Source organism: Notamacropus eugenii, chromosome 3 (genome assembly GCF_028372415.1).
Source record: "Notamacropus eugenii isolate mMacEug1 chromosome 3, mMacEug1.pri_v2, whole genome shotgun sequence".
NCBI classification, from domain to species: Eukaryota; Metazoa; Chordata; class Mammalia; order Diprotodontia; family Macropodidae; genus Notamacropus; species Notamacropus eugenii.
In genome coordinates, this window is record NC_092874.1 from 227375568 (window position 1) to 227429937 (window position 54370).

General features: G+C 42.3%; 3 protein-coding genes across 11 annotated transcripts; 1 reads left to right on the top strand and 2 right to left on the bottom strand.

Moving 5' to 3' along the window:
- Positions 1-298: 298 nt before the first annotated feature.
- On the bottom strand, positions 299-31988 carry CBX5 (chromobox 5). 6 transcript variants are annotated; one of them, XM_072654912.1, is made up of 5 exons: positions 31740-31988; positions 12579-12757; positions 6894-7080; positions 2675-2775; positions 299-1098 (listed from the first exon to the last, which is right to left on the bottom strand). In XM_072654912.1, exons 2-5 carry the CDS (start codon positions 12713-12715, stop codon positions 948-950), a joined length of 576 nt encoding a protein of 191 aa, XP_072511013.1. In that variant the 5' UTR covers positions 12716-12757; positions 31740-31988; the 3' UTR covers positions 299-947. The 6 variants fall into 6 exon arrangements, with proteins under 6 accessions (XP_072511013.1, XP_072511010.1, XP_072511012.1 ...); XM_072654909.1 differs by having other exon boundaries at positions 2675-2772; positions 31740-31922; XM_072654911.1 differs by lacking the exon at positions 31740-31988 and adding an exon at positions 14452-14801 and having other exon boundaries at positions 2675-2772.
- A 376-nt stretch (positions 31989-32364) lies between these two features.
- On the top strand, positions 32365-39601 carry HNRNPA1 (heterogeneous nuclear ribonucleoprotein A1). 4 transcript variants are annotated; one of them, XR_011977198.1, is made up of 12 exons: positions 32365-32547; positions 33169-33285; positions 33514-33660; positions 33789-33999; positions 34102-34194; positions 34285-34377; positions 34802-34876; positions 35144-35302; positions 35868-36020; positions 36492-36557; positions 39111-39189; positions 39477-39601. XR_011977198.1 is itself a non-coding variant. In XM_072654905.1 (11 exons), exons 1-10 carry the CDS (start codon positions 32533-32535, stop codon positions 36545-36547), a joined length of 1119 nt encoding a protein of 372 aa, XP_072511006.1. In that variant the 5' UTR covers positions 32365-32532; the 3' UTR covers positions 36548-36557; positions 36789-37121. The 4 variants fall into 4 exon arrangements, 2 of the variants coding, with proteins under 2 accessions (XP_072511006.1, XP_072511007.1); XR_011977199.1 differs by lacking the exon at positions 35144-35302; XM_072654905.1 differs by lacking the exons at positions 39111-39189; positions 39477-39601 and adding an exon at positions 36789-37121.
- A 3297-nt stretch (positions 39602-42898) lies between these two features.
- Positions 42899-49653, bottom strand: NFE2 (nuclear factor, erythroid 2). Its single transcript, XM_072654904.1, has 2 exons — positions 49540-49653; positions 42899-44263 (listed from the first exon to the last, which is right to left on the bottom strand). Exons 1-2 carry the CDS (start codon positions 49651-49653, stop codon positions 43250-43252), a joined length of 1128 nt encoding a protein of 375 aa, XP_072511005.1. The 3' UTR covers positions 42899-43249.
- Between the last annotated feature and the right edge of the window lie 4717 nt (positions 49654-54370).

The following is a 54370-nucleotide window of genomic DNA, read 5'->3' on the forward strand; positions in this document are numbered from 1 at the left end:
GGGGGGTGAGAGGGAGAAAATCAGAACACCCAGGATCTTGGCACAAGCACCAGGTAGTCACTCACACCTACATAAATACACAGTCCAGATAAGAGGAAGGGAAGGGAGTAATATATATACCGCATGTTATTAAAAAAAAAAAAAATGAACTAGGGTTCCTCCCCATCCACATGCACTACAGCTAACAATTCAAACTGTTAACAATCCTGTCACTTTGGACTCTTTTTTTTTTTTTGAAGAAACAAACAAAACCTGCTAAAAGACATGAGTTTAGGGGTCCGAGGTACTTCAAGAAATATTTTTGTAATGTTTTCAGGGCCATAAGTATTTCTATTGGGAGGGTTAGGGAGCAGGGCCCATACGACCTCACTGGGCACACTGTATTCTTGGGGGTTGGAGAAAGCCTAGCAGGTAGGTAGGTGCTAGTGGCTTTATAAAAACCAGGCAAAGTATAGCCTGCAAAATCTCCCAAATTCCCCCTCCTATCCCAACACCTCAGCTCTGAGGCCTGTTGGTCATCAACACACTAAATGAAACCAAAGCAAATAACTAAAATGATCATCATTGTAACAAAACCCTCAGATCCAATCCTGAAAAAGATCAAGACTCTAAGATGATTAAAAAGTTAAACATCATCTTCGGGGCAAAGGTGGGGGTGGGGATGAGGGTGAGAAGAGAAGGGAGAAGTCAGGGCAAAGGGAGGATGGGGCGGATTACACACAGTATGTAAATGGCTGGTCTTCACTAGAGACACATCATGAATCAGACCATCAGTTATGTTATGAGAACCAATACCAACATTTCTTCTGTGTAACACAGTAATAAGCACATGTTTTTATGGATGTATTTAGGACAGAAGGGGCAGTGGGGCTGGAAGGGGAAGGGGAGGTAGTGGGGAAGTGAAAGTGTTATATATACAAAGAGAAATGACAGAGGCCACCCTTGCTTTAGCTCTTGGCTGTTTCTTTCTCTTTGTTTTCCGCATCCTCAGGATATGCATGCCACGTCAGTCTCTCTTCATAAAATGCTATCACAATCTGTGGGCATTTTACATTGGCTTCCTTTGCAAGGACCAAGTCGGCTTCATCAGTGTCTTTCCTAGAGAGAGAGAGAAAACAAGCTTGAGGATACAGACAAAAAAAGTATCCAAACAAGGTCTGTGTCAATGGCAAGTAACTTCACAGAATGTGGGGACAACCCCCATTTGGAGAATAAGGAAAATGTGGTCCAGCAAGGAAAGTATCATTCCTTTACCTTTTGCCTCATCACAACAGATTTACTCCAATAACTAGAAACAAAGAATTAGGCCTGAACCTCCAATTTTACAGCTCATACGGAACATTTGTCATTTTCTATGATATGACACAAGGCCAACTTTTAATTATTAAAAACTTTACTTTTCAGCAATTCTTATAAATTGCTGAGCTGGAGGTATTTCTCTTGGAATTAGCTAAAATGAGATTTGGGTTAAATGTGAATTTCAGTTCCCTTACATCCTGGACAAACTTTCTACCACTGCCATGTATAACCGATTTGTCTTGTACTGTAATCATGAGGGTCAGCTGACAGGCCAGCAAATGCTCTACTTTCCAGTTTTACAGGACAGTCAAATATTAAACTGGGGCTGCAAGAGGTTAGAGAGAATGCAGACATTTGGGCAGAAGGAAAGCCTACTTAGGGCAGGAATTTTTAAGCCTGGCCTTTGAGTAAAAAAACTAGTTAATTTGACTTGAAAATCACAGGGAGTAGATGTGGTTGAATAAGAAGGGACAGTCTCCACCAGTTCCTCTCCAAAGACTACAGCAGCTCTTCAAACAGAGGCTTCTTGGTAATTTACTACCAGTTCTTCCATCAGATAAAATATAAAGCCTACTGATTAAAGGACTGTTAAGATAATTAGCTTCCTTCGTGGTACTCAAGCTGGAGCCCTCCAATGTTTAGAGACCAGACTTCATCTTGAGCCCAGAGCACTTGGAATCAGAGAGAAGGCAGCCTTCTGTAAGGAACGTATCATAAATCACCTTGTATCTTTAAAGCAAAGCAGGAACAGAGGTGAGGGGAAGTATGCCACTCTCTGCTAAGAGCCATTCCCCTCTTCCGGATGAGATAACTTTGGACAGTACTGGACTTAATAATGCTGATTGAGAAAACAGTTGTTTTCTTTTTAATCTCATAATTTGAAAATTTCTTCCTCAATAATGGCTACAGGCCTCAGTCAGCCTCAGCTTCTCCAAGCTACACCGGGTCTCATGATAGAGTTTGATTTATTCTGACCACAAAACAAGACTAGTTACATAATACTACACAAATAACAACATCAGTTACCCTGGTAAATAGCATGTGCTCTTTTGGAAGAGTTTGTCCTAATAGTGAAGCTGGAGGATTTCCTTTTTAACATTCCTAGACCAGAACTGTACTGTCAGAAGAAAAAGAAATCAGTTTAATTTGGGGGACTTTCTAAGGGCATCAAAAGAGTTAAGGATCCCTGAAGATGATCAATATTCCCGAGTTCATGAATACTGAATGTTGCTCTATTTTACATAGAAATTTAAGCCCTTGAGAAAACTGTTTCCTCTTCTGTCTCTGTATGTTTAAAACATAGGACTGTGCCTGTGGAACAGTGACAGCAGACTCAGTGAATGCTTGCTTGAACTAAAGAGACCCCAACTCTTACCATTTCATTAGGAACATTAAGTCTCCACAGGAATCTGTTGCCCCGATGATCTTTTCTGGCTCCAGTCCTCTCTCAAAGCCCCGGGCAATATCATTGCTCTGCTACAAACACAAAAATGGAGGCATTAGAATCTGGATTAAAGAATACTACTGACCATTTCTCTGATCTACTGAGAGCAACCTAAATTAAGCTGAAAACATTTTCACCAGCTCAAATTACTTAAAACTGCTATTTATTCTGACAATTCTGAGGAGAGGCTTGATTCTGTTCAGTTGTTGTTCAATTGCTTTAAGTCATATCCAACTCGTTGTGACCCTGTTTGGGGTTTTCATGGCAAAGGTACTAGAGTAGCTTGCCATTTCCTTCTCTTCAGCTTAATTTACAGATGAAGAAACCAAGGCAAAAAGCATTAAGTGACTGGTCCAGGGTCTGAGGTCAGATTTGAACCCAAGTTTTCTTGACTCCAGGTTCAGCACTCTATCCACTATGCGACCCAGCTGCCCTCACTTTCCATTCAGTAGATCTCTACTGAGCATTTACTATCTCTAAAGGGCTATGCTCTGGATCAATGGTCCTTCTAGAAGTACTATGGATGGTACTAGGAAATGAAGCCATTTTATTAGAAGACAAAGTTGCCTTCAAAAGGTTAGAGATAGGTGCCAAATAGCCCTCAATTCCTCTAATAATAAATTTTAAATGTATTATTGATGAGTTCCCTAAGTTTACTACTGTCTGCTACATAACAAGAACCTTTTATTTGTTCTACAATCATTTCTTTTAAACTTCAAGCCCTTTAATTTGAGCATTTTAGGACCTCCTCTCGTTGTGGTCATGGCACATTCCAAAATCTTGTTCTGAACTTTCATCTTTTCAGAATGAAAAGTCCTGACTAAACGCCATTCCCCAAAAGAGAAGTGGTGAAAGGATATAAACAGTTTTCAAAAGAAAAAAAATGTAAAATGTCAACAACCATATGAAAAAAATGCTCCAAATCAATAATAATCAAAGAAATTAAATTAAACACCTCTGAGATTTCACCTACAATCCATCAAACTGACAAGGATGATAAAAAAAAAAGTCAATGTTGGAAAAGCTGTGGAAAAGTCAGTTCTCCTAATACAATACTGACAGAACTGTGAAATGATCCAACCATTCTAGGAAACAACTTAGAATTACATGAGAAAAGTCACTACACTGTTCATATCCACAGATCTCATTTACTAGAATAGACCCCTCCCTCAGAGTAGGACTTTATGTAGTAGCAAAAAACACTGGAGATACCCACTATTGAGGAATGGCTTAAACAAGTTATGATATATGAATGTAATATAATAGAATGTGTTAAGAAAATAACATGAGGAATTCAAAAATTTGTTTGAACTGATAAAGAGTAAAAAGCAGAATCAGATGAACAACATACACAATGACCACAAAAATGTATACAGAAAAACCTACCAGAAAATGCAAAAATCAGATTAAACGCAATGACCCACCTTAGTTCCAGGGGATCAATGAGAAAATTCATTTCTCAACAGAAGTGGTGGACTACTGGTGTGGAATTTACTGTCAGACACTTATAAATAATATCTGCCATTTGCAATATTACTTTTCCAACAGTCACCTAACAATTAACTGTGCTAATATAAGAATGACCACAGGATTTATGGCACTAAGATGTAGAGGAGCTCACCCTCCACACCTATATCCTATTACACTCCATTCTCTCTGTGTCTGACTGGCCCCGACCCCCTCCTGCGTCAGATCTTATAGTCTACATTCCAGGATGGAGATGGATGTAGAGTAGGAGGGATGAGGTCACTGTTAATTCACTAGAGGATTATTCAGTTGACTGAAATGCAGTGTTCTCTTCAATCTATCCTCAATTGTCAGCCCTAGTTGCAAACTTGGCTGTTAGAGTAAGTTGATGGTTGAAATTCACAGACCATGAATTTTTTAAAAGCTCATTTTCAAGGCTGTTACAGGATTATAATTGTTAACCTATTGAGTAGCAACATGTAACCATATTTGAAGAGTATATCTGAAAAAATGAAATCTCTGGTGCTTCATTTTCATAATAAAATCTTTAATTTGATACTCATTTCTCCCTCTTCTGGGAGAAACAAAGCATAAAGGATTCAGAGGGTCCCAACAGAACCCTTGTTTGAGAAGGAAACTCCATGGATCAAGGGAGATGTTGGCTCTTAGAACACAGCTCTTTTTTTTGGGGGGGGGGGGAGAAGTGAAGGAGAGAAGGTTCCCAGATGTGCACACAGCTGCTCACAGCTGGAATGCTGGCACAGAGACTGAGCTGTAAATCATAGCAGGCGGCTGAAAACAGTTTGCCACATAGGGAGGGAAGGAGAAAAAAAAATGGAAGAAAAATGTTCAAGCTGCTAAAAAGGAGTTGAGGCGAGGAAAATGCTAAAATCATCACACAGGCAGTAATCTTAAATCAGGCATAATGCCGACTAACAAATTTCTTCTGTGGTGGTTTAAGGAAACAAATGCAATCCCCTCCTGTACCTTTAAAACATACACTCACCGATCATTCCAGCTGCCTGCCATGTGCTAGCACTACTGAGAATGCCGCAGGGGCCCCCAGATGAGAGGTGAGAGGCAGAGGATGGCTGAGGGTTGTTTTCAAGGTCGGCTCCATTCTGAATCTGTCCCAACTAATACCTGGTGCCCTGGCCAGTGGCTTGAGACCAAGTCATTCCTTTTTGTACAGCCACACTGGGGTGAGAAAACAGCAGCTGCCAACCAATGGCTTGTTAAAAAGCTCAGAGGTAGGCACTTTTTGCTCCCTAACTTTATCCAAGCCTAAGATGGTTACAGGAGAATCCCCCCTCTGCTAACTCTTGCCTGCCATGAGATATGAAAAATGCAGGGGTGCGGGGGGAGAGAAGGTACAAGACTTCCCCTTTTAAAGAAAGAAGTAAGACACACTGACATCTCTGGTACCATAACACTATGATGTTTCAACCTGTCAGAACAGGACAAGTATGGATCTTCAAATAAGGCCATCATGAGGGACACTTAACCTGTGGCCCATTCCTATTCAAAGAGCTTCATCTTTGAAATTTATTTCAATTCTGGGAAAAGGTGATCTCTTTTTCTGTCCTATAAAGAAGCAAGAATTACTTTGGCCCTTGTAATAAAGGCCATCCAATAAGGTAAATTTCTACCAGATCACCAAAAAATGTTGGGGGCTACAAATGCCTAAGAAATGACCTTTACCACTTTCTTGGAATAAGAATTGGTGGCTTGGTAAAAGATACTGGCCCAATTCTTATCTAAGCAGCATTTGGGGAGGATGTGTGTGTGAAGGGAGGATTAAAATCACATACTCAGAGTAATGGAGATGACAAAATAGACTTCAAGCAATTGCTTTCTTTCATAGAATTCCCAGATTAGGAAGCTGCTTTCACCATGCTTCCTTCAAAGATTGTTAAGTAAACAGAGCGGAGATGTATGTAGCTACTAGTGGAGGTGATATCAAAGACAGGGGAAATGAACAAATAATGTATTTTACTAGCCAGGAAGATGTGATGCCTGTCCTTTACTTTGGGGGGGAGAGGCTTTGACGGTGGGAACTGAGGGAGCAGGACAGCGATGAAGAGATTCATGCATAGAATATTTGATAAGGCTTTTCAATTCCCTCCCAATTCAGAGATTTTAAGATTCTAAGGTATACATAGTATAAGGTCAAAACCCAGCTTGTGCTAGCTACCAGGGAAACAGAAAGGCTAATTAGAGGAAACGCAAAAGGCCTGTGCTGAGCCAAGCTGAAACAATATAACACGAACTCTTGGCCTAATAGTTAAATAGTATCAAAGAAGTAAAAACACCCCAAAAGGGCAAAGCATAATAATGATCTTTGCAACAAAGCCCGAAAGCAAGCAGAGAGAAATTTCGGACATTTTCAAAGCCTTTTCCCATCATCAAAAACTCACCAACCTACACCCTCCCCAGGACCATCAGATTCTGCCTTCTACAAAGAGCTGTGGCCAAACCAGACCGGTGTCTCTCTCTCTCTCAGCCAGAAGGGGGCACTAGCAGGAGACAAGATCCCTCCCTGACAGCTCTTTGTTCCTTCCAGTGGTTCACCCTCAGCCAGGGATTCTGGGAAGACAGCTAATAGAACTGAAATCAGATCCCGCTAAACAAGTTCCAGAGAGAAAAGGAAAGAGGAAGGAGAAAAGATGAGACACCAGTTCACCTCTCTCTTTTTTTTTGACTTGATCTCTTCAGCACTGTTGGCAAAGCTGGATTTTCTCTTGGTGCTTTCTGACTTCTCCCGGGGCTTGTTGTTTTCACCTTCCTTCATCTTTTTGTACTTTTTCATAAACTCTGAGATCAATTCAGGGCAATCCAGGTTTTTCTCAGGCTCCCAGGTATTATGTTCCCTGGGACAAAAGGGAAGGAGAAAGAAAGCAAGAGTGAGAAAATTGCACCCTGGCTAGAGAAGAGGTGCTACCGGGAAAGGGCATGATTGTAAAATGATGGCCTCGTATCATTGGCAAATCATGTCTGTGCTCACATCATTCCTCCCCAAGTTCATCAAGAAACACCAATAATAATTAAACCAACAAAGTGGTGTGGTGATGAGACACACACACACACACACACACACACACACACACACACACACACACACACACACACACACCAACCTCAGAGTATGATGTAAAAGGGGGGTGAATTTCACACTCTCCATCACAGTGGGCTTTATCTCCAGTCAGTTTCTGAAACCGTTCCAAGCCCGAGGGAGCCTGAGTAAGTTTTTACACTAGGAAAACCAACATAATAAATAAGTCTCATCAACTGGGACTGGGGGTGTTCTGTATAAATGAATTTTTTGCCCATTGGCCTGCAAAGAACTCTGGTCACAGGAGCTTTGAAATATGTGTTGAATTGAATGCACAACTGAGAAATAGTCTCCAGCTTTCATTTACTTAATAAAATCCATGGTTCTGCCTCAAAGAAACAAAAATCACACATATAAGTAGTATTTGAGAAATATAAGGAATCAGCAAGGTAAATCAAACTAGGGATTTTCTATGTCCCCTAACCAAACAAGCTAGCATAATAAACTACCATCGTTTTCCAGTATCAAACTCTAACATCCACACCTAGTTTCTACTAAAAGGTTGCCCTTGGGTGCTTCTTTGAAGTCTCTATTCTCAATCAAAGAAAGAATGACTCTAACCAGCACAGTGACCAGACTCTTGAAGAAAGCAATGCAGTGATGCCACGTAAGAATCCCTCCCTAGCTTTGCCCTATAGACAGAAAATAGACTAAGAACAACAAAGAGTTCAGAGTTCAAACTCATTTCAGAATCATTGGGGCAGGACTGTATATACATTGAATCTCCCCTCAATTGTGAAGTTTTTCACATCATAATTGCCCCTCAAATTCAAAGACCTTAAAAGAGGCTGATCGTTCCCAGAGGAAAGGATGCATCAGTAAGGGTCTTACCGAGCATTACACAACCATTGGGATAAGAAAAGATTCCTATCTGAATGGGCCCAAATTTCTGTTTTGGAAGATTACCATATCTAACCAAGACAAAGAATTCAGCAAAGACCTTATTTATACATCTTAAATTTTATGCAATCTCTGTATTTTGTAACCTTTGGAAAACCTTAAGTATAATTTCCAGTTGGGGTGAGAAAACTAGAAAATAAAAATTGCCTATTTCTTCTCCCTTTATCTAGGCTGAAAGATGGGATAGGAGATTCATGTCTGAAGGTTTTGGATCGCCTATCAGTGACTTCAAATGCATTTCTATCAGTGTTCCATTGGATTCATAACCATCCTAAAAATACTCAGTTTATATTTTAATTCATATCCCATAGTGTCAGACAACTTAAGCAAGCAAGTTACACATTCACTCAAGCCCTTTATTTGGAGGTACCAACAACAAGAACTAAAAAGTTACTCACACGTCAGTACAGCAAGGATAGCATCTTACTACTCTTTGTTCCTCCAGGGTCTAAAGTTAATCAGTAACTAGAAATGTGGCAATGGAAAGAGCCTTCAACTTAGCATGAGAAGACAGACTTTGGTTTGAGTCCCAGATTTGACTCAAAAAGTTATGTGACCAGAGACTAGTCCCTCAACCCCTCTAACGTTCAGTTCCTCTCTCCCTCTATAAAACTGGCAAAACCCATTCCACAGAGTCACTGTAAAAATAGCCCATTTATCATTCTTGAAATGGGGAGCTGAGGAGGTATGCCTACAGGGAGGAAGGTCTTCAGCAGAAAGCCAGATCATATGGGTACTGCCTGCTGGGAATGGAAATATCTCCCTAGATTCCCACCCTTTTTCTCATGCGCACCTAATATGGGTTCAGTTCATATAAGCACTAGGTCCATGTTTGAATTTAATAGACTCAAAAGAGATGTCACACAGCTACTAAATTTGTTACTCTTAAAGCATATCTGAGGGAACATGGTATCGTAAAATGTGGCAAAACTCCCAAGTAGCTGGGAAATGTTTAACAAAATAACTAATCTGTTTCTCTTTGAGTTTGATATCTCTGGTAGAGTGGAGAGAAAGTCGGCCAAGAAGTCAGGAAGCCCTGGATTCCAGTTCTGCCTCTGACATGTCCAGGTGGTATGACCTTGGGCAAGTGTGGGCACCCCTAAGACTTTTCAGCTGCAAAGACGGGGCTGACTCAAATGGAGTATCCTACACCAGTGAAATCAAAGCTCCAGTCCTTATCCTTAAAATATATGGAACCATGTCATAGGCACTGCTACAAAACCTTCAGTGGCTCTCTATTGCCTCTCTGATGAGAAACACAGTCCTTAGCCTTCAGGGCTTTAAGGCCCTTCACAGTCAGCCTCACCCACGTTGGGTTTTTGCACACATGCAGCCCCCTCTGTTGCTTAAAGTCAACCCCAGGGAAGTGAGCCCTGGATGCTCCTGTTAACCTCCCTCTTTCCCTCCTTGAATTACTCTATATTTACTTATATGGATATAGGTTAGAGCCACCTAACTGAACACAACCCCCTGGAGGGCCAGGATTGTGCCTGGTGTTTGTGTCCCCAGCACCTAGTGGAAGAGCCTCACACAGAGCAGATTCTTAATAAATATTTGTGAAGTGAATTTTCACAACTGGTAATGACTCAAGTCTTTCCTGAGGTTGAAGCCCTTTGGCTTTTAACACTCACCCAGGAATGGCTATGAAGGAGCTTGAATCTCTAAACTAAAATGCTGTCTGGGAGTTTAAAAATATTTTAAAAACAATGACCATCTAATTCAGTAATTTTCCAATGTCTGTAAAACTAAGCCAATGGTAATTCTGCTTTGTTAGGTTAAAATGAACATCTTTATCTCCATAGTTTTCCAGCTGAACAGTATAGGACAAATTCTAGGTATCATCACAGTTTTCTCCAAATGTGAACAGGTTTTCTATCTGGTTCACTGAATCAGTTTCCACTTAATCAAGTTAAGGAGAGAAATGTTGGGAGTTTCTCTCTCCAGAGTTCTTAATCATCATAACAATGCATTCACCCATGAACTCCAGGTCACCAGGCAGAGCTCAGAGAAAGGGTAATGGTCAGGAAATGCCTCAAGGTTGCTGTTACCTTTTTCTAACCACATAGCTGAAAACTGCTTGTCAAGCATAAAGAATAAGAACAGGGAGGACATTGGCACCCTAGGCCTGGATGTCCACCTTCTCTAGTCACAGGAACAACTTTATTACCTCTTCACCCTCCCTCCAGCCATCCCTCCCTGCTTTCCTTTCTTCCTTCTTTCTTCTCAATACTTCAGGCAGCTTGAGAGTCAGAGGACCAGGTATCTGAAATTCAAAGGGATTTCAAAGGCCATCTAGTTCCATTCCCCCATCTTACAGATGAGGAAACTGAGATCCAAGGAGGTTGAGTGTCTTGTCTAAGGTCACACAAAGCTAAGCATCAGAGGTGGGATCTAAACTGGACTCCTCTGATTCCAGAACCAGAGCTTTCCCCAATGGGCCTTGATGTCCCCCTATCCCTTCTGATTCTACCCAAAGGTTGTAGCTGATTGTTTTGAACAATCGCCAAGAACTCATTGAGATCCCATGGTTCCTAGTCATGTCCAGCCAAGAAAAGTAGCTATATCTACCACAAGTTCTAGTTCTCCTGGAAGAAGAGCAGTTTCAATATAGGGTAAGGACAGATATTTATTCAAACATTTACTAAGAATGTGCTAAGGCTAGGAAATATATAAAAATTTGGAGATCATGGTCCCTTGCCTTCAATAGAGGTTACAGTTTAGTGGGGGGTGGGATTGTTAGTGAAAGGAAAGGCATAAAGAGAGTATTTTAAGTGCATAAGGGAAGTGTAAAAACATATCCCCGATCTCTTATAACCAGAGTTCCTTTAAAGAGAAGAGAATAGCAATCAGTAAAATTCACCAAGCACTTAATGAATTGATAGAGAGGCACCTCTTTAGGTGCTGGGGATATTAAAAGATAAATGGGAAAAGGGTAGAGGGAGGAGTCAGGAACACGGAACTTGTACAATAAAATACAAAATCATTTCCGGGTGGAAGGCACAAGCAACTGGAGGGATGGGGCAAGTCTTTCAGTAGAAGAGAGCACTGGAACAGAAGTAGGAAGGACTCTAAGGAATCTAAGAGAAAGAAGTGAAAAGAGAATAGTGTGGTAGAGTGGGAGGGACGGTGTGAGGGGATATGGGTTCAAATCCTGCTGGGCTACTTTGGGTAAATCACTTAATGTTTCTGAGCTTCTACTTTCTCCTCTGTAAAATGAGGAGACTGGAAGAGATGGCTTTGAGGTCCTCTCCAGCTCTAGTTTCATCCTAGAAATGCATTCTAGGCATAAGAGACAAGTTAGGGCACAGGGATGGTACAGCAAGGTGACCCATTTAGCTGGAACATAAGAATATGTGAATGAGATGAATATAAAATAAGCCTGAAAATGTAGAGTGGAGCTAGACTGTGAAGGGTTTTTAAAAAACAAACAGAAGAGGAGTTGGTATCTGATTAAAGGCAAGAGGGAGCCACTGGAATTGCTTGAGCACAGTCAGACTTACATTTTAGGAATATCAAGTTGGCAGTGGTGAGGATAGACTAGAGAGACAAGATACTGGAGGCAGAGAGACCAACTAGGAAACTACTGGAAAAGTACAGATGAGATGTCTGAGAACCTGAACTACAGTAGTCAAGATGTGACAGCTGCTAGATCTATCTGGAGACAGAACAAAGTTTGGTTACTGACTGCCTATGAGGCCTAAGGAAGACAGGAAAGATTAGAACATGGTTGGAAGGTTTGGAACCTAGGTGACTGGAACAATGGAATGCTCTCAAAAGAAAAAGGAGTTAAAAGAGGGAAAGAGTTTTTTATGGAAAGATAAGTTTTGTTTTAGACATGTTGAATCTGAGACACCTATGGGATGTTTAGATGAAAACCTCTGCAACTTGTCCTATGGAGTAAGTAAAAGGTCTTAGAACCATTTTGCCTACAAAAAGCTTCCCAGGGTTCAAATTTTTAAATCACTTGGATATCAAAGATTTTTCCTAGTGTTGGTTAAATAGAGACCTCCCTACCTGAAGTGACTTCCTATTCCCAGCAAAGAAAAATTCCTCATATGGTTATCTTTCTCCTCAGAAGTTCATAGCACTTAATACCAGTTATCATTTCAGAGAAAACTGTGGCACTCAAACCAAGGTTCATGCCTCAAGTGAGCTGAAAAAAGGAAAAGCAGATTCTTTTGATCTCTGGTCTGACATTCTATTCACTACACTCCCTGACTCCCAGCCATATGAGGGTGAAAGAGGACCAAACCAAACCTTTATCAATGTAGATCCCTAAGGCACTAACGCCAGAGAAAGAGAGAGACAGACAGACAGACACACATACATGGGTTGGGGGGTGGGGGGGAAACTTACTCAGAGAAGCCTTTCCACTTGAGTAGGTATTCCACTTGCCCCTTAACCACGCGTCTGTCTAACACCTTCTCCACGACGTACTCCTCCTCATCCTCTGAAGATGAACTATCGGCTGTTCGCTTGGTTTTCTTTCCCATAGCGCACGATGTTTCACCTGAAGGACTAAGGCCACCCGGTTCCTGCAAATGGGAAGGGCAAGGCAGTTAGGACCCAAGGTGAGGGCTTAAGGTTTTTCAATCTCTGCCTCCAGGGAAACTGAGCAATTGATTCTTTTTTCTCTAAAGGAACAGTTTCAGAGAGGAGCTCTAAGAAGTCCATAGATAAATGGGTCAACTCCAAACAACTCTACTCTCAAACCCTTTTCTCCAAAAGTGTAATTAGAGGTTACAAAGGGCTCTGAAGGCCAGCCTAGTCAGTCCTCAGCAGCTTATACTCAGGAAGTGAACATTCTTGCCTATTTTGGTGTCTAAATCCAAGCCAAGAAACTAAAAAAAGTACATGAAAAACCTCCACTCTGAAAGAATTATGGCCTACAGACCAGATCACCTTAAAACCTGCCCAGGGGCGACTTAAGCCACACTGCATTTAAAGATGCAACTAAATGCATTAAAGGTGGAATTCTTTAAAAAAAAAAAATGTCACTTGAAATATAATTTTATTTTGACCAGGCCCTTAATTGTAGAACAATGGCTTATTAGCAATACAATTTAGGGACTCACTTAAGCAACCTAAATTTGCTTCCCTAGGGATAGTAAGCTACAAAAACAAAGTTGATATCTATTTCAACACCACTCTCTACCCTCACCTTTAAAACTCTGCTTGTGGCAAGCCTACCTCTGTTAAGTATGGGAGAGTGAGTAAAAGGGAAATGCTTAGATATTAGACATAGGAAATTAAAGTAGAAGATGATCCATTTAGTAATTCCAAAGGCTAAACAAGTACAAACAGCTAGGGAGGCAATTCTCTCCTCAAATGAAGTTGATTCTTGAGCCAAGGAAGGAAAAGAGGAGACCCCCAGTCTGAAGCATCAACATGGGAACTAGAAATACAGAGAAGCTATTCATAAGCTGGATTCTAGAGTAAAGGCAAAGCAAAGGAACACAAATAGAAACTGAGGTAAGCTGAGAAATATGTACTCTAGGGGTGTCCAATAGAGAATCAAGTTTTTAAACTGCCAGGTTCTCCTCATCATTATCACTACCACCACCGTTTTGGGGTTTCTATTTGGGTTAAATGGTCTGTCTGGGATAAGGGAGTAAGGAAAACTGTTCCCTTGGCAAAACTCCATTCTGGCTTTGCTGTCATCTTCAGAGGTGCTTCTGCGGCTCCGAGGAAAGCAAAATGTTCTTTCTGGCCAGAAGATCATTCCACAAAAGTAGAGAGGACAGCTCTTAAGGGTTATGCTTTAAGACAGGATAATCATTAAGGCTTGGGGTAATAAGGGGAAAAAAAGTGAGTAGTTGTGGAAACTGCTTTTATGAATTCATCTCAAATAAACAAGATTGAGGAAGAAGTAAACTACGAACATAGTGAGAAATTACGACGGGGATTTAAAACTCCAGCGAGAAAGGAGTCTGGGTTTACCCACAAATACTCCCCACCCAGCATTGTTCCTGGAGTGAAACTCAAAAGAGTTTTTTTTGTGTGTACTGGGGGTAAGGGAAAGTGGGAAGGGAAGGAAGAAGAAAAGGAAAAGGGGGCAGGAGCATTTAAAAATGCATTCTTCATCAGTTTGGAAAAGCTCCTTAAGCTTCTCTAGGGGGAAATGTGATGTATTTGAAATAAAAAATGACCAATAAAAGCAGACACCGACCTCACCAGAGACAGGAAATGTCATGTTCCAGCAAAGCACCCCCCTGCTCCCCCCACTCACCTTGGAATTTCCGGGAGCATGGCAGTTTGGGTCAGAGCGCTGGGGTTAAAACCAGCTCTGTGTTTAACTGCATGGTGGCCACGGCCTCTTTTTGCCTCACCAGGGAAAAGAGGGATTTACATTTGTTTCGATTCAGTTTGAAGAGGGAGCACTGAGAAAAATCTCCCCTTGCACATTCAGGCAGTAAAGAGGCCCAAACGGGGCAAGAAGAATGATGGCCCGCTCTTTTACCTACCGGATCTCCCCAGCTCTTTCTTTCCCTCTGGGCTAACAGGAGGGGCCTCCCCTCCCAGGTCTGGGGCCTGGCGGGGTGGCAGCTCCCCCGCCCCCACCCAGCTGTCTAGGCGCCACTGCGCAGCTGCTACGCTGCGTTGCCAAGGCAACTGGCAGCAGCACTTGAGTGGGAGAGGCGGTCGGAAAAGTTAAAAGGCTGAACTTTCCTTTTCAGTGAAAACTGGGAGGAGAGGTTGGCTGCCGCCTCCCGGGCCCCAGGCGGCAGGATGGCTTCAGGTCTACACCTAAACTCTCTTCAGAAGGTAGTCACCAAGCCAAACCGTTTGGAAAACACAAATACAAATCTTCTTGTCCGGACTTTGGGGGAACAATCAATGGCGTAACAAGCACAGCGAAGGTTCGCAAAGACTTTCCAGACACTCTCACTTATGCCTCACAAAAACCCAGAGGGAAGCAGACAGGAGGGTCTCACACCCATTTTACAGGCAATGAAAGGAAGGCTCAAATTGGGCAGGAGACTTCCCAGGAAAAAGGACTCCAAGTGGGATTTTCAAAGCTTGGCTCTGTGTGTGGGGGTAAGGGGAAGGAGGGAGGAAGATAGGAGAGGAAGAGGAAGGGAAGAGGCTGGGTCGGGGCCCAAACAACTCTCCCTCCCCACCTTCCTGCTACGATCCTCTCCTGCCCGTCAGCCACAAGTCGAGGAATTAAAATTGCTGGAGGGAAGGAATCCAGTCCGTATGGGTGAGAGACAACTTTGCAGCCGCTCTCCTCCTAATCAGACCCCACAGGAGGCTTTCTAGTTCATTACCGGATAAGACTTGGGAAGTGGCCTAGGAGGCCAACGCCTATAATGTACAGATGAGGAAACTGAAGCCCACACAAGTTAAATGGCTTGCCCAAAGTCACAAGGATAAAAACCATAATTTCAACTCAGCTCCCACTAAGCTGGGACACTAAGAAAGAAAAGCTAAGGCTCTAATACTAAAAAAACAAAACAAAAAACAAAACACTTTTCTTTTGGTTAAAAAATATTGGTTATGTTAACAAATAAAGAAGAAATAAAGAAAAAAGAATCATTTCTTAAAGTACCCCGTTATATGTCAGGCATTGTGCTAAAATCGTTTACAAATGTTATCTTGTTGGATCCTTACCACAACTTTGCCAGGTAGCGTGCTGTTATTATCTTCATTTTACAATTGAGAAAGTGTTTGAGGGCAGGGCTCAATCCTCTGCTTACCTAGATTAGTTATGAGCATAAAAAAGTAAATCTTTCATGTACAATCTTTGGTGTTTTGTTTTGGCTCAAAGTTGTGTTTTTGGAATCTTAATGAAATTATTAAAAGAGTGGACAAATATGTGAGGAAAGGAAAGCCAATGCAGACAAAGAGGAAAGAGAAAAACACTAGCAAATTTGGAAATTCATAAATCATTTCTCCTAGTGCTAAAGAATCCATCCTGTGGACCCTGAGATCCTCTTATGGCTCACAGGCCCTGTCTTCAGAGTTAGAAGGGAAGGGAAACAAAGGCCTATAAACACTAGAAACACTCAAATGTGAGGAATCAGGGGCTACTGGTTATTTATGGAGATTGTTAAGAACAATAAAATTACTCTGGGGCATTATAAAAATGATAAGATATAAAAATTACAAGATTTCCTCAAATGAGATTGGTATCAAAAGGAAATCCATGGAATAAAAACTACAGAGGCTTCCACTTAATAGAAGTCAAATGATTGTACCAATCTTGCCTTTTCTTACTAAGTCTTCGACAGCTTTGATCTGGGGAATGTGAGCAAAGCACTGCTTTAGAAATAAGAATTAACTTGCTATGTGAGTACAGTGAGCCTCAGTTTCCCTACCTATAAAATGAACCACTCCTTCCTTCCCAACAAGGCAACGAGTTTAAAGGAAAACCAAAAGGCTGAAAGAGAAGAGTAGGGTAAGCGTATGCTAGGATTCTGTTGGAACGGCAGCAGGAAATCTCTGACCTTCTAAATTCCAGAACTGCTAAACTATATCACATGCTGAGGGGTAAAGTAACCCTTAGAGCTAAACAAGTAAAGGTAGCAACAAAAGAGGAACAACAGTAGATTTAGGAAGCGCTGCTCTTTGAAGCAGCAGGAACTAATAAGCCTTCAGAGAACAAGCCCAGGTATGTTCAGTTCTCAAAGGCAAAAACACTCATCATCACTACTGGAGAGTCAGAACTCCTCTGGGGACTGCAGGCTGAAAGGAGTAACTAATAGCAACTGGTAGTATAAGAGTAAGAGGGGGAGGAAAATGTCAGCAGCAGTGAATTTCTGTGGGATCATTCAAGAAAGGAAAAAAACAATTGCAAAGGGAGAGACACACACAAAGCTCTGAACCTCCTCTCTGCTCCCCTTTCCCTCTCCCCACTAAATCAGGAGGGAGGGAGAGGCAGCCTTGATCATTTCACTCCTCCAGGGGGCACCTTTAAGAAATGCCTAAGGGCCACAGGGGCAGAAGCCCTTTTCCTTTTGGGAAACAGGTTCTGCAACAGCTGACAACAGATCAACTCTTGAATTTTTGCCAAGAGTCAGAGTCCAACCCTAATATGCTGTAAAGAATGGCATGCAGTTGTCCGGTAAATCTCCCGGACAGTCACAGATCAGAAGCTGGCAAGGATGACGACATGGTTCTGATGGAATGTGTCTTATCTTAACCTTGAAGTTACAGATCTGTTCAGGAGCAGTAGTGAGAAATGAGAAATGCACTCAGACAGCCAAGGGGACATAATTCTCTCCCAGACAGCTCGACCCAGTGTATTAGGGTCAAATGAAACACAAAGCTGGACGGACAATTTAAGGGCCGTGGCTTGCACCAGATAAAGCAGCAAGACTGGTGGTTCACATTGAGCATGGGAGGAGGCGACTCACCAGCATGAGAAATGAGACAGTTGCTGGCAGGATGATGGAGTGATTAAGGTGGAATCTAGATACCATGCAGCAAGAAATTGAGGACAAGCGTCCAAGTGCAACCTTATCCTTGTGGAAACTGCCATGGGATGGGCCTGACGCTTCTCATGTTTCTAGAGAAAGTCTTTCAAGCAAAACGGCCTCGACCTTCTTTCTCCTGAGCACCGGTGGAGAGCTTTCTGGTAAAAGCATCATCCATAGATCAATTCCAGCAGCTAGGACCCCAAGGGACAAGAGAGGCTAAGGGTACTGTCAGGTTTTATCAAAGTTTTGGTTCAGCAACAAGGCAAATTTGCCACACAGACCTAAGAACACTAGGGTTGTTCCTTCCAGGCCTCTGCTAGGAGAAAGCGCTTGAGCCAGATTGCCGATGAGCTAACCATCAGAAAGCTATCAAAGTGCTTTTATAATCAAGCACAGTCAGAATTCACATACCAAGCTGCTGACAAACAAGATCATTCAACAAATGAATTCTCCGAAAAGCAGAAGGGGGTAGCTGGGGAGGTGGGAAAAGGAAGAGAAGCTATAAGACAAAAAGGTAAAGAATTTTTAAAATCTCAATTAATCCTCATCAATCAGGACATACATAAGATTATAGAGTATGGGGGAGCTGGGGAAGTTAACAATGAATTTCGTGGTTGGTTCTTTCAACAGAAGAACAAATCAATCCTTGACACAGAACTATCCACATTGGACCTCTAGTATTTATATGGATTTTGTTTCTTGGTCACTGCTCTCAATGCCAAATCCTTTTGTAGCTTGTCTTGGGCCACCTGTGGAACACATTTTCATTACCTCTCTATGACTGATGGCAGACAGCGTATGTCCTTAAGCATGCCTTTAGGGAAACTTAGTAGTGGTGTTTAAAAGAAGGCATCTGTTAGCATGCTTTGCACCATCGGGCAGGCCAAAGACAGCGCTTTTGAGGAAGACAGGCTAACTACTATAAAAGCTGGACCACAATGATGCCTTGGTAGTTTTTTCAAAGGTTTCAATAAAATCTCTGCTAGCCCACTAAGAACACAGTATCTTTTCTACATCATCATTAGTGAAAAAAACCCAAAGTTAAATGTCAAGAAAAGGGTTATAAATAAAACCTCTTTAACACATGGGAGAAATGAAAACAACAACAAAAAATCTTGGATGGTTAAGTTAGACTAGGGCCTCACTCTACTCTCCTACTCCAGGGGATAGAGAGCCTGCCTGGACTGGAGAGGACGAGCAAATGAGGGTGAAGATTAAATACCAACTGCAACACTAATAAAATATAACCAGTCCTTCCCTCTGTCACATCCAGGCAGGGAAATGAGCTCATGAAAAGAACCCAAATTTAAAGAGTGCTTTAATCTGCTCCATATCTGTTCTTCGTTCTTTATGGAATTGAGTGCTGATGGTCTTCGGTATGTTACATGAACGGCATAAAAGTAAAACACCATCTATAAAGATGTTTTCTTCCACTGGATTGATGATTTCCAAAGTAGTAGCCGCATGGCATTTTAACAAAAACATACCATTAGAGATGCACATTACAGCTGTCCAGGCTGTCTCAGGTTTTGTTAAATAGGCTGATAACTATCACTCCACCTTCCCCAAAAAGTCCAAGAGCACCCAGTTCAAGGAGTTAAAAGCTGTTTCAATGGCTGTTTAAAAGACTGGGTTAGGAAAGAGTTGAGGAGGAAGATTAACTGTGGTGGTTAACAGCCCTATCATTAACAAGCCACATATAGACTACACAAACTTTATTAACAGAGAGGAGTGACAGAAAAGGAAAAACTCTGGTTAGCTTCATTCCAGATGATCTTCTAAAAGACATGCTGAAACACAACTTCAGCTACAGCTGAAATTCAATTACTCAGGGATTAATTATCTTTTTCTTAAATTTATCTAGGTCTTCTTTCTTGGGCCACCTCCTGGCATATTTACACCTTCACTAGAGGGTGGATGGAACTACCAGGAATAGTCTAGTTTACTTTGCTTATTTTTTAATTAGCTGAAATAGGAGGTTACTTTGAAAATTTCATGTATCTGCTCTTAAACAACCACAAAAACTGGTTGAATTTGTAATCCCAAAGCTTGGTTTGAGGAAATGAAAATATTTAACAACCAAATTACTAATACTAGATCATAATTCTAGAAACTAAACAATTCTCTGGACATATTTTTAAAAAAAATCAATAACTGTACTGATCTTGTGCTTCATGTATCAATCATATTTGCCTAAAATTTGAAGTAGTGATGGAACATGACTCCAGATTGGGCAGATGTAAGAAATAAGAAGTTCACCATCCAAGTGGCAGAGACTTGTGGGACTATGAAAACAGGCACAAGAATATGATTTCCAGCTGCTGCCTTTCAGCACTCCCACTTTTGGACCAGTTAGATTCATCTAAAGGCACACCCAGGTGAGTATTAAGTGAAAATTTATTTCCCCTCACAATCTTAAGACTAAGACAGATCAAGTACTGAACCTGCCATTTCCCAATCAGACCAAACAAATCCCTTTGTTATTATATTTCACCACAATTAAAAAATTTTAACAGGAGGAAATCTCTTCAGGGGCAGAGGCTTCTTTTCTGAGTTAAAACCTAAACTCAGACACATCTTAGCTGTGTGACTGAGCAAGTCACTTAACCCCGTTTGCCTCAATTTTCACATCTGTAAACTGAGCTGGAGAAGACAATGACAATCCACTGCAATATCTTTGCTAAGAAAACTCCAAATGGGGTCATAAAGAGTCAGACATGTAGGAAAGGTATTTTTTAAAAAACAGAATGTAGTAATCTTTTTAAGTGCAGTGAGCTTTTTGTCTTTCTATTCCCAGTACCTAGTAGGCACTTTAAAATGATTTATTCTATGACTGTTTCCATATCCATGGATAAGAAAGAATAGCTGCCACTACATTTGAAACCATCTTATGAGGATCAAATATACTTTGTTCACTGTGAAGCCCTATAGAAAGTATTAGTGATTATTAGGAATTTGTTATGTGGCACTTTTGTTTGGCTATTTTATTTAGGAGGAAAGGCTACTTTGATAGATTACATTTCCACCTATCCAATGTTAAAAGAGAAGCCGACAGTCCACTGATATTATTGTCATCATAACTATGTTTCAAGCACCAATCACTATAAAATAATATGACTTAATGTCTATTCTCACATCACATTAAAAGCAGGTTTTAGAAATCAGCAGCTTTGGGGATGAAGATCAGCAGGGTCATTATACTCATCCCTTTACTTCTAAAAAGTTATGCTTAAGCCACTGCACATAATTTGGGATTTTTCATCTTATTAATCAATGAAAGAAATGCCACAAATATAAAACTGGATTTGTATTTATCACAAACTGGAGTTTCAAAAATAATTAAACTCTGATTTGCAAATGTTGGTGAGGCAAAAGGAATTTGATATAACCCAACTAAGAGGGATGCAATTCAAAGTACTGTAAAACTTTAGGGATTGGAAAAATGGCCAACATTCCTTCAACATACAATATAATTTTGTGCTTTGCCATTACTTTGGTGTATCTGCAACATGAATTATATTCAAGTCATAGCCTACAATTCAGATAAACAGAATCAAAACAGTATTGAACTTTTCCCTACCCCATACAAAGGTATCCTTGGCAGCTCCTTAACCATCCATTACAATCCAGACCAATTTCTCTCTGTAGCAATTTAAAAGCTGTAAAAAAATATAATGGGTGATGACAGGAGAAACAAACCCACACCAGAACTTATTGAACCTTGCAGGTCTTTGCAAGTGTCTCTATTGACATTTAAGTGTGAGTTACTGTGCCACAGTCTCATAAAAGTATGCTCAGTGTTCTAGATATATTGATATTTAAAATAGCACACAAAGGCCACCACTAGACAAGCAGGTTAAAGGGATGGCTAATCTCCAACTATTGGGTTCCACAACTGAATATTCTGATGAATAGTACTTGCCAAAACCCACTTTTTTATTCTGAATCATAACTGATTCCTTTGGCCACCCCCCACCCCATGTCAGGGAAAAAAAAATCTAGTTAAGCAGTTGTCTTTAATATTCAAAGGTCGAAGGCTTCCTTTTGACCCCCTCCCCCCCAATTCTTCCCTTATATCCAAGGACTTCCAACTTACATGTCAGATGTTCCTTCAAACATCTCCCAATGACTCAATCTTAACTCCTGAGATCTTTATTGTTTCAGTAATGTTTAATTCTTTGTGCCCTCCACTGGGGGCTCTTGCTGACTTCAGTTCTATCTGCCCTTCCCAAGATTTACTCTTCCATTTCACCTCAGCCATACACAATGATGGCCACATAACTTGATCTCACTATCATCCAGAAGTACTGTACTTTTTTGATTGAAAACTTTGAAATCACATCAGAATCTCCCTCCTAAATCTATTTAGTCCCCCCCAGATCTTTAATCTACCCACCCCTCTCCCTGGGATTTCATCCCTCTTTTCCTTTCTTCCCAAACTAGACCCTATAGTCAGTTCAAGTTAAAGCCCCTGCTTCTTTCAAGTTCTCACCTTGCCAGATCCCAGCTCTGGATTACTTCCACCATTAGAGAATGAGTTCTGTGCTCCTACTCACCTTTGTCCTCATCTAGGCCAGTCCCTCTACCTGTATCCTTGATACTCCCCATCTTCTCCTATAGCCAGTTATCTCAGTTATGTGCTCATTCTTTGCAGGATGCCTATAAACACATTCATCTTTCTCATACTGAGAAAACCCATCACTGGACCCTACCCTCACCATCCACACAAACACACACACACCCTCTGCAGTGTTTCCACATCTTCTCTCACTAATTCAAAGAAAACTTCTCAATCCAAAGTTATCAATGGATCTTGTAATTCCCAAATACTCTACCTTTTCAGATAGAAGAATGGGGCCACAAACTTCAAACCTCCATTTAAGGAAAGAGCTCAGTTCCAACAACTCTTCATTTCTAATCAGGCTGCAATAGTTTGAGACTTCTCTCTGATTTCTCCATGGTGGTTACCTTCTTCTCCTTCTCTCTTTAGAATATAAACTCCTTGAGGGCAGGAGCCCCCCCCCCGCAATTTGTAACTCCAGCATAGTATCTGCACATAGTAGACACCTAATAAATGTTTTTTGATTTAGTGGCCAAACCCAATGGCAACAAAACCCTAGGCCTGGTATTAGGAAAACCTTAGTGAAAATATACTATCTGTGTGATGCTGGGCAAGTCACAACCTCTGTTGGCCTCAGTTTTTTCAGCTACACAATGCGGATAATAATAGCAGCTACTTAGAAGCGATTTGGGGAAGTTTTGATGAGATTTTTTTTTGTAAACAATTGAGTAGAGTGATTTGTACTTGGTAGGCACTTAAAATATTTAAGTTCCCTCCCTACTCCATGGTCTTATTTCAACTTCTTGGAAGCATAACACAGCAGACACACTTTTCCTCCGGCATACTCTCTCCTCAGGGTTTTTGTGATGTTGCTCTGCTGGGTTTTCTTCCTCCTTATCTGATCTTTTTTTCAGGCCCCAAGGCAGGTTCATTGTCCACCACACCCCTTTACAGTATTTGCTCCCTAAGGCTCAGTCCTAGGCCCTCTCCAGTTCTCTTTACCTTCTTTCTAAGGGTAACCTTCTCAGTCCTCAAGAGATTAATTATCTCTACACAGATAACTGCCAGACCTATAGATTCAGGCTCTTCGGAGCAGCAAGTTGCAAATTTTCAACCACCTATCAGGCATTTCAAACTGAATATTCTACAGACATTTCAAATTCAACTTGTCCAAAATCAAACCTATCTTAGTCTTCTATTTTTGTTGAGGGCATCACCATCCTTCCAGTCACCCATGATGCCACTGAGGGCCTTGCTGACTCCTCACTCTCCCCCACCCCTCTAGCTAACCAATTGCTACATCTCGTCATTTCTACCACCACCATCTCTTTCATCCACTACCTTCTCTATGCATTGGGTCATCACCCTAATTAAGGCCCTCAGCACCTCTGGCCTGGACTATTTCAATTGCCTCCTAATTGGTCCCTGCCCTCTCCTATGTATTCTCTAGATACTAGCCAAAATGATTTTCCTAAAGTACACAGGACTGACATAATCATTACTCCGCTAAATCAATTAGATCAAATAGAAACTTCTCTTTTTTGAGTTTTAAAGCTATTTGTAACACGGTCTCTATCATCCTCCCCCGTTTACATACATTACTCCCCTTCCTTCCTGTACTCTCCAATGCAAGCTGGTCTTTTACGGTTTCCCCACACAAGACACTGCTACCTATGTTTGAGCTTTTCTACTAACTGCCACATTTGAAATGTGCTGCCCCCCCCCCCCATCCCTCTGCCTCTTACAGTATCTGGCTCAAATGCTACCTTCTTCAAGAAGTCCTCTCCACTCCACACCCCCAAGTACTCAGTATTTACTTTGTATGGACATACCTGAGTACTTGTCTCCTTGGATAAACTGTCAAGTGAGCTCACAGTGCAGCAGGGAACAAGTTCATTTTTGTCTTTGTATATCCCCAGAAGACTAAAACACAGTAGGCTGATTAATGAATGCTTACTGACAGATTTAATCCTTTTGGCCAAGTTGCCATCTTTTAGCACCTCCACCAGCAGACATTAAGGGTAAATAAAAATACAACCAGTCAATTGTGCACAAGGAAAAGGGTACTTAATGGCCTAGGAATCCAGAAAATGAGATTTTTATTCACCTGGGTTACTGCTAGTAATACCTGTCCTCCCTACCTCTCAAAGTCAGAGGAACCTGGGGGCTGGGGGGAGGATACTTCTAACCCCATTTTATAGATGAGGAAACTGGCTTACAAATGATACAAGTGATCACAGAGGCTGGAGGCCAGATGGGAATTCAAGTTTTGCTGTCCCCAAATCTAGTTCTAGACCCACCACAGCCTAGATATTTTTTTAAAGATCCAACTGCCTGCCTATTGGGTATTTCAAACTAAATATCCTATAGATATCTCAAACTCAAGATGTCCAAAATCAAACTTATTCTTAGTTCCCAGATTCCTGTTTTTGTTGTGGGTACCACCCTCCTTCCAGGCACCCTGGCTAGCAACGTGGGCATTGCTGACTTCCCTCACTCTCCTGAGAACGAAGAGGTTAGATGAGAACCCTGAGTCCGTAAAGATGGGGGGGGGGGGGGGGGGCAGAGAGCCTACGAATTTGGATGGGAAGAACAAATGCATCTTTATTCTTACTAACCTCTAACTGAAAATGAGCATTTCCTTCCATTTATGAATTTAGGCAAGAAAACAATTCTGAGAAGGGGTCAACAGGCTTCACTAGACTGACATAGGGGTCTATAACATACAAAAAAGTTAAGATTCTGTGTCCTAGAACAGCGCTTAAAATGTGGCTTAAAAGGTTTCTGAAGGAGTAATGACCAAAATTTAGTTACAAATGAAATGCATAATGAATCGAAGGTGTTTCGGGCAGCTTCTGCCTGGGTGGCTATGGGCAACTTCACGGCAGCCCAGGTTCAGACGCAAAGCATGCTCACTTTGCATTCAAATGCCCTCAGGCCAGGCAACCAACAAGGGCAAAACTCTGAGAGGAGTCAGATAAGTGGGAAAAGTTTAAGAAGCCCAGTCCTAGAAAAATACCAGGTAAGGTGTGACAGTGAAAGAAATTCTAACTGAGAATAAAACGAGGTTTCCGCATTATCTCTTGGGTTTCCTTTATCTAAGCCTTGGCTCCCAATCGTCTTTTATTTTTATCAGATTCTTAAATGTAATCTATTGTGAAAGACCACACTAATTAGCCACCTACTTATCCTACCCTGCTCTCTGATTCTCAGAGGTCAAGGGCTGGCCTAAGTAGTGAAACCCAACCCAAGTCAGCAGAGCCCAGGTTGACCTCTTAGAAGGCAGGGCTTCAGTTTCCTGAATTTAATTCCATGTGCTAGCTGTACTGTGGACTACTCTTTCCCTTTTTTGGTCTGTAATACACATTGATGATCCCTGGGAAATTCAGGGATCACCCCAGAGCTGAAAAACTCCAGAAAATTTCCCAGTATTCAAGAAACAGCCAGAACAGCCACAAAATCCACCTCCTCCCCCAGAGCCCACATTTACTGCAGCTTTTCAGCTAGGGCTGAGAACAGATTCTCTGGCCTAAATGCATTCCACTTCTCTAAAAGTAAATAAAAGCCATGAAGGCCAAGACTAACTTTTGGCCATGGTCTCATTAGTTTAAGGTATAATTTTCAGATTGAGAGGACTTATGGCCTTTGGGAAGTAAAGATGAAAATACAATAAACAATCTCTTAGGATGAAAGTGAAAAGGCTCAGCAAGTCCATTAAATCCTATTTAGAAAGCCCTTACTTTAAAGAGGTTAAAACACTCAGTTATTAAGCACTGGTTTGAACAGGACAACAAGCGGAATGCTAAGAGCTTTGGTTTGAAACACAGTGTGTTAAACTAATCAAAGCTATTGTTTTTTAAACTTCCCCCAAGACTGATTAACTAGACAATTATCCACTGAATCACAAGACATTAAAGCAGGAGGAATAGGCCCTTAGGGTGGGGTGCAGTGAACAGAGCACAACAGATTTAAAAGTTGGGAGTCACTAAACTGAAGAGCTGAGTGACAGACTAACAAAACTCACCTGACACACCCAAGAAATCTGTAAAATTGATACCACTTATCCCACAGATGAAAAGAGCCTTTTGCAAACTCTAAGTATAAAGCTTACTATCAAGCCATCAAGGTACAGATAAGGTCACTGAGGTTCGGAAAGAGCTTAGTTATGTAACTTGCACAAAGAAAGCTCAGCTAGAGACCAGGACTCAGGGTTGTTTCACTCCACTAAGCTGTACAGAGCCACCTCTGGCTTGACTGAATAAAGGTTCTCAAGAAATCATTTAAATAAAGATTTCAATTTTTATTTTTAAATTAAATTCTTCTAGAAAGGTGGAGATGTAAGGGGAACAGGTGAAAAAAAGGCAAAAAGCCCATTCTTAAGTCAGATACAGAATTTCACTCATGAATCAACCCTCTTTTAATCTTATCCTGGGCACTTGATAAGCCAAATACTGAGTATCCCAAAAGTCTTAGGGTAGTTTAAAGATATTAAGATTTAAAACTGCACCAATATTTTTTGGAACATCTTGTATAGATGCCCAAAGAGGCAACACCCATCACCCCTGCTTACTCAGAGGTAAACTGAGGCAACTTTCCAAAGAAATCATTGGCAGACTCAACAAAACAAATCCAGAATGGTCTACTATTGACATAGCTGCTGAGAGGAACAGTGTAGGTTTTTCCCCAAACATGCTGGCGGGCAGAGCTCCTGGACAGACTAAACATAGGCAGTTGTCACTGTGGGTGTTCTGCCAACACAAGTGTAAAGTTGTCATCAGAAATGAGTATGTGCCTCACAGTGGCTTACAGAAATCCCAACCAATCTGTGTCTTGGACTCCTCACAAGCCAACTCTTCTCTTGGACGACCTGGATTCCTTCCCATTAGTGCAATTACAAGGAAGATCCATCTTTTACAAGTAGACAGGGGAAATCAAAGTTTACATTCGGGAGAAGAGATGTTTGCCCAGAGTCCAAGTTCATCAATAACAATGTGTAAATAATGGCTACAAGAAAACCTTGTTGCAATTCTCCTGGATACTTCTTAATTCTCCTTTGTTACTTTTTAAATCAGATTACTCCCCTACCTCTAGAAACAGAGTTAGACTCTGGCTTCAACTATTGATAAGCTAACAGGTAAAAACAGTTGGAGACATTTGGAGGAGGAGGAGAAAGTGACGAGGTGTTATTAGCCAACTACAATATGACTTATAAACCACCTTAATGTTTGAAATGCAGTGATCAATAAGCCTCATTGCCTCAATATAATCTAGGGACCTTCAGGCAGTTATGTGAAACCCAAAGTCAGGAAGAAGATAACAACAGCCCGTACCTACCTCACAGGGTTGTTGTGAGGATCAAATGAAATACGGAAAAGCATTTAGCACAGTGCCTGGTCTATAGTAGATGCTTACTACTTCCTTTCACCTCCCTTTCTTAAGGCTCCTACTGACAAAGTATTTGAGTGTCTATAGCTTTTCACAGGATGGCAAATCAGGTCATCCTTTCATTCATTTTCCTAACCTCCTGAGACAAGCTATAAGTTTTAGCCGTTATCCTGCTCTCTAGTTTCCCCAAAACAGATCTTGATCTTTAACAGTCTTCAAGATAAATGGCCTGTTTTTTTAAGGTGAGTTCAATGCTCAATACAGTTAATAGAATCTCTACCAGCTTATTCCTCAATCTGGATTTTTCAATGGCAGAAAAAGAAAATTGAATATTACATGACTAGGTCAAATGAGAATTTCTTTGGCACAAAGAGCACCTCCGCTGCTTCACTTCAGGGCTGACCAAGTTAGCAATAATAGATGTAAAATAAAAAGTCCCCACTTGCATAATGGCAGGGAGTTAACAGGATAAAATTTACCAGAACATTTACTTAACACCTTGGACTAGAAGTCAATTCATATTAAATTTACAAATTCTATCCATAAACACGGTAGACTATTCCATGAGGAATAAATGGAGTGGAAGGGGGGAAGGAAGATTGGATACAAGTTAAAAGAATTTCCTAAAAAATACAAGTCAGTCATTCCCCAATTGATAAATGGTGAAAGGATATGAACAGGCAGTTTTTCAAAGAAATCAAAGCAATATATAGTCATATTAAAATGCTCTAAATCATTACTGTTTAGAGAAATACGAATTAAAACTCTGAGATATCATTTCACACCTATCAGATTAGCTAAAATGACAGAAGGGGAAAATGACAAATGTTGGAGGGGATATAAAAAAATTGGAAATTTAGTACACTATTGGTGGAACTGTGAACTAATCCAACCATTTTACAAAGCACTCCGGGATTATACTCAAAGAATTATAAAACTGTGTATACCCTTTGTCCTAGCAATACCACTACTAGATCTGTTTTCCAAGGTGATCAGGGTAAAAGGAAAAGAACCTACGTTCTAAAATATTTAAAGCAGTTCTCTTTGTAGTGGCAGGGATAAATTGCAGGGATGCCCATCAATTGGAGAGTGGCTGAACAAGTTGATATAGGATTTGTGATGGAATATTACTGTGTTATAACAAATGATGAGCATGTTGATTTTAGAAAAACATGGACAAACTTGCATAAAATAAGAGAGCAAAATGAGCAGAACCAAGAAAATGTTGTGTACAGTAACAGCAATATTGTTTGAGGAATAACTATGAACTACTAAGTTATTCTGAATATTATACTCAAATCAATTACAAAGAACCTATGAAGGAAGATGCTATCCATCTCTAGAGAAAAAACTGATAAATAGAAGTGTATATATATATATATATATATATATATATATATGTATATAGTGTAAGGTTTTACATACATGCATATATGCCTACGTGTGTGTATGTACACATACATATATAGAGAGTGTGTGTATATACATACACACACACACACATCAGTCTCAAATGGTGGCCTTCTCTAAGTTCAGGATGAGGAGAGAGGGTAAAAGGGAGACAGTTTAGAACTTAATATGTAACGAAAAAATTTTTTTTAAAAAGAGGAAAATTCTCAACAAAACAAACTAAATCAAGAACTGTTGCTTACTTTAGCTGTACAACCAAGAACTTCTGGGGTTGAACCTGAAGCTGTTCAGCCTCCCAATCCTTACTCACTTAATCTGTCATTCAAACTGCCATGTTCACACATTTCATATTTAACAGGCTGCAAAGGTGAATCCTCACAGACAAAGAAGACACCTTTTCCCAAAGATGGTAAATCAGCTGTCCATTCTTGACTGGAAGAGGGAGTGATTTGGGGACCTAGTTTCCAAAGAAAAAGTGTGAACAAACCACTTAATTAAAATGGCTTGTTAAGAGGTCCAACCTAGCTGAAAATAAAAGAAATAATGAAATAAAGTCCACTTTGAACAAAAGCACATTCACACTCATTTTAAGCATTCAACGTCTGTGAACACAATACAAATGTATAGCAATTAACAGGTCACAGGTTAGTAACAATAATAAAAATTTTAATGAATTTTTGTTTTTATTCAACCATACATGGAAAACACAAAAAATACACTTTTCTTGGAAAATGTGAAGCCTATAGATCTGATTTATCAGATCTTTAAATAAAGAGTCCACACACTTGTTAATCTGGTTTTCAAATACTACTATCATATGGCATATCTCTTTCTCCCTATGTTTAATCTCCAGTTTATATGAAAGGCAGATAAAGGTTCACATGAGATTCTCATCAAATGTGGTATTAAATCAAATTATTCATTTCCCTCCTACCTTTAAAACAAATGATATAATGATTAATTTTAACTCATCTCACATCACACCTTGTGGTCAAATACTGAGATTGTGACTAGTTAGATCACTTTCAGATACATCCTGTTATTGTGGATAGAGAGATAGTCTTGAAGTTAAGAAAATATGGGTTCAAGTCTAGTTTCTGACACATATATCCTGGTTGAGTGTTCCCCGGCAAGTCACTTAAACTATCCCAGGAATTCTGACACTTTAAGGAGTTTGATTTCCTTACTCTGTGCTTCCCTAAACCAAGGAAATTACAGGGCCTCCTCAGAAGATTTCATCTTTTGCATAGATCACAGAAAATGGAAATGAGCAGGAAAGCAAATTTTGAGTTTTTATTTACCAAATGTCTTTTTAAAATTTTATTTCTTTTGTGTACAAAGTCAGAGGGGACTATATAATAAAATTTCCTAAATTATGCTACTTCCAAAGAAGCTCAATTATTAACCCTTACTGAACTAGTCTGGAACAAAGCATCTGATGACATTTCTTTCATTCACGAACATGTGAATAGGTAAGTGTGGATCTGGAATCACCTCAATTCCTCAAGGATTCATCCTGGTTATTGAAAGGCTTCTGGATTCCCCAAGGCATGGCTACTTGGGAAGTTTCCTCATTTTACAAGTGAGGTAGTTTCAGATGACCAGATGACTAGATAGAGAGAGGTCTGAAATTTCCTTCATTGCAAAAGAAAAGGGGTGAAATGGGGAAGGTGTGTGTGTGTATATTTGTGCCTTAAAAAGCAAGTTCCAGACAAATATCTATGTTATGTTAAAAAATAAGGCTCCAAATATGTGGTCTTGGTGTACATGTGTGTTAAGAAGCAAGGTTCCAAAGAAATTTGTAGTCTTGGAGTGTATGTACGTGTTACAAAGAAAGGTTCCAGACAAACATGTGGTCTTGGATGAGGGTGTTATGTGCTAAAAAGCAAGATTCCAGAAAAATTATGTAGTCTTGCAGTGTAAGTATGTGTTACAAGGCAAGGTTGCAAACATGTGGTCTTGGGGTGAGTGTGCCTATAGGGTACAAAGCAAGGTTGTAGACAAACATGTGGTCTTAGTCTTTCCCTGGCCTGCACTGAACCCTAAGAGGAAAAAGGGCCGAAGAAAAGGCAAGCACTGATGATCAATCAGGCTTACAAGCCTCAGAACAGGACCACAGATGGGACTGGGCAAGCCCACAGACCTCCGTGAAAAACAAGTCATCCCCTAGGGATCCCCACCCCCAAAAGGCAATCCTCCTTCCTCGGAACCCCAAATCTAAACCCACCCCCCGCCAGAGCGCTGATTGGGCCGTCTCCCCGCGCGCTTTCCTTGGTTTGACCTCCCATTGGCTATTCGCCTGGTCCATCTATCTGAAAGACCCAGCCCTCATCTCTCACATTGGGCTCAGACCCTTGTCTCTCTGGCGAGCCCAACCTCCCCGCGCACTTCTCTCCAATTTGCTTAGAGCGTCCCAGCTCAGGAAAGAACCCGCCTCCCGCCTTCCTGTGGCCCAAGGATCGATGTCAGTTACTAAGAACCACCAAATGGAGTCTCAATTGGTCTACGGTCTTGTCAATCTTATTCATCCATTGGGTTCCCTCCTATACAGCCATTGGACGAGAGGACAGGCCATCAGGACAATTACACCCGCCTCCTGTTCGCCTATTGGTTGATCAACCCTGTCGCTCTTCCTCCGCCCCCCCCCACCCCAGCGGTCCATTCATTTCACACAATAACGGGCCCGATTGGAATTGCTCCAAGGACCTAGAAGTGTAGACATGGTTGTTTTCCACTTACCCGGGACTGAGAGCGTTCTCTCACCCTAACCTTGTCCCCGTTCCTCTGCGAAGAGGCCGGACCACAAGGAACCACCGCCGCCTTCTGCGCAACGCCAACCGCCCGCCAAAACGGATCCGCCGCTGCGCTTGCGCACGCGATCCAACGAAGGACCCTTCCTCCGCCCACTGCGCATGCGCATAAAGGGACAAGACTCCCGCCACTGCGCAGGTGTATTACATAGGTCCGTTCTTCCCCGCCATTACACGTTGTACAAATAGCCGTCAGGTCTTTTTACTGCGCTTGCGTTAATTGGCTGTGGCACTACGCATGCGCTCTCAGAGAATAGAAGCCCAAGAAGTAATTGTTAGTCATTTATTATTTTTTTAATTTTTCACGTTTAATAGTGTTTTCCTCCCTAAATATAGCGTAATATTTTAAACAATTAAAAATTAAAGTTACCTAAAAAAAACTGGTTACCTTCAAACAAGAGTGACTGGCAGGAGAGCCAATCAGGCGCTTTAAAAAAAAAAAGAACTTCTCAGAAGCCAATCAGCAGCTTCCTCGGGGCGGAATTTACGCAACGCATTACGCTACGCAAAGATGCGCTACCATAGACCAATCGGTAGCTAGAATGATTGGAGCTATCCAATGGTTGACAAGGAGGGGAGGAGTCTACCAATGCAGAACGCGAGGAGGCGGGATTAAAAAGCGGGTACGAAGGTGGGGAGACAGAAACGCTAGTTAGCTATCTCCTTTCTGTTCTCGACACCGTTGGAGAAGGATCGCTGAAGCTTTTGCTACCGCTCTCACCATGTCGAAGTCAGAGGTAAGGGAGTCGCAGCCCAACGATTGTGCTATCTCGTTCTTCTCTGTTCTGTTCCCCGTATCCTCTTACGGTGCTTAGCCCAATACGCCTCTAATACGACCTTTATCCGTGAGTTCTGTAGCCTGCTGTCGCTGTGGCCTGCTCCTTCCACACCCCCCCCTCCTAGGTCGCCATTTTGTAGGCCCGGCCGCCATGAGCCTTTAGCCCTCGCGGTCCTCGAGTTACAGGCTCTTCGAGTGCCACCGGCCCAAACCCTTTGTCTCGTTTGGCCTTATCTCCCCTTGATTTGGGGCTGGTTTCGATTGCCTGACGACCAGGTTTTTTTTTTTTTCGTTTGTATTCGCGGTCATCCACCCTCTCTTTGTTGCGCATGCGTTGTTTTTTTGCCCCCTTTCTTTACCCACCCGTACCCGGGCTTCTGACAGGCGGGCCTGGGCGCTAGTGTAAACCTCGGGCCCACTCTTTGTCCCCTGCTGGGGGGGGGGGGGGCGCGTGTACTTTAAAGCGCAGCGCCTCTTTCAGCCAGGGTCCCGCGCCGATTCCCCCCCCCCCCCCCTCCCGACCACCAGCCATGACTTAAAGACCCTTCCCTTTTCCAATTCTTTGAATCGTGTCGTCCAGTCCCCCAAGGAGCCCGAGCAGCTTCGGAAGCTCTTCATCGGAGGCCTGAGCTTTGAGACGACGGACGAGAGCCTAAGGAGCCATTTTGAGCAATGGGGCACGCTTACAGACTGCGTGGTGAGTGCTGAGGCCCGGGAAGTGGCTGTACATCCTGAGAAAAATTCACACGTGGGGGTGGGGGGTATCTTTAAAATGTGCTTTTGTTGGAAATAACTTCCTCTTAAATTGGTTAGTGCAAGAAGCTCAGTGGCCCATCATCTGCTTTTGTACTTGCAAGAGACTTTTGTGCCTTTTATTGCCTTTACTGCTTACTAACATGTTGTCTCTGCTCCCTTAATGTCTCAGGTGATGAGGGATCCAAATACCAAACGTTCCAGGGGCTTTGGTTTTGTTACCTATGCCACAGTGGAAGAGGTAGATGCAGCCATGAATGCTAGACCTCACAAAGTTGATGGCAGAGTTGTTGAACCAAAGAGAGCTGTATCTAGAGAGGTATGTTCCTTCATCTTTTTGGAAGTAACGATTTATAATACAGGTTGGGTTAGTCCTTTAAGGCTTCTGCGACCTCGAGATTGTGAGTTTCCTAGCCATTTCCACCGATTGTTTTTCGTCTTGTCTAGGACTCTCAAAGGCCAGGAGCCCACTTAACTGTGAAAAAGATCTTTGTGGGTGGCATTAAGGAAGACACTGAGGAGCATCACTTACGAGACTATTTTGAACAGTATGGAAAAATTGAAGTAATTGAAATCATGACTGACCGAGGCAGTGGCAAAAAAAGAGGCTTTGCTTTTGTTACTTTTGATGACCATGATTCTGTGGATAAGATTGTCAGTGAGTATCACAAATGGTATTGGAAGTAACCAAGCTTTGTAAATCTTCTTTGTTGAGATTTACCGGCAGTTAGGTGTTTCTAATTGGAGATTTTTTTCCTAGTTCAAAAATACCATACTGTGAATGGCCACAACTGTGAAGTAAGGAAAGCTTTGTCTAAGCAAGAAATGGCCAGCGCTTCATCTAGTCAGAGAGGTAAGTTTTCTATACCACTGGTTTGGTTGCCATCTTGTGCTTATTGTCTCCAGTTTTTTAAGGGTGGTCTTTTTGTGTGTGTGCGCGTAGGTCGAAGTGGTTCTGGGAACTTTGGTGGTGGCCGAGGGGGTGGCTTCGGTGGAAATGACAACTTTGGCCGTGGTGGGAACTTCAGTGGTCGTGGTATGTATTTTCACAGTAAGCAAGCAGCAGTACTTTTAATTTTGTTTGGGCCTTCTGTTAAAGCTTTTAGGTATTCATGTGGAAAAGAGAAACTTTGCTGCTTCCTCTCCAGTCTAGTGACCATCCTTACTATTTCTTTCTGGACTTTTGTCAGGACTTTGCTGCCTGTTTGGTAGCATTCCTCTGATTTATTACCATTTTGGACTGTTGGCTTCAGGCAGATAGTTTGGTCACCAGTGGTTTGGATATGGTGTTATTCTTGATTTGGTACCTAAGTTGGTTATAGTAAAGGTAACTTGGCTGGATGAGGATGACTAGGTTTTTGTTTTGTTTTGTTTTCTTTCGTTTTTTTGTTGGGTTTTTTTTTTTTTTATTTAGGTTTGATAGCTGATGCCCAACTGAATGCCTTTTTTTTTTCTTCCAGGTGGTTTTGGCGGCAGTCGTGGTGGTGGAGGATATGGTGGAAGTGGAGATGGCTACAATGGATTTGGAAATGATGGTATGTGCTAAAATCTTACTTAGAATATAATTATATCAAGTTGGGTAAATAAAAGGATTCTTGGCCCTTCCTCTCCCCCATTAGAACAGGCCTAGTTTTGCTTTTTTTGTTGTCTTTCTTTTGTTTTTTAAGTGCTGCATGTGTTGAGCTTGACCTGATTGTCCCAACATAACATGCATGCTGTGTATTGGCCTTGAGCCTTTAAGCTTGCATGTATTTTTTGACTGTCAAATTTGTCTTACTGAGAAGAATTGTATTCTTCTGTAGGTGGTTATGGAGGAGGCGGCCCTGGTTACTCTGGAGGAAACAGAGGCTATGGAAGTGGTGGACAGGGTTATGGAAACCAGGGCAGTGGCTATGGCGGGAGTGGCAGCTATGACAGCTATAACAACGGAGGAGGCGGAGGCGGCTTTGGCGGTGGTAGTGGTAGGTATCAAGTGAACCCAAACAAGTATTATGGTGTGGTAGTCTAGATTAGTATTGTAGTTTTTCAAAAAAAAATCTTGTTTTGGGGTTTGATGCTCTTAACAGCATTGAACAAGTGCACTGCATGAAACCTGGTTTTCAGAAAGCTACCTCCTCCCAGCTTTAAGCTGGGCCGCCTCACTCCCTGCCTTTTAAGTATTTTAGATAAAGCAGGATGGTGTCTTAGGTTACTAAGTCGCTTCCATAGCAGGATTTAGTGTTTTGACTGTATTTCAGGTTCTACTACATTTTCCAGCAGTGTTAGGCAGTGATAGTCTGATCAGATTATTATGTAGCAGAAAAATTTTTTTCCCTCAAAACCCTGGAGAAATACCTCTTTTATTTACCCAGGGGTATTGTGACTGATTAGATTACCCAACAGGTTGTCTCATCCTGTATGGAAAGTGAGTGCACAAAGGACATGTAGGCTGTCAGTGACTCAGAACTGTGGGAGGATGGCAATGCTTTATTAATTTCTGGTTGCCTTTTAGTAGTAACTACTAGGATGCCTCTTTTCTTCTTCTAGGAAGCAACTTTGGAGGTGGTGGAAGCTATAATGATTTTGGCAACTACAACAATCAGTCTTCAAATTTTGGTCCCATGAAGGGAGGGAACTTTGGAGGCAGGAGCTCAGGCCCTTATGGTGGAGGCCAGTATTTTGCCAAACCACGTAACCAAGGTAGAATGTTTGCTTTATAATTTTGAATAATGTGCTACACTTGTGAAAGCTGAATAAGAGACTGAAATAGCCAAAGCTGCTTATGCACAGCCAATAATTAACAGTTCTGTGATCCGGTGTTTAAGGGTCCACAGTTTGGTCCACATGGGGAGGTTACTGACAAGGGTTAATAAAAAGTCCTTGAACACTCCTTTACCCTTAGGGCTACTAATTCCTACAATTAAGAACTATACCTATGCTTTCAGTTGGTAGTGAATTCCCCATGGAGAAACTTCCATTATCAAAAGCACCTTTGAGTTAGTTCAAGACACTGGATTAAAGTGACTAACTTAGGGTCATAGCAAGTAACTTCGTATGTCCAAGGCTTATACTCCAGTTAGCTCCTTAGCCAGTAATTGGTATAGGTAAGATTCTTAACCTGGGAGAAAAAGTAGTGGGAACTTCAACTAATTGAAAGGCTTTTGTCCCTAGGTGGCTATGGTGGTTCCAGTAGTAGCAGTAGTTATGGCAGTGGCAGAAGATTTTAATTACTATTAGGTAAGTATTAAGCCTTCTCATCTCACACTTGAGCTTTACAGTTATTAATGAACCCAGTAATACTAATGTAGCTAGCAGTGCAACATAGTTAACATTTGTAATTGCAGTAAATTTGTTGATGTTAATAATTCAGATCAGCAAAATCTATGGGGAACAAAACTTGCTATTGGATTATAGCTTTGAGTCTTAATATGTGTTTAGATTAACAACTTTATTCGTATTGTTCAACAGGAAACAAAGCTTAGCAGGAGAGGAGAGCCAGAGAAGTGACAGGGAAGCTACAGGTTACAACAGATTTGTGAACTCAGCCAAGCACAGTGGTGGCAGGGCCTAGCTGCTACAAGAAGACATGTTTTAGACAATACTTTTTGTGTATGGGCAAAAAAAACACCAGGACTGTATTTGTGACTAATTGTATAACAGGTTATTTTAGTTTCTGTTTTGTGGAAAGTGTAAAGCATTCCAACAAAGGGTTTTAATGTAGATTTTTTTTTTGCACCCATGCTGTTGATTGCTAAATGTAATAGTCTGATCATGACGCTGAATAAATGTGTCTTTTTTAAATGTGCTGTGTTAAGTTAGTCTACTCGAAGCTCCCCCTAAACTGCCCCAACAAGCATGTTAGACCCAAGGTGGTGGCAGGTCCCTTCTATTCTAAAATAGTCATAAATCATTGTGAGTTCCATTGAGTGCCTTATAATCTTGCCATGTGACTGGCATTTTATAGTGCCAAAGCCTCAGACCCCATACTTAACCTAAAATCAAGAAATTTTCACAATTTGGCTATTATGGATTGCTTAAAATTTATAAGTTCTCCCACAAGGCTTCAGTTAAGAATTGATTTTTTAAAAAATGTCCATCTCCTCCAATATGCATGACCATTGGCAATGATTTGAAAACATTAAGTGAAAACTTCTAAGACCCCTTTGTGTTATGGACTCACAAAGTTGACTCAATTCTCCTTTCCCACCTACCTAGCAGTCAACTGGCTTATTGCCACACCTCAGTGAAGAAAATGCCCGGGGAGGTGGGTGGATGGGGGGAGGTTGGGAGTAACATTTCTCAGATCCTGTTCATGATTTGGTTTGAGGGTCATGTTCTGCCTTGAGGCTTAAGGATCATTAAAGGAAAACTGCAGTGGTAAAAAAAAAAAGTTTTACTTGATTTGCATTTCACAAGGGTGATTGGGCTGTAGGGTCATTCCTCAATATCTGGGGGGTCTCAAATTATTTTTGAGTTGAATGGGGGGGGCTGTTTGAAAGTATCTCACTGACCACGTTGGCTATCTTGAAACTGCAGTTTTCCTTTTAAGTACAACATGTCACCCAGGCTCTCATCCAACTCAGGTGGCTGCCTCTGTCATACAGTGTAGTATTGAGTTTGGGCCAGTTTCAATCCCATTTCCTAGAAGAGACATGCTCTTAAGATCCATTTCTTAAACCCTTTTGGTTCCCTCATTTAGTCAATTTGTTTTGTTTATCCCAGTGACTTTGTATCCTGTAGAATAGAAAAAGCTTTTATTTTAATAGGTCTGTGTATTCCATTCCATTGGTTTTGTTACCCTATCCCTTAACTAATCTTTGAAAAGATGGGGGAGGAAGGGTGGGTGGATGGGGGATGAGTCTCTGGGAGGGAAGGGGGTGGGGGGGAGGGGGTGGGAAGAAGCATGGTTATGCTGTTAAAAGTTTTCTAGTCCCTTGGGTTTGATATTGGCTGAGTTTGCAATGGCAGGTGGAACCTTAACTGTTCAGGGAGTTTGCAGATACCTCAGGAGTCGTGACAATCAATGGCTTTAAAGATCCAGGAGATGTTCAGCTACTAGGAACTGCTAGCAAGTAGAGCGCGAATGGCTCCGCGCTTAGACACTTGTGGTATGGAGTCAAGTGTACAGAGATAAGCCAGGGGCAGGCCTCGGCACGATCCATGAAAGCTAGGAGGGAGAGAAGTTTCAGTGCCCATCGGAAGGAAGGAGGCAGACAAGAGTAAGGCACATCTGACTCTTAGGACTAGCAGTCAGAGCCAGAAGGAAAGGTTTTATTGCTATACTGGTAGGTAAGAACAGATTTTACTTATGTCCATATAGTTTGTCTGAAATTATAGTTGTTTTCTGTGTTTTTGTTTTGTTTCTTTTTGTTTCTGTTTCTTTTTGCTAAAATAACATGTTGAGCCCAGCAAATAAAAATAGTCCAGTCTAGTTGTACTCATCTAGAGTCTTCATCCCTTTCCAGTGTCTTCACTTGCCCTGATGATGAAATCTAATGTAATTAATACCCATGAGAGCCAGTAAGCACTTTAAATCTTAACAATATAATTATAATGGTTGATAATCATGCTTGAAAGTATTGGCCTCTATTCCCCTCTTTCCAATTTCCCCTTCAGTGGCTCACAATAATGCCTTAGGAACACCCTTTAAGCATTTTTATTTTAAATTTTTTAATTTTTGCAAAGGGCTAGCTTGGGTGTATTCCTTAAGGGGTGGGTGGGAGGGTGGGTATTTTGAAATTGGCTTTAGCCTAGGGAGGAGGTAATACTGAGAGTTTCTTACTTTTCCAGGAAGGAAGTTGCTTGTCCCTACCTGGTCAGCCCTCTAAAATCTAGAGGCCTTTGGCTTATTCAAGTGGCTACTTAAAATGTAAGTTGGCTAAAATGCGGTGAGTAATTTTACAACTGGGGAAACCATGGTGAATAATGATGATGTTTAAGGTTAGAATTGGGGGGGAGGGGGGGAGGAACGTCCTAAGGTTAGGAATCAGGTGTTCCTCAGTGCCAGCTTTCTCCATGAGGAAGACAAGGTGGTAATAGCACACAGCACAAGTAAATCATCCAGGTTTTATCTGGATAGGGTTAAAAGATTTGAGGGTACAGTAATTGTATACCCAGTAGGTGCCTGTTGTTGAATGAAATCTTTTCTTTTTGCAGGAACATCATTTAAGGTCCAGAATTGAAGCCACTTGTAAATTTAGCTGGTAAGCAGCTGACTTGATTCTTGACTGCTGTGCAGCTCACAAAATTTAAGAATGGATATATTAAAATTTTTAAATTAATTATCTGCCTCCTGTCATGTCTGTGAACCTACAGCACCTTCTGAACTAACTTGGGAAAAGTTGACCTGTGTAACACTATATAAGACTAGGAGCCACAGAGCCACACCTGAACCCCTAGGCCATTCTTTTGTTGTTCCTTGAATAATAGCTAACATTTACAATTATCTCATTTGATCTCAAAACAATCCCATGAGGACAGCTGCTATTATCTCAATTTTGTAGATGGGAAAACTGGGGCAAACTGAGGTGAAGTGACAGGTCATAGCTGATGTCTAGAGTACTGTGTCCTCTAGCTTTCTTTCAGTATGAAAACCTATCAGCCAAGATCACATAAGGGAGGGTAGGAAAGGAAGAGCTATACTTGCTTAGAATGAAAAGGTTCTAATCAAGATTGGTATTCTGTTAGCTGAAGACCCCCAGGTTTGAAAACTGTTTTCAGTCTTTACATCACATAAAATAATCTAATTAGATGTAGCTTGCTTGCTGCACAACAGCCTCACTCTACCTCACTCCTAAGAGTAGCTCTTAAGTTGGCTCCATGATGCACTCATGTCTCCTGACAAGACTTCTCCCCTAATACTATATGAGGATCAGTTACCTAGCCTGTAAAAAAACACTGCTCTTGGGGACTACCATGAAGCAAACTAGGCTAAGAATCATTTCTACGAGTTAGCAAATGGTTTTCTTAGATCAACCATAGCTAGATAATGCAAGTATTGGCCTTCAATTCTACAGTCACCAGGACCACCTAGCAAAGTGTCCGGGTTAGCAAATGGTTTTCTTAGATCAACCATAGCTAGATAATGCAAGTATTGGCCTTCAATTCTACAGTCACCAGAACCACCTAGCAAAGTGTCCAAGGTGGTTCTGGAGCCAAGGCTCCTGTTATCTTCACTGGTCCAGCCTTTTCTTCCATAAGGCTTAGCTTTCAAAGCCTTTTCAGCAGCCATTATCTTCCAAGCTCTTCTATCAATTTTAAAATACTGTTTGCCTTTGTTCACTGTTTCCTATGCCTTCGAATAGCTGTTCTTCAACCAGTACATAGTAGAATAATACTTTAAATCTCAAATCAAATGCAGCTGTTTCCAAGAAGTTTTCTTACCAGTGTAACAGCCCAACTTATACATCCTGGATTTAAGTGTAGCTCATAGTTCATTTGTGCATCTTCTAACTAGACAAGTGCATTTTGTCTCCATTTGGTGTACCAAGAAGTCTGTTGTGTAGACAGATCCAGAAAAGTCTTTAGATCATTTATTCAAGTTTTATGTTTTTTGGGATTTTTACACCATGAACATGTTCTCAGTGGGATTACAATGAACTAATTATATTGAGATAAAGGAATTTTTTTCCATCTATGGCACCCCAGGTTAAGAACTATCAAGGTCGGAACCCAAGTCCTACCTATACTAACTAGGAGCAGCTAGGTGACAATGGATAGAGCTCTGGGCCTGAAGGCTGGAAGCCATATTTCCAAACGTGGCTTCAGACACTGCGTGACTCTGGGCAAGTCACAACCTCTGCCTCAGTTTCCCCATCAGTAAAATAGGGATAATACATGCTCCTGCCTAGGGTTGTGAGGACCATATGAGATAAAATGTAAAACAGTGCCTGGTACATAGCACTACATATATAGGAACTATTATTATTCATTGTAAACTATGGCACACAGTGCTGTTTAAATGTTAGCTATTAGGAAATCTTGTACATGAATAAGTTGATGTTTTACTTTTAGAAACTGATAAGACAGAAGACTGGTCTTAAAGCCAGGTAAATGATTTCCTTATATGGAAGGTGGAGTTCCTTAGACTAATGAGATTACCTGTCCAGTTCCTAGCCTGGTGAATGACTAGCCCTTTAAATTGAAATCAGATTTCAGGAAGCTGAAGGTCAGACTCTAGACAGTAAAGACAACCCCCTCCAGCCCAAGGTGCAGCAGCTCCATTAATGTCAGATTTGAAGCCACCAATGGAGTGGAGGCTACCCAAATAATTTCTAAATCACCATTGGATGGAATGGAGCACTTGGAATTATCTAGCTGTCTGAACCAATGCTTTAAAGAGAAAATGGGTGAGGGTTGCAACACGATGGATTTAGGGGAGAAGTAAAATTTCTTGAATGTAATGACAAATCCTGGAACGCTGGTTAGAGGTGGTGGTGGTATTTAGAACGGAGGAAAGGGAAGGTGAGATCTCAAGATTATAAATAGTCTAGCTCCACCCCCTGCTTTGCAGACCAGGTTGTCAATCTTTTATTTTATCATTTGTCAGTCTATCCTGTTCAGGATCTGGATCCTTCTGTCTAATTGCACTCTCTTACTCCAGTTCAAACCCTCTCTTTTGAAATGGGAGTGCACACTTGAATTACTTTGAGTAAACTTTTATTCCCCCTTCAAGCTCAACACTCTACACCTCTACTTCATCTGCTTAATGACTTTGCTAGTCTCCTGCTCCACCCCCAGTACTCACCAGCTTTTTTTTTTGATAGTCCATTCTGGTATCAAGTCTTTCTATTGTCTCACTTTGCTAGTCTTTTCCTCCATCTCTTTTGTGCAGTTAGTTGTTTCTATTATAAACTACAGTGGGATGACTCTTACCTTTGGAACCAAGGCATGTTCCTAGGCTAGCTTTTTCTCCTGAAATTCTGAGTTAATTTGTATGAGAGAGGCAAGTAGTGTGTGAATTCAGGGAATGTTTGATCTGGGTCAAACAAATTAAAGCAAGCTCATTATAAAGTGAGAATTTTATCACACCTTTTCTAGTAAGGATCAGTGGTGGTTGGGGTGGGGGGAGCCTTAAAACGCCTGTTAGATCTGTTTGGGCTCTCTTCTACAACTAGGCTCTGCACTGATATCATTAGAATATAGACTGATGGACTTTCATAGATAGGGAAGGATAGGATGTATTAATGCCTTTTTCCTTCCCACTCCTTGGTCCTCACACTCCCTGACCCCAGGCTTTGGAAAAAATTATCTTTTCTCTAGTGGGAATGTCCCTGGGAAATAGGGAGATGGAAGAAGTATTATACCAGCTGCAGTACCCTGTACCAACAGGGTTTCCTGGTCTGAAAGAGGCAGAGATCACGACAGACATCAAACCCCCAGAACCTACTATTTTCTACCTTCTGTTATTGGGGAAGAGACAAGACTTATTCTCCAGGATCCAACCAAAATCTCCATTGATCTCCTAGCCACCTCCTCACACCCCTACCCCTTCTTTATCCCCAACAACTCTGGATTATGAGCAGGCTCTATGCTGATGCCCAGCACTGACCAAATTATACAAGTGAAAGAAGACCAAATAACATTTTATGTGTCATGCTTTATCTTTCAAATCTTAATTTGAGTCCTTGGAGGTAGAGGGGCCTGTCTGGGGAACTGAAGGGAGGGAGCCTAGTAGAAAGAGAGCAGACAGCTTCCAGGCTTCCTACATACTCCAAACCAGGCTTTCCTGTAGTTACCACAATTGTACCCCTACCCTTTACTTCCCCAGAGATGCCCGTCTTCCTGAGCCCTCCAAATCAATTCTCCAGCTTCTGCCCTGAAGGGCTAAGTTGAGGAGCACCTTTCTAAGAAGGATGAGGCAAGGGGAAGAAGGAAATGCACACCTTACCGTCTCCAATTTCTTTTCCCTCCCAATTTCTCCCCCCAATTCAGTCTGATGTCTCCATCTTGAGTCCCCTGGGCACCAAGAAGATGGCTCCATCAGCAGCCTGTTGCAAGGCATATTCTTCTGGGGAGTAGCCATTGCCAGCTTCATCACGTAGCCTCCGGAAGACATCTCGGTACAGCTCTGCCAGCTGCTGGCGCATGGCCCCCAGGGTCCGGTTGGCCTCCCCTCGGGCTCTAAGTAACCGCTCTCGTTCACTGGCCAACCTCTCCAATTCTCGTTCTAACTGCACAATGGTCTCCAGCTTCCTTTTTCTACAGTTCTGGGCAGCCACCTTGTTCTTACCCCGCCGCCGGATGTCCCGGACCAGGGCCAGCTGGCTCTCGCTCAGTGGATACCTAGCCACCAACTCATTAAAGTCATCCACAGGTAAGTTGACAATTTTCTCAGTGGGGAAAGGGATCTTCATGGCCAGAGCCCTGCGTTCATCTCTGCTTCCTGACTCTCCTCGACCTGAGGGTTTGACCCTTCCGGGGCACATTGAGGGTTCAAAAGTCAAATGAGTCTCAGGAGGTGGCAGAGCATAGTTGGAGTGGACTATAGAGGTAGGCATGAGTGGATAGGGGTGCTCCACTGGGAACATCTCCACATACTCTCCTCTCTGTCTCCCAGCTTCTATTCCCTCCATCTCTAGGGATTCTGCATCACTGTAGTTGAGGGATAAACCAGAGTCAGATTCAGGATCTTCTTGGGGTTTGGTGGGTCCCACAGGCAGCCCCATATCCAGTAAGGACAGGGACTTGGGGAGAGGTTCGCTGAGGAGTCCTGAGAGGGTCATGGGCTTGGAAACAGGAAGGGCCAGGCTGCCATATACATAGGGAGAGTCTGGAACCAGGGCTGAGGATGGAGGGAAGTCCTGGTAGAGACCCTCATAGGGTGAGGTGAGGTGGTTGCCAGAGTCAGGGAGAATAGGGCAAGGTCCATAAGCAGGAGGAGGTGCAGGACCAGAATATGGCACTGGGGACTCAAAGTTTGGCTCATTTTGGATATCAAGGCCCTGTGGAAGGAAAGACAGGTCAGTTTACTGTGAAAGAAGCCTTGGCTTTCTAGGCTTAAGTTTTCCCAAGAACCCCCATTTCTGGCACCTCTTACCATTCCTTCATGCTCATCCCTACCACCATTCTACTTATCTTACTATCCCCATCATGCATTGCCCCATTTATTACACCCAGTTTCCTATTCCATTTAGCATCCCCCATCCCCTACACTCAACCTCTATTCTGCTACACTCAGCCCTTTATCACTTATATTCAGTCCCCATCTCTTACATGTATCCTACTTCCCTATACTTATCCTCAATCCCACAGTATCCTTTTGTCCTATTCAACCCCTATTCCTTTTCTTAGCCCTCCTATTCCTGCACTCAACCCTCAGCTGCCATCACCTATAATCAGTCCTCATTTCCTTATACTCAGCTTCCTTCTCTCTGGTCTTAGCTTTGATTTCTCCACATTTGGGTTTCCCAAGTCTTACACTCAACTTCATCCCCTGATATATAACAGTCAAGCTTCCTAGCCTGCCCAGAACACACATCCAGGCACTTCATCCAGGGAGTCCAGGCAAGAAAGGCTTCTATAGGGTGATGTCTCTCCCAAGCCAGACCCCTATAAGCATTGGCAATCCACAGAAAGCACCCTTGTGGGATATTTTACCCACTGCTAATTGGTATGTTTCTGGGAGGAAACATGGAATTTAGAGATCATATCGAGGCCCGTATTTTCTTCCTGGAAGATGGAATCTAGCACTGCAAGTTAAGTTCTTCACAGATACCTATGTACTCCTCATCCCACCCCCAACACATATACTCCTTCCAGCCCATAGAAAGGTCAGGGAACATTTGAAGGCAAGAGAGAAAGAGATGAGGGGGAAACAGGAATTATTAGGAAGATGGGAGATGAGAGGGAGGGAATGGGAGGAAACTAAAAATTCCCTCATCTTTTCTTAATCTGTTGTTGTTCCCCTTCTTCCTCTGCCTCACAACTCTCAATACAGTCCATTGTGTTCATGAAAATTTCCAAACTCTCTAGCCCTCTGTTCTTTCCCAGACCATCACCCTTGCACTGGCTGCACTCTCCTCCCTGAATCATTTTAGCCCTATACTGTCCTCTTCTCTAGAGACCCCTATTATTGTCCATTTTGCCCTGCCAAACCTCAGCAGTGGATTTCTCTCACCCTCCACTGCCTTCACTCCTACCCATGTGCTACTGAACAAAGCTGGAGAAAATCATGAAACTGCTGAATGGGTCCACTACAAATTTATGTTACATAATCTCAAATGGGCTGTCACTGTGGCAAGGTAATCTTATTACAATTCCTTAAACTGATTCCCTATCCCAATTATTATGGTGATTTTTCTAAACCTTTTCATCCCTCCTCAAACTTCCTGTGGCTGTCTAATCTGAGGACCTTTGCCTCATATTTCACTGAAAAATTTGAGGCCATTCATGGAGAGTTCCCTCTTCTGCACTTTTCCTCATCTCTACCCATCTCACATGAAGAGGTGGTCCTTCTCCTTGCCAAAGCAAACCATTCTATGCACAAGTCATGCTATTCCTTCCTGTCTTCTCCAGCAGATTACCCCCTCTCATCCTTAGTCTTTCACTTTTCTCTCCCTATCTATTTCCTCCTTCCCTTCTGCCTACAAACATGCTCACATCTCCACCATCCTCAAAAATCCTTACTTGATCTATCTATTCTCACTATATCTTTCTCTTCCTTTCGGGGGCTAAACTCCTTGAGAAGATGGTCTGCAGTTAGTGTCTCCATTTCTTTTCCTCTCACTCTCATCTTCATACTCTAAAGTATGGATCTGACCTCATCATTCAACTGAAATCCAAAATTACCAGGATCTCTTAATGGGCAAATCTAATAGTGTTTTCTCTCTCCTCATCCTTCTTAACCTCTCTTTAACCTTTAATGTCATCTATCACCCTCTTCTTCTGGATATTCTCTTCTCTCTGGGTTTTCATGACATTGCTTTCTCCTGGTTCTCCTCCTACCTATCTGAATGCTTCTTCTGGGTCTCTTTTGCTAGATCCTCTTCCACATTATACTCTGTAACTGGGTGTTTTATAGGGCTTTGACCTCTTCTCTTCTCCCTCTGTACTGTTTTCCTTGGTGATCTCATTACCTCTCATGAAATTAGTACCTTTATGTACGTGTTCTTTGAATCTTTTTATCTATCCCTAACATCTTTGCTGACTTTCAGTCTGGCATCTCCAACTGCCCACTGATCATCTCCAACTGGATGTCCCATAGATATCTTAAACTCAACATGTCTAAAACCAAATTCCTTATTTTTACCCCCAAGCCTTCCCTTTTTCCCTTAACTTTCCCATTACTGTCAAAAGCACCACTAAGGCATCCAGGCTTGGGTGGCTTATCTTCCTTTCTCAATTTGCATTCGCCACCCAACACACACACTCCTAAACCAATCTGTCCTAATCGATTTTACTTTTGTAACATCTCCCCATATGCCCCCTTCTCTTACCATCTTCATGTAGGCTCTCATCACTTCCTACCTGGATTATTACAACTGCCTGCTGTTGGTCTTTATGCTTCAAGTCTCTCCCCACTCTAGTCCTTCCCCTCACCCATCAAACTGATTTTCCTTAAACATACTGGGCCTACCCCACCACCCCATTCAATCAACTCTAGTGACTGCCTATCACCTCCAGGATTCATTATGAACTCCTATGACTTTTAAGGCCCTTCATAACCTGAACCTTCCCCCGTTCCGTTCTTCTTACAACTCGCTGCCTTTCGTATACTGTTATTCAGTGACACTCTTCTCTTTGTTGTTTTTCCAACAAAACACTTTCATCTCCCAATTCCATATATTTTCATTATTGACCCAAACCCCTTCCAGTACCACCCCCACCCCCACCCCCTGACCCCAAGGAATTCATTCCTTCCTTGTTTCTGTCTCCTGCCTCCTTCAAGTCCCAGTTAAAATCCCACCAACAAAAAGCCTTTCCCAACCCTGCTAAATGTTAGTGCTGTCCCTCTGTGATAATCTCCATTTTGTCTTGCATATATCTTCTCTCTGCATGTTGTTTCTTCTTTCAGACTGTGGGCTCCTAGAGGGGAGGGTCTAATTTTTTAGAATTTTTTTTGGCCTTTCTTTGTATTTCCACCATTTAGCACAATGGCTGGCACACAGTAAATACTTAACAAATGTTTGTTGACTGAATGACTGATTGAAGGATCTGAAAAGATAAAGTCTAAAGGCAAGAAGTTGGGGGTCATAGATAGCACATAGGACGGGACAGAAAATATGGCCTATTCACTGAGTTCTGACTACAGCAGGGGTTCTTAAACCTGGGGTCCAAGAACTTCTTTTTTAAATAAAAATTTGGATAAATTTTATTTCTTTACAATTGATTTCCTTTGCAATGCTATAGATATTTTATTTTATGTATTTAAAAAACATGATTCTCAGGAGGGTTTCACAGGCTTCGCCACATGGCCAAAAGAGTCCTTGACCCAAATAAAAGATAAGAAGAATCCCTGAATCCTTAGACAAAAATGCAAATAAAGAGGCAGCTAGGTGGCGCAGTAGATTGAACCCTGGGTCTGGAAGACCTGACTGGATACTGCCTTGCTGTGTACCCTGGGCAAGTCACTTAGCCTCTATTTGCCTTAGTTTTCTCACTTGTAAAATGGGGATAATATTAGCACCTGTCTTCCAGGGTTATTGTGAGGATGAACTGAGGTAATATTTGTAAAGCACTTTTCAAATCTAAATGCACTACTAAAATGCTAGCTACATTGTTGGTGTTGTCAATTACAGAAAATACTGAGTTTAATATGGAAGGGTTACCCAAAACATTTAGTTTGTAGAATCTTTTGGGGGAAGGTTTTAAAATTTAAAAGAGATCCTCATTGTTCTAAGATGGAAGTAGAGTAGTACATTACGATACAAAGAGTACTGTCTCTGGAATCAGAAGACCTAGTTTCATAACATGTCTGTTCGTGTGGCCTTGGTCAAGTCAGCCTCACTGGGTTTCATTTTCTTTATCTGTAAAATTAGTAGGTTGGACTAGAGGTCTTTTCCAAGTCTAGATCTATGATTCTATAATCCTACGAAGCTTTCTGTGTAGAGACAGGGGGATGGATGTCAAACCTCTCCTATGGCCAAATTCTTTTGGGACAATTCTGCCAATTGGCTAGGACAATTGCTGAGTGGAAGGCAGTCTGGTAGAGGTGGTCTGAGACAGAGGAGTTCTTGTGATCCCATGAGGGACCCCTGAATCTATAGTGCAGTTATTTTTGTAAGATGTGAGAGCAGGAGTGGGTCAGGACATTATAAAATTGGATTATCATCTGGGTTTAGAAACCTAGAATTTAGGGAGATGGGGGTGGGGAGGCATTTTAGTGAGCTAGAAGGGAAAGTGACAGAAGAATGGGGCATGTAGAAGAGTGGGATATATTGGGGGAGGGGGGAGGAGGGGGCCAGAACTGAGGAAAAGAAAAATAGGTCTGGAAAAGGGGATAATACTGGGGGGTGGGGAGATGAGGAGAGTCAGAAAGGGGCAAAGAATTGGAGGTGAAGAGCCCTGGGGCAATCCAAGACTGGAGGATTGGGGCAATTTCTTCCTGCCCTTGCTTCCATCTTTCTCTCTCCCATCTGCCAGTCAGTCCAAGCAGGGATGCAGTCATCTTGCTATGAGAACTGCCCCCAGCCCATGGCCAGCGGCCACCCCAGATCCCTACCCAACCAGGGACAAAGAAGTCATTGTTCTGTTCAACAGATACCCCTTTGTCTGACCAGCAGGAGGAGGGGACCCCTGCATCGTCCTCCCTTAAAGGCCCCAGACTCGGTTACCTGGGGGGAGGGGCACCGGTGAGAAGAGGGGTAAGGCGAGATTAAGTAGGGAGAGGTTAAGGAGGTGAGATGATGTAGGAAGTAAGAAGGTATGGGGAGGGGGATTAAGTAAGGCAGCAGAAAAGGAAGGGGGATAGCGACGGGAAAGAGAAAGAAGGGGAAAGGAGGTGGGCAAGCAAGAAAAGTGAGAGGAAAGAAAGCAGTGGAGAGAGCCTAGGTTTCCCTCACCACCCACAGGTACCCCCTTTCTGTCCCCACCCCCCCTTTAGTACCTCCTCCCTTGTTTACCTAGCCCAAAGCCCTCCCCCATCCCCACCTCCTGCCTTGGGCATGGCTGATTTTCACCTGATCTCCCATTCAGGCCTACTCCTGCTAAGGCATCTGCATTTCCTAGCCCTTCTCCTTAGACCCCTGACCATCCCTGCTGCCCAGCCTCCCCTTCTCACCTGCAGCTCTGTGATAGACATAATTTCCTGCCAGGTCAGCTCCATCTCTCCCAGCTCTGGGGCAGCGAGTAGCGGAGCCCGGTTCCTGCTCTGCTGTGGAGGACACGGGGGCATCCTACCAGGCCAGGAGCCAGGGAAGGCTCCCCCCCGGCCGAGGTCACCCAAGCAACCTGAAATGATGAAGTGAGAGGGTGAGGATCTCCCCTACCAGAGTGTATTCTGTACCTCCATCAGCGTAGGTGGGAAGGGGCATTTCACGCCTACCAACTCTCTGACTCCTGAGAGATCCTCTAAGGGGAAAAGACTTCCCTCATTTGACCACCTCCTTTTATGAGTCCTTAGTATCACAGAATCCACCTTCCCCTTGTAAAATAAATTTTTTGTCCCTGGAGAGGCAGTAGCAGGTCCCTGACCTTCCCTAGACTAAAGACCTTTTCTCTTCCATTCCTCCTCACATCCTCAAGCCACCTCCATAGTCAGGGGAAGGAGCCAGGAATCTAGGGTTTTTTCTCTGGGACAACATCAGGAATTTATTTATTTCTCTCCCCCATCTTGCCTCTCTTTTCCTGAATCTTAATTTTTTTCTTCCTAGGACATGTAAGAACCATGAGATTCTTAAGGGGGTAGTGCCTTGGAAAGAGGCAACTACCTCAACCCCAGGCCTGGTCCTCGATAACCCTCTCCTATTTCCCCACCCTAGGCTCCTCCTGGCTGGGGGAGATAAGAAGTTATCAGCCCTAGGGCAAAGAGCAGAGTAGGAAAAGGAAGATAGGCATATTCTAGGCATAACCTCTATGCCTGTGGGCCCAAAGAGGTCATTTTATCCATTCCTCAGCCCATACAAACAAGTTTCTTTTTAAACTGAGATCTTTTCGAAGCAAATCTGTCTCCAGTTTTCCTTCTTCATTCTTTCATTTCCCAACTCTGCTTATTCAGAAGTTCTTATTATTTAACCTCAATACATTCTTCCCTATGGTATTTCCAGTGGTTCCATCCACTGAGGAATCTTTTTTGGAGACATGGGGATCATTACCCTTATCCCCGTTCCCAATCTGCTTTTCTCTAGCCAACTCAGCCCTCTTCTCTCCAGCCCACATCCTTTTCCTCCTCATCCTTTCTCTGATGGGAGAGGTAGGACATGGTGAGGAGATTTGAGGAGAGGTCGTTGGGAGTCAGTGGGAGAAAAAAATTGTCCTAACCTCTAAAAGCTGTCAAGACAGCCATCATCTTCATTGGGTTTCTCAATAAGACTCAAGCAAAAAGAGATAAGAAGAAATTTGAGCAGAAGGGGTTTGAGGGAGACATCAATAGGGATCTCTTCATCATTTAGAGTTAGAGACCTAGTGGCTAGGAGAATGGAGGGCAAACTCACTTTTATTAGCAATCCTTCAGCATAGTAGAAACCCTCAATAATACCTGAAGAAAGAAATGATCTAATGATCTCGGCAGTATGTATGGCCTCAGAAGCTGACATTCCTAATCAACCAGGTTAATTAACATAGACTCTACCTTTTAATTAGACAGATAAACTCAAAGAGTAGTATTCAGTAACCCAATTTAGTGAGAACCAGGAAGGATCTTATGTATGTATAAGGTATTATTAAGGTTTACTAGTAATATTAAAAAAGTAGGAGAATAATGCCCAGAAACATGAGGATCATTCCAGTGGCCCTTTACCTTCTTCCCCTATTGACTCTCTCTACTCTTCTGGTGTCCTCTATCCCCTGCATCATGGAATTGTAGATTTCTATCTGAAGGGGCCTTAGACACGTCATCCCTCTCCTACTATAGCGGAGGAAGCTATTGACTAGAGACAACTTAGACTCAAGTTCATGCAGTTAACAATGGACAGACATTGGATTTAAAAACTGACCCCGTGACTCTCCATCCAGTGTTTTCTTTTCTCCCTAATTCCCTACCCTCACTGATCTCCTCCAATTACTTGTCCCAATATCATTGCCTCCCTCCCAACCTCCCTCCACCAGGCCACAGTGTGCATGGGCCTGACCCTGGAGAAATGCCTACTTGAGTTCAGTCTGGGTGTAGTCATAGGATGAATCCCCATGTGTCCTGGGGCCAAGTGGGTGGGGTGTTTGTGTTCTGTTCTTGATGCCATTTCGACACCGGAACCCCAAACCTCTGGCCCCCTACTTTGGGCTCTGGCCGGAAATTGTGTAAAAGCAAAGTGAATGAAGAACAGTCACTCCTGAGTCCCTTTAAGGGAGGGGTAGGGGGAATGTCTCTTACTTTGTAGATTTGCCCCCTCTTTCCCTTAACCTGTCCCCAAGCTAAACCTGACTACTTCTCTCTTTCTCTCTCTCTCTCTTGACTTCCCCTGGAAGGGTCTTCTGCCCTTGCCCCCTTCAGGGTGTCATCAGGCAAAAGACCTAGGATCTGCTTTTCTCTCTACCAGTAACTGCCTATATGAGCTTGCCTACGTCATTGAAACCCTCTGACTCTCTGTTGTCTCATCTTTAATTGCAAGACAGTGCCCTACGTGTAAAAAGGCATGATGTCTTGAGGTCCTTTTGTGACCCAAGATCTATAATTTTATGGTTTTTCTCTCTCCCTTGGCCATAGAATCCTTTCCCTTTCAGCGCCTTTTCCTGAGGTTCTGTCTTCCCCGTTCCTCAGGAAAGTAGGAATGGATGTATCTCTGGGTTGGTTCTACCTCATCTCTGTAAGGGGAAATTAAAGGATTTGTGCCAGGAGATGGGGAAGGGATAATGTTTTCTCCCCCCTAACCTGGTGATGGTCAAGAGGCCGTTCAAAGATATCTTTATCCTTATGGGCCCTTAGGGTTCTCTATTTCAGGAAACAGTTGGTTGAGAGACCCAGTAGAAAGGGGAGGAAAAAAAAGGAGTGAATAGATGGTGAAAAAGATCACTCTGAGGAGAAAGGATGTGGGGATACTCTGGGGGAGAGGGCCAAGGATTAGTGGGGAGACACTGAGGGATATTAGTTCCATGTAAGTTGATTTCTTAGTGACTTTCACCTGAGTGAGGATTTCTGAGGGAAATCTCCTTGTCTACCATTTTCCAGGTAGTCATTCACAGTGCATAGAGTTCCAGTCTAGGTCCATTTTTTCCCCATCCTCTTACCTCCATGTTGAATGGTCTCTTTCTTAGCCCATGCAAATAGCAGTTTAATATACCCAAAAGGATACAGAGATTTGTAAGGATGGAAATACCTTTCCCCTCACACAACCCCTGACTTTTCCCCACTCTTCTGCTCTGAACATTATTGATGGGATCTTTACACGCTTACAGAAAGATCTTGGAACCCCATTAGTAGATGAGGAATAGAGAATTGGGGTCATCTATGGAAGGAGCACCAAGACCTGAGAAATGGAGGTGATGAGGAGAGGAGGGAGAAACCCTCAAATCCTGCTTCCCAGGGTTTCCACTCTGCTCTAGAACCAAAATATCCTTGAGTTCTGGGCTTCCTAGTATGTGTCTTGGTTTCAGGGTTTTTGTTCCTGTACTGGGATCTCTATCAGGAGATGAGCTTACCTCTGGTGGTGGTGGTGGTGGTGGTGAAGAAAAGTTGGCTACAACTTGAGAGAAAAAGAAACAGAAGAAAGAAAGGAGAGAAAACAGGACCAACCTAGAGAGAGCTAGAAAGGAAGAGTTTGTTGATCAGGACAGGACCCTGTTCCTTGGGGGCTTCAGTAACTCAGACATGTGTGTATGTGTGTGTGTGTGTGTGTGTGTGTGTCTGTCTGTGTGTGTGTATGTATGTGTGTGTGTGTGGCTGGGGAGGGGGTTGTAAGTATAGCTGGGGAAGATTGGGGGGGAGACAGAATGCTATCCAGTCCATCTCCTCTCCAGCTTCTACCCTGCTTATTCCTTGGTGAAGCAGTAAGAAGAGAGGGTAAAGAAGGAAGACCCTTCCTCTCCATAATGCTCACTTTCCCTGTTCTAGTCTCTCTGACCCCAAACCAGGCTTTTCTCTGAAAAAAATCACTTTTCTCTTTCTTCTTTCACTCTTCATTTCTAATTCTGAGCCTACTTTTTTCCATCTTTCCTAAGGGACAAAAAATAAACTGAGTCAGGGGACCAAACATCCTGAGTGGACCCATTCTCTGCTTTTACATTTCTTCCATATACTTTCCTCTGCCACACATACAGCACCCAAATTTAATCTATTAGGAACCTTGGGTTGGGGCAGGGGAATGATGTGACTGTATGTATGTGTATATATGGATGGATGGATGGATGGATGGGTGGATGAGTGGGAGGAAAAGGATGGTACATACCGAGGTCTCTCAATTCTTCAAGTGTGCCTAGCATTTAGTGAGGACACCATTATTCCTGGTTTTGCCCAGTTATTCCCGTTTCTTCCTCCCTTATTTCCAAACCCTTTTTGCCAGTCCCTCAAATAATCCATCCCAATTTCTATTGCTTGAGACATCTGTCTCTTGTGTACTCTTGTCAAGTGAAGATCTCAAAGTGTTTAACCCCTGTCATGTAAGGATCTCAAAGTCTGTAACCTACAACCATTTACCTTTCCAAAGACATTTCCTGACCCAAAGATCTGATCCCAGGACAGAAGAAGCAGAGGTTCTCCTGGAAAGTTAAGAATTCTTCTTGTCCTAATTTCAGCATCAGAATCCCCCTTTCAGTCCCTTACCTGTGGCAGTGTCCAGGCAGTGGAGAGAGGGAGGAGAGATGTCTCTCTTGGTATTTCTGTCTCTGAGAAGACAGAGAGATGGGGCAGACCCCACTGATGTCACTGGGAAGAGAGGTGGAGATCTGTTCCTTGTAGCATATCCAAGGGCTGAGTTCAAGGGCTCAGGCCGTAAGCCAGAGGATCCTGAGGCAGCTGAAAC

Bases quoted from the DNA above. Each gene is read 5' to 3' on its own strand.
- NFE2 (XM_072654904.1), bottom strand. From the start codon at position 49,653: ATGCCCCCGTGTCCTCCACAGCAGAGCAGGAACCGGGCTCCGCTACTC. The intron at 44,264-49,539 runs GTGAGAAGGGGA...TTCCTTCCACAG, and splicing joins TGTCTATCACAGAGCTGCAG to GGCCTTGATATCCAAAATGA.
- HNRNPA1 (XM_072654905.1), top strand. The intron at 34,195-34,284 runs GTAAGTTTTCTA...GTGTGCGCGTAG, and splicing joins CGCTTCATCTAGTCAGAGAG to GTCGAAGTGGTTCTGGGAAC. The intron at 35,303-35,867 runs GTAGGTATCAAG...TTCTTCTTCTAG, and splicing joins CGGCTTTGGCGGTGGTAGTG to GAAGCAACTTTGGAGGTGGT.
- CBX5 (XM_072654912.1), bottom strand. From the start codon at position 12,715: ATGGGAAAGAAAACCAAGCGAACAGCCGATAGTTCATCTTCAGAGGAT. The intron at 7,081-12,578 runs GTAAGTTTCCCC...CTTTTGTCCCAG, and splicing joins AAGTGGAAAGGCTTCTCTGA to GGAACATAATACCTGGGAGC. The intron at 1,099-2,674 runs GTAAGAGTTGGG...CTCTCTCTCTAG, and splicing joins TTAATGTTCCTAATGAAATG to GAAAGACACTGATGAAGCCG.